The 72,089-nt window shown below is 29.4% G+C and overlaps 6 protein-coding genes across 13 annotated transcripts in view; 2 read left to right on the top strand and 4 right to left on the bottom strand.

Moving 5' to 3' along the window:
- LOC112689659 (nuclear receptor ROR-alpha-like) overlaps window positions 1-9,089 on the top strand; it is an 11,116-nt gene extending 2,027 nt beyond the window's left edge. For 2 of the 3 annotated variants that reach the window (XM_025563475.1, XM_025563473.1), the window contains 2 exons: window positions 5,903-5,980; window positions 7,608-9,089. In XM_025563475.1, the coding sequence (XP_025419260.1) occupies window positions 5,903-5,980; window positions 7,608-8,192 (663 nt within the window). In that variant the 3' untranslated portion in view covers window positions 8,193-9,089. Of the gene's footprint in view, window positions 1-5,886; window positions 5,981-7,607 lie in introns of all 3 variants that reach the window. The other variant, XM_025563474.1, reaches the window with a different exon arrangement.
- An 18,741-nt stretch (window positions 9,090-27,830) lies between these two features.
- Window positions 27,831-40,257, bottom strand: LOC112689622 (longitudinals lacking protein, isoforms F/I/K/T-like). 2 transcript variants are annotated; one of them, XM_025563417.1, is made up of 4 exons: window positions 38,969-40,257; window positions 29,705-30,491; window positions 29,490-29,546; window positions 27,831-29,420 (listed from the first exon to the last, which is right to left on the bottom strand). In XM_025563417.1, the coding sequence occupies exons 1-4, from the start codon at window positions 39,152-39,154 to the stop codon at window positions 29,167-29,169; spliced, it is 1,284 nt and encodes a 427-aa protein (XP_025419202.1). In that variant the 5' UTR covers window positions 39,155-40,257; the 3' UTR covers window positions 27,831-29,166. The 2 variants fall into 2 exon arrangements, with proteins under 2 accessions (XP_025419202.1, XP_025419203.1); XM_025563418.1 differs by having other exon boundaries at window positions 27,832-29,408; window positions 38,969-40,245.
- An 8,283-nt stretch (window positions 40,258-48,540) lies between these two features.
- Window positions 48,541-49,522, bottom strand: LOC112689607 (the record flags this gene model as incomplete). Its single annotated transcript, XM_025563390.1, has 1 exon — window positions 48,541-49,522. A coding segment is annotated over one exon (843 nt), but the record flags the coding sequence as incomplete, so codon positions are not given.
- A 2,223-nt stretch (window positions 49,523-51,745) lies between these two features.
- On the bottom strand, window positions 51,746-59,762 carry LOC112689656 (serine/threonine-protein kinase WNK1-like). 5 transcript variants are annotated; one of them, XM_025563469.1, is made up of 25 exons: window positions 59,481-59,761; window positions 59,042-59,416; window positions 58,659-58,870; window positions 58,476-58,596; window positions 58,105-58,421; window positions 57,932-58,034; window positions 57,473-57,866; window positions 57,254-57,411; window positions 57,101-57,189; window positions 56,812-57,031; window positions 56,624-56,753; window positions 56,429-56,505; window positions 55,463-56,319; window positions 54,667-54,868; window positions 54,468-54,599; window positions 54,280-54,405; window positions 54,132-54,191; window positions 53,838-54,058; window positions 53,571-53,775; window positions 53,184-53,504; window positions 53,026-53,115; window positions 52,485-52,631; window positions 52,259-52,392; window positions 52,052-52,182; window positions 51,746-51,993 (listed from the first exon to the last, which is right to left on the bottom strand). In XM_025563469.1, the coding sequence occupies exons 3-25, from the start codon at window positions 58,862-58,864 to the stop codon at window positions 51,824-51,826; spliced, it is 4,611 nt and encodes a 1,536-aa protein (XP_025419254.1). In that variant the 5' UTR covers window positions 58,865-58,870; window positions 59,042-59,416; window positions 59,481-59,761; the 3' UTR covers window positions 51,746-51,823. The 5 variants fall into 5 exon arrangements, with proteins under 5 accessions (XP_025419254.1, XP_025419255.1, XP_025419252.1 ...); XM_025563465.1 differs by having other exon boundaries at window positions 51,824-51,993; window positions 56,420-56,505; window positions 59,481-59,762; XM_025563466.1 differs by having other exon boundaries at window positions 51,824-51,993; window positions 56,420-56,505; window positions 59,550-59,762.
- A 513-nt stretch (window positions 59,763-60,275) lies between these two features.
- On the top strand, window positions 60,276-65,899 carry LOC112689657 (vam6/Vps39-like protein). The gene is made up of 15 exons (XM_025563471.1): window positions 60,276-60,619; window positions 61,114-61,269; window positions 61,336-61,442; window positions 61,510-61,716; window positions 63,051-63,231; window positions 63,289-63,542; window positions 63,745-63,874; window positions 63,932-64,056; window positions 64,133-64,258; window positions 64,328-64,550; window positions 64,622-65,005; window positions 65,062-65,210; window positions 65,268-65,546; window positions 65,613-65,707; window positions 65,762-65,899. Exons 1-15 carry the CDS (start codon window positions 60,550-60,552, stop codon window positions 65,829-65,831), a joined length of 2,556 nt encoding a protein of 851 aa, XP_025419256.1. The 5' UTR covers window positions 60,276-60,549; the 3' UTR covers window positions 65,832-65,899.
- Window positions 65,841-70,099, bottom strand: LOC112689658 (anaphase-promoting complex subunit 7). Its single transcript, XM_025563472.1, has 10 exons — window positions 70,031-70,099; window positions 69,746-69,968; window positions 69,437-69,618; window positions 68,905-69,014; window positions 68,660-68,846; window positions 68,391-68,597; window positions 67,989-68,099; window positions 67,790-67,921; window positions 66,676-66,950; window positions 65,841-66,137 (listed from the first exon to the last, which is right to left on the bottom strand). Exons 1-10 carry the CDS (start codon window positions 70,097-70,099, stop codon window positions 65,897-65,899), a joined length of 1,737 nt encoding a protein of 578 aa, XP_025419257.1. The 3' UTR covers window positions 65,841-65,896.
- Window positions 70,100-72,089: the final 1,990 nt, after the last annotated feature.

The following is a 72,089-nucleotide window of genomic DNA, read 5'->3' as shown; positions in this document are numbered from 1 at the left end:
GAAAAAACACACGATGTTCAACAAGGTACAATGTGGCACATACAAATTCTCAAGGTTTCTCATGATCTTAATTGAGAAATTATTCCCGAAATGTTCGGCAAACGCAATGTGCGTTACATCCGTAACAAATATAAAGCAAAAAAAAAAAAAAAGGAAATCAACGTTACGGTGTTGGCCAATCGTGCAAAAAAAAAAGTGACTCAATCTTTACTGTACTTGTCATTCGGCAACGTCCCTCCGACAGTATTACGGGGCATATCGGACGAACCTTTTGTCGGTCACCGCCGCCGCTCGTTTTATCCGTCTAAGATCAACATATATTACATCCGTGGGGGGGGGGGAAGGGAAAAAAGAAGGAAAAAAAAATGAAAATAATTAGTATTCATCAAAATCGTCTCGGGACACCTTGAAGGATGATACCGTTTTGGTTGTTTGCCAAATGTTATTATTATTAGCAATCTAAAAACGAGGAAGAAGCCTCGGGGGCTTTAGTGGACGAGAGGGGGTCCGCCACGGCGTCAGACATGAGTTATCGTTCGTGTCGTAACGACAAGGCCGCGATCATCACGAGTCCTATTTACCAAACGCGTTAATTGTAACACGGCCGGTGGAACGCGAACGGCGGCTGGTGCAGGTTAGACCAGCTGCGGAACGCGAGTGTACCAGCGACGCGAGGCGATGAGAAGCGCACACGATCGTCAAATTACAGTGTTTAGAGTGTGAGAGAGAAACAAGCACTGCATCGCACGCCCGCCGCCGACCTTGGCAACCAAAATGATTCGTCAGCGAGATGATTTAGCAGGAACGTGTATTGTGTACAGGAACCGCGAATCCTCATTAACTCATTAATACGTATAATATTTTTGTAACTGTTACATCGACACTAGTGTACGTAATCCAGGACGACGATGAAAACGAGGGATAATATTTTCCGAAAACGATTTTAGCTCAGAAATCCACGACGTAAAGCGGATCTATACGTAAAATAGCCTCTTCGACGAGTTAGGCGTCCACTGGCTAGAAAGAAAATGATGTACGTAATATAGTGTATTTCAAAAACTAATATTTTTACAAGCCTTTTTTCGTGGATCAAAGGTAAGATAAAAGTGAAATGTTTTCCAGTGATTTTAAAAGCGAACGATCGAGTTCGAGTTGAAATGTATTCGAATTGCGTTTACAAAACAATCACGCTTGAAATATAAACCAAAGGATAACGAAAATAATTATTATTAAGCCTGTGTACGTTACGGTACCGAACGTTCGGCGGAGTAGTAATTAGTTATTGTTTAAAGAGTAGCAAAATCGCTTTTCTATAGTCACTCAAGCGTTGGGATTAAAATGATTGGTCAACTATTCTTTTCAACTGCAATAATACATATATATATATTATAATTTTTCGTTACAACTTTAAACTTCTAGAGTTTTGTAGATTATTATTTGCCGACCGTTTACGAACAACTCATCTTAACTTGCTCACAAGCTGCGATGCGTCGGACGGAAAATCAAATCGATTTCTTCGCATAATCTAACTTGGCTACCGTTGTCCGTCGTATCGCACACGTATCTCATTAGTGTACTCACTACGTTTCGTCGGAATCCGCTGAGCTTGACCGCGTTCCACGACACCGATGTACCGAACAACCGAACGACGTGGTATGCACTTTTATTCCCTTAAAGTGTCAACCTCCCGACCGTCACATGGATAAATGACGATCATCAATCGTCGTTTTATATCTTGTCGTGAGCGAACGTTTCGTGAATTTTTTTATATTGCACGCGGTATGCCCGCAGACCGGTTGACCGTTTGCCGTGCGTTGAACAGCAGGGCTTAAAGCGACAAAAAAGGGTAGGGGGAACTCTAATCCGTATATCATTCTTAGCGTTCCATATAGTCCCCCATACAACGGTCACTAGGTAATTAATATAAATATAAATATATAATAAAGTGTCGTTAGTGTTAGTCGTTAGTACGATTCCGTCCACAAACTATTCATGTGCTGTAAAAATGTATAAGCTTGTAAATTATTTATAGTTTTAAATAATAAATAGTAAATACATTTTAATAAAATAAAATAAAAATTCAAAAAACTTATACGTAAGTGTATATTACTGCATAACATATAGTTTATGTGTAATATTAGTTAGTTTTGTTTGTAGAACACCAAGTGACTTCAACTGAATCGTAAAGCCAATTTTTCAACTGTTTTATTGTGTATGATCATTTCTGAAAAATAACTAATTTCAATATACTTTTCGAATAATCTTCAGAGGGAACGTATTATATGGGCTATAAGAAGTAGGGGGACTGACTTCCCTCGCGTCCCTCCACCACTTTAAGTTCTGGAGTAGAAGTATCCGGGTAAAAATTTTGTTACAATCGGACATCATTCGAACGTGTATTTATACATACACACATATTATACACTCATATTTGTAGTAGACAATCATCGCTAAAGTTATAGTACCGAGAGAATAATGATTGGCTCCGAGTCATAACTGCCGAGTGGCCGCGCAAAAAAAAAAATAAAAAAAATACGCGTTAGCTTTTAAATAACCTGTAATATGTATTGCGAGTCCAGCGCACAAGTACTGTTGAAGCGATAAAGGCGAATCGGGCGGCCATTGTAGTGAACAACAATTATTAAGTAACGTTAAACTGCCTAGGACGCAATTTTCTAATTTTGTGAGAATATGTTATTGAAGAACTAAATAATTGCATTCCACATGGTTATTATACGAGTAACGATCATTCGTAATATAATTATTACGCTATTAGCAATTAGTTCAATAAAATAATAATACCTACCGTCGTCATCGGAGCAAACGGGAAACAAAATGAGTGACCTAGAAAAACCGCGCAGACTTATCCCTAGTGCCGGACATAATTATTGGCTTTTGATTATTACGGAGTCTATCATTATTTTTATTACTGCTATGCGATGAAATAATATTTTAATTTTAAACAAAAATTCGCCCGAACCTGTGCGAAAAGATAAAAATAAACACATTACACATTCAAACGCAATTCAAATCGTATAATTTATTACGTACAATCGATAAAAACGTATTTTTTTTTTTTCATCTGAAAAGCCCTCCAGATCCGATATGTCGGTCGCACCTAACCCCGGCGGTTAGACTGTTACGTTGTATTTGTATTCCGAAACGCGTACTGATAAAGACGTACGTCGAGTCGCGTGCGATTGATATAATTAGATTATTTCCGAGCCGTACGATCTGCGACGTCACGCCTCGAGGTCGGTGTTATATTGGCTCGGGTAAAAATTAGATTTGAGAAACCGAGAAAAATTACCTTTCAATGTATTCTACTCTGCACTCAAACGTTAATTGGTTTTGAAAATTTGTATTTAAACGGCTCGTTTAAAATGAGACTACGAGGAAAAAAGCATGTAAACAATATTTAACTATTCATCACTCTTGAAACAATACCGTTATGCACCATTGCATGATATCGGTGAAACTATTCCGACAGAAGTATTACGTTTTCTAATAAATCTTGTTCGTCCGAAGTATACCTGTAGGCTCTGGCGTCTAAACGATAACTGATCGATGTTATCAGAAGAGGCAGGGTTCGCAGAGCGTTGGCTCTTTATAATACCCCTCGATTGGCGATCGATGTTAAAGTTCAACGATATTGCGGTTAACCGGTACACGGGAAACGAGAGAATTTCGAAAAAAAAAAAATTGCCTCGCCCGTCCGCCGCCACCAACTATACGGGGGATCACGGTGCGGGCCGCGCATGATATTATGATGATAATAAATCGCAATACAAACGGCGGTAGAGCGCATATCGGATACGTCGATACGGAGGGGAACCAACCGAACACTCTCTCGCTCGTACTCGTGGATAAATCGTCACGATGATTTGCGGCAAACGACGATGACCTATTTGGACGAGTTTTCGGTGCGGTACCGGTGCACTGTACCTAACATAATACGCGAACGGGCGCGATTTGGCCCCGAACGACGACCGTCCCGGAGCACACGTGCCGATCCGTCCACGTGAACGTTATATCGATCGCGGCCGACGAGGGAACAACGTCTAAACATAATGCCCGTTGTTACAACGGGCGAGTATTATGATTCACGTGCGTGTGTGCACGTAAAACGGGGCTGCGGAATCTATTAGCGCGTTTTTCCTGCGGTACCGGTCAGGAGGTGCACTCGGCCACGCGCCGGTGCCGCGGAACGAGAGAGATGGACGTCCGGACGTATTAGGTCGTCACGACGGGTGATTTATTCTCGTATTCCGTACCCGGGTGTTTGCGCTGCTCCGTACACGTACTTGCTTCAACCCCCCCACCGATTTCGTCTTCGGAGCACCTACAACTGCGAGGTACCAATATATATATATATAAATATATACCAATATATATATATATATATTTATATACATATATTATTACGCGCGATGACGAAAAAACCGTACATGCTCGTCGGCCGCCCTAAAATTAGATCGCATCACGATCCTATCGATCATGTCGCTGCGCGTGCGATACAGGTATATGCCGCACGCCACATCGTCGTCCGCAGCACGCGCGTTAATAATCATATTTAGCCGCGTGATGGCGAAAAGTGCATGAAAGAGAATAATATTATTATAATATCGATACGGTGCGCGCGCGATGATAATCATACTAATAAAACCCGTCGTGGACGCCCGTAAAAAAAAAACCCGAAACGAAACCCGTTCATCCAGATCAATCTGTACGCCGTGCGGTTGATAAGGAGGAGACTGCACGTCGAACGGTCGAGCGTATATAATATTATCACGAACACCGGGTTTGCGGTCGAAAGGCCAAAATCAATTTGGACTATTATTTAAAACGTCACCTGAGTACCGGGTAAGTGTCGGTGGTGCCACGAGTAGACGAGAGGAATGCTCGGAAAGAATGAAAAAAAAAAAAAAAAAAAATGAAAACTAATCATTACAACGAGATCGAGATCGTGACTGTGGCGAGCAACTCGTTACGGTTTTTAATGTTAACATCCACACGATGTCCGATACCGTAAACCAGTGCAGTGTGTGAGCGGCGTACGCGGAGACGTGCTCGGCGCGCAAACGATGGGCGAAAAATATACCACCTCTGCCCACGTGGCGGTGAAGGGCCACATCAAAAATTCTGTTCGCCGGTCATGTACTGTGCCGATTTGATGAGAAAATGCGAAGAAAAGATAGCATTGCATTACGCTCCGGCACTTCGACGTGTTACAGCAGAAAAAGTTCGACGGCGGTGACAAACTATCGTAAACACAACGAGCAGTACGAGTTAGGCAATTATAAAAAAAAATAAATAAATAAATAAGAAACGCACAACTCCGTGTCACTACGCAACAAGTGGGTAAATAGAGTAAACACACACCGAGATATTGCAACCGTTTAACTATTAATTTTACAAAATCTACCGTGTACCGTGTACATAATGTACTTTTACGTCGTAATCTGATTTAGCTTGTTTCAGTAATGATATTAAAACTATAAATCGTACCTATACGAATATATTTTTTTAACTGTTAAAACGCGATTATAAAATTTTGTCCAAAATTTCAAAACACTTTTGACATCGTACATGGCTGTTTAGCATTTCTAATTACATATTTATACCGGGATTGGCCAATATACAGCTCGCGTCATAGTTACTTATGCGTCACACGTCATATTTTCAAAAGAAAAAATATTTCAAAAATAATCTATAGACATTTAAAATATGATGAACTGTAAACCGTTATTTACTAGGTCCTCGAAGTAGTGAAATTATAATATTATATATAAACCGGTCGTACTTTACAAATATAATAATACTACAAGCTAAGCTTCTATTTATTTATATATTAACTTATATTTATTTATGATAATTAGTGTTTAGTTGATATCGTGTTTAGATGAACCAACGGTGCAAGGTGTGTGAAGAACCAGCAGCCGGTTTTCATTTTGGAGCTTTTACATGCGAAGGATGTAAGGTAAGATATCTAACAATTACATTACACAAGAATTTTTTTAAATTCAACATGCTGGTAATTTGTAAATTGTTGTGATAAAGCTGCAAGTACTTCCTCACTAGCAAATATAAAACAAAAATATTAAAATACACGAATATTTACAGGAACATTTTTAATAAAAAATATACAGCGGATACAATGTTGAAATAAAATGGATCAAATGTTTGATTACGTTCTCAAATATTTAGTTCTTTCCTTTTCTCTTCAATTTTTTCAATCATTTCTCTTCAATCCAAAATAAAATAGAGCATGATAGAAAAATAATATATTAATATATAACTGTATATTACTTTTCAATCACGCTCTGTTTTATAAATATATAAATGTATTATATAATACTATATATATTATATATATTATATATAGTATTATATAATACATTTATAATCTTATTATTATAGTCTTATCTATAAATTTGTTAATATTTGTTTTAAATAAAAATCCATAAAACGTTTCCTATACATTTCTTATAAAACACATATACTCGTCCATAGTTTTGTAAATAATTTCCATAAATCATGCAAAATTACTCAGTTATCTAACTAAAGTGACCTTCAAAAATTGTAGCAGCAGTTGCAATGGAAACAATGGACTGCACTAATAATAATTAGTGCAGTCCATTGTTTCGTTTTCGATCACCATCCTGTAAATTTTAAAATATTTCAATAATTTCTTCTATTGTTACGTTGCTTATCATTGTTGTTAAATTTGTTTTGAACATACAAGTCATTAAAATTTTTATACTAACTCAATCCACACGTGAATATTTATTAAATTTCAACATTTTATTCGGTGTTCGTACTTATATGATATTGTCTTAGAACTTAATTTGCTGTATTGTTTCAATTTGTAAAGATTAAATGCCCAAAAGGACTGTATTTTGATCAATTGAGTTTTGCACGCATAGTACATTGGTGTTTGATTAACGTTTAAAAATGCTGACTGAAAATCAAGGCTGGTTGCACAACGCGTTGTTAGCACAATTCCACGACCGATGCATCAGCACAGTCGTAAAACGCATTACCTATCTCAGGGTTGGCGAACTATTTTTGGTTCAAGTGCCCAATTTTTCCTTTTTAGGTTTTGAAAACTGTTCACGTTCCCAAATAAAACTATATTTTCTAAGAATAAAAACAAAATTACAGATTTATTGTATTATTTTTATTAAATTTTAGTCATTCTCACAAGTAACGATTGTTTCATTGGTCAAAACGTTTCTTTCCTTCGATTTAATTCAATTTGTTTTGGTGAATAAACTTTGACAAACATAAGTTGACGAAAAATATGATAGCATAAGGAATACTGTCACTTTTACAACATGTATAATTTATTTATTTGAATTTCTTGCAACCAACATTTTATAAATAGTATAATTTTTTTTTTTTTTTTGTAAAATTTTTAATAATTTACATTTTTTGCGCGTGCCCATTATAATTTGGGACGCGTGCCATAGGTTCACCACCTGTGACCTATACCGATAAAGCTGCGTTACGTTTTTCGTTGCGTTGCGTCGCGCGCGGTCCCGCTGAGGAGGAGAGGGAAGGACAGGTATCGATTTAATCTGAAGCGTGCAAATTTAATTTTCCAGTCGTTTTTCGGTCGGGCGCACACCAACCCCACGGCGGCGGCGGCGGCGGAGTGCAAGACGGGTGCCGGTCGATGTGTGATCGACAAGAAGAATCGGACGTCGTGCAAGGCGTGCCGGCTCAAGAAGTGTCTGGCCGTAGGCATGTCGAAGAGCGGCTCGCGGTACGGCCGCCGGTCCAACTGGTTCAAAGTCCACTGCCTGGTCCAGCAGCAGCGGCTGCACCTCGGCCACCAGACGGACCGTAGTCGAACGCCGCCACAGCCACAGCTACTGATACCTCCGCCACCCCCGCAGCAGTTGCGGTTTTTCCGTTTCGCGCCAATAAGTCTGGCCCCGTCACCGCGATTCGAGCACATCCGCAAGTCCGTCAGATCGAATGACCACGACGGTAGAAATCCCGATCTCGACGATCACGATCTACCGGTCGATCTTACCGTCGTCCGAAAATTCAGCGACGACGACGACGACGATGACAACAACAACAACAACAACGGTACGTTGACCGGGAAGTATGTACAGGACTCGTCAACGCCTCTAGACTTGACTAGGACAAGTCGTTACAGGAACTTCGGCATTCGTTCTTAAGGCCCGACACGCGGTTACGCCGTACAGTTTTCGTTTCGTACCTTATTACTATTGCATTATCGCCAATAAGGGATGATAACCTTTCCTAAAGAACAGATATCGATATTAAGTTCACATTCTGTATGATAAAATTAAGTCAGCAGTATCAACACAAAATCGGTTTTTCCTAACTTTTCGGAAACGGTCGCCCCCAAACCCCATCCCTCCGTTCACCTTTGCTGCCTTATTCCACTGACATCTGCCCAATTGAAATCTCTAAGTTTTTACAAACAATAATAATATTACGATGTCTAATAAAATTAATGTATCTTAATGTATCTCAATGCTTGTAATGTATACATTAGGTAAGCACATATTATATAGATACACTTATATAATGTTAGTAGGAAGGGGGTCGAAACAAATTAATTTAAGGGTCATGGATGAAAAAAGGCTACACAAACGTGAATAAAGTGTTTCAAGACAAATATTTTACTAACACGTAAACAAATTACGTGCACGCATATTTAGTTTCTATAGTTCTATTATACACGTTACATTATGTACTACACTTTTTGTTTGCTCATACCTCAAGCAGGAAGATATTATTGGTTTACGTTGGTCATGGACTGCACACGTATAAGTAGTAATATCTTCTACCCACCGACGTTCACTTAATACGAACCGACACGGTGCACGATTTATTGGTTTATTTTAATTTTAACTTCATTTTTTATTTACCATCATTATTATTGTTCATGTAATTGATGACGTTTACAATGATGACCTCTGCATAGCATATATTATCGGGTTGCGTATTGTTATTTTTAGCATCTACTGCTATAGATGAATTCATCGTTTGTAAATATTGTTTTCTTAATTCATTGTTCAGGAAAAAATATGCACTTTTAAAACGTAAACTAGATTGTATCTATTTTTTTTTCCTTTTTAATTGTAACTAATTATTTTAAGATCTCAATTTTTTTGTTTTGTTAACTGTAGTATATTTTAATTTGTATACATTTATTTTTTTACATAATTAATGAATAAACGTAATAAAATTTGTTCGTGAGATATTACACTGCTAGTAGCAATTATTATTATTATTGTAAGGACTTGGACGGCAGAAGGCCGCGCCTATAAGCTCATCGAGGTTAAATTCGCTTTTTCAGACAGTAAAATGTTCGTTGAAACAAATGCGCAATTGTAAACATGTATCCGAAACGCGTGTGCATGTGCAACTTAATGAAGACATTGACCCCGAGGGACGGATTGGATTGACCTATCGAATTAGTGACTCTTTTTTTTTATTTATCGTTTATAATTTGTTTTTGTACTCATCAACAATGGCCGCGGCGGCACATTAATCATAATTTAAATTGACACACGGCAAAGAGAAAGATAGATAAGCATTAGTAAACTAGCGTATAAATACACGTGTAGGGATGTATATCTATTATTTTATTCACAACGCGCACGCACGCACACACACAGGACATGTAATCTGTCGATGACAATATTTCATATGGCACAATACTACGAACGAACCATTCACGGAACAAGAATTTCAATTCAATTTTTACCATCTTGACACGAGTCAAATTTGAGATAGTGCCCGATTTAGGTAACAAAAATAAATAAATACTTAAGATCATTAATCCAACAATTTCAAATTATGATTCTTATACAACCTTAGTATTAAAATTAAAGTCAACTTAACTAAGTTCTAACGGAAAAATTAAGCCCATATGATTTTCATGGAAAATTATTTAGGTTGGTTATGCCTACTCATCCTCATTGTACATTACAGCGAATATCTTATTACAAATTACTACACACATATTATTGATTTTTACACAATAATATGTTAACGAGAAAAAAATATTGGAAACCAATTTTATAGAAATAAACTGTGTATTTTTGCAGTCGTTAAACTATCATTTATAAAATTATTCATAAATAAAAAAATATGACATCAACATTAAACTATGAATTATTGTACCGTGGTCGCTTAGAACACTCAAAGGATAAATAGTCATTTTAATAAAGATTAACCTTATATACTGGGCATTGAACAAAATAGTAAATAGATTTATTTATTTATTTTTTTTTTTTTTTATTATTACCAGAAGAAATAAATTCTGGTAAGAATATTATAATATAATAACTACTGAACTATTTGTACCACATCGTGAAAATAAAATTTCACTATAGGAATCTATGATTGATTATCGACTCTGTTAAATTTTATTTATTAAACTGTCCATACCACGTATACATATATGTATTATATGTTAACTGAAGCGATTAACTGAAAGAAAAAAACTAAAATTAGGCAGAATATAGTAATAATAATAATAATGATGATAATTGACGGACCAATATTTCTGGCGTTGCCATTATTTATTGTTGTTGGGCAAATTCGGAATGAGGATAATATCGTACTTGACCTTTATATAGAGTTTACCACGTGGTTATTTATTATATCCAATAGCCCGGAGAGAAGGTGTCCGCGGTGCATGCGTACGTCTTGCGTATAATATAACATAACCGAACGAGAAACAAAACAAATATGCACTCAATTACACTCGTACACACGCGGAAACTTAATTTCTCGACAAAACAAAATTGTTAAATTAAGTACCTACTAACAGCTCATAGCAAAGACACAATTATTGAAATTTAAGTTCTGTTCTGATAAAGGTAAGTACCAACGATTTTTATATAAAGAATCAACGATATCAACTATGTTTTCTTATACCTCATGGTTTTTAATAAATGAATGCCAGTCATCGAAAACCGGACAATGATTTACACACAACAAATCATATCGACACATCCCGAAAATTCAGGCAGAATTATTAATTGTATTATCGGAGTAGTACGTATTTTATACGTTGTACAAATAATTTTATTTTAATCTATAAATTATTATTTGGTTCGCAAATAGTGCAACTAGATCTGATTGTAAAATTAATAACTATATTTGAGTACAAATCTTTGATAAAAATTTTATTACATACAATTCATACTTCATTTACCTTAATTATACACTTTTCAATCTAAATAATTACAACTCTTATTATGATTTGTAACACTTAAACTTGCATGCAAAAAGAATATAGTCTTATTAAGATTTACGAAAATGGAATATAACATGTATAATATATATTATATATTATATGTATAATGTATCAATCGAATAGTCACATCCAAAGAATCTTTGAAAAAATTGCCCTTGAATACTTATATTACATTATTTGTTTTCAATTATTATTTTAGAAAATATACCTATTTTATTATGTACATACGTACATCAAAATATTTCCAATTTCACTAAAACCTACATAAAAAAGGACCAATAATTTTCATTCATATAAATGTGGCTGTATGTAAACTGCGGCAAAAAAAAAATTAAGATTATACAATCTGCGACAAAATCGATAAGATACATTATACAAACTGCGGAAATTTATTTTATATACATACCTTCTATATATTTTATTTATTATAGTACTAACATCATATACACTTACCTATGTGACCTATGTAAGTATATCGTTTAATTAATTATGAAATGTTGCGTCTTGCGTACAAAGTGGTAAGTAAATCCAAATATATTTTTAAGTTTTAAGTTTTAATATATTAGTAATATCTGTTCCTTGACTTTTTAAAATACTAGTTATTACCTACTTACAAGTGTTAGAGGTTAATAGAAATAAAGTTAAATATTTATTCAACGTCATGGAATTTACAATAATGTTTAGCCAGAATGGCAAGGAATTAACAGTGTTAAAAAATTTTAAATTCAAATTTAAATATGAATCCAAAATAAATGGTAATCAAACATGGGAATGCACTAAAAAAAAAAAAAGCAAAATTGGTTTTCACAAGGAAAAAACTTTATTACAAGAAAAATCAGTTTTAGATCATAGTCATGAATCGGATTCTACAATTGAACGTCAAGCAGTAAGTAATAACATCAAACAAAAAAACATATATAGTATATATAATAAATTGCCGCAGTTTGTATAATGTAGCTTATCGGATTTGTCGCAGATTATATAATCTTAATTTTTTTTTACCGCAGTTTACATATTGACTTTTAGAAAAGATTAATTTTGCTGCGATTTACCATCTTCCCTGAATGTGTCCTACACAGGAATACAGATGTTTAAGTATAGGTAGGTAAATAAATACTAGGTAGCAGCTAATTAGTTATAACCGCTATACATGTAATTAATCAACAATAATTAAAGTGGTCAATACAATTTTGAGATGCTTTAAAATTAAAATTACTGGAATTAATTTGAGATAAATTATTATTTTCTGATATTTCAATATATTCAACTTAAATGATCAGTACTTAAAAAATGTTGGTAAGTATAGAATTAGAACGTCAGAAAAATATCAATAGGTAACATGTTGAATGACAGTTACTATTTCCCTGAACAATTTGAATAATTAGAAAAAATAAATAATCATTACATTTAATTAAGCGCAATCATAGTTGTATATTTAAACTTTGTTAAACGAATATCACAGGTCAAATATTTACTATATAATACGATATGGTTCAACGATAGTTATTTAAGTCTTGATTATAATATAATTTCATTTTTGTAGATTTTACGCTCAAAAGTACAGGCTTAATATTTTGAATTTTTTTTATTTTTCAAGTCCATTGTATTAAAATCAATACATATTTTGAAGTACAAATGTTTAAACTGTAACTGAGTTTTAAACAATCAAATTTATGGACAGTTTACCATACATCAAATCAGTACATATAACAGTGCTGTAAGCAAATGTATAACATTGTATTACTAAACTGTAATTATATTGTTAATCAGACAAAACGAGTTTTGATTTTGATTTATTCAACGTTATAAAATTTTTATCAAAACAGTAAAATAAAAATACGTTATCAAGACCTGGTAAAAAAGTCATCGGTACGTCGAATGCTGCGTGTATTAAATAATGCAATGCAGAGTAAACCACTTAATGAAATTTTCAAACGTATTTGGTTGTATATTTTATAAAATTTATACACACAATTGACAGCTTTAAAAATAATTAAAATAAGAATAAATCTAAAAGTACATTATTGTATATTAAAAAATTGCGTTTCAAATCATATTCATGACGGTTACGAAGTCCTAACTTAATTTAAGAACTAAAGATTTTGGGATTACTACACCTAAAATTTAAATTACATTTAGATCAAATAGATCCTTGACAAAGTGAATGGTTTTATAATTAATAATCATGGAGTATTTGAACACATCTGTAGCTTGAAAAGTATCGTGTAAGACATTAAAAAAAAAAAGATGCAAATGCGTTGAAATCTGAACCTTAATAATTATAATATTATATTTATATTACGTTTATATATTATATTACGTTTTATTTTTAATTACAAAATCTAATAAAGAGTATTTACAACCAGTCACGTTTTTTTAATGGTATTTGATTTGAATCAATTTCGATTTCCAAACATTTAGCGATCTAGTATTTGAATTTTGCACCAATTTCGAATAATAGTTAAATAATAACTGACTTTGATGTTTAACATATTAATAACTACATTATTAATTTCAAAGTATAAAAATCGAAAATAAATGCACTTTTGAAGTTATAATTAATATAATCTTGTACACGAGTTAAACCTCTTTATACGTAGATACATAAACCCTGTTTACCAACACTTTTCCTTGAGTGCTATGAGTTATTATCTTGAATATTTTTTAACGATTATGTAATATTATATGATTGTATATTGATTATAAATTGCATGATACAATGTACATTTTATTGACTTGATAATAATGTTTTATTTTTCGCCCTGTGATAGATCTCTCGCAGCATTAAAATTAATTGACTCATTGAATTTCGATTATGGCCTCGGGATCGGTTGTCGATAAATCATTTGAGAAAAATCACGTCGGTATATATACGTACATATATAGGTGACTTTCCGCATACCTTCACATTTAATTTGTGTACAACATCTACAATATGCTTACACGCACATCGTATATGTGTGCGTGTACGTTAGAACATGAACCATCTTTGGAGTGAATTTAATAAATTACGATCACAAGAAAATGCATGGTTACTTGTCCGATACACATGAAAGATCATTTCCGGTGAAAAATTGCACACAGTATGGTTCACACAGTGTTCGGGAATAATATGCATTATCTTCGAGCAATAAACAATATAATGCGTTACATATAATGCACGCTAAGTAGTATGTTAATGTAATAACTCGAAATCATATTCTGACGTGCATTTCATTATTTGTAATCACACAAAATTGCTGACTTGACTTATACGTCCTCAGTTTTATTTTTATTTTATTTTTATTGCAGGACCGACCATGGCTCAAGTAAAAATTATTAAGATATAAAAGGATAATACATTAAAATAATAGTAATATATATAAGAAAAAGATACGAAAAAAGGATAACATTAGCTGACCCGACAAACGTTGTTTTGTTGTATAAATTATTTCTAGAGAATATTTTGCTAGAAAAAAATAACTAATTTAATATAGGCATGTAAGAATGTGGGTAAGGATAAGGATGTAAGGAAGAGATATGGAGTGCTATGAATGGTGACGAAATATAAAAATGAAAAAACATCAAACATTTATTTTTTTAATAATTTATTAAAATTGATCCATTAAAATTATATATATCGCTAATTATGACAATTTTAGTAAAAAACAATATCTATCCCTTAATGCAACAGAGTGTACAATATTTTTTGTTATCCCATCTTTCGCCAACACAAACTGGATGGCTCGAGAGCACACCACGTATAATTATCCGTGTGAAAAATATGATGTGCTCAAATCTAAGCTACGGACATTGTTTAGCTTTGAAACTTATTGATAGTCATTGCAAATGCCAATCTAATTGGAAATTTAAGGCGTTTAAATTGTATTGGCACATCTGTGGGTATAATAGAGATTCGCGGTAATAATATATTTTCACCTCGGAATTTGCCATTTAAAATTATGGCTTCGATAACATTTTTCATTAATTTTTTAATGACTAATCACGTACCGTTGTACAACCGTGGTAGGTCAAATTATGAAACAAAATAACCGGAGAACAAACCTTCAATTGTAAATTATACGGTAGCATTCCTGGTAAGTCCAATGAGTTTAAAAACTCTGTTAGATAATTTACAGCTTCAGTAGCATAGCAAACTATATCTATAGATTTGTATGACACCATGTCTCCTGGTAATAAATGTTGATCTTGAGATTCAATTCGTTGACGTCCACATTTTTTACTACTAAAATTGTCCTTTCTGCCAGCCACTCATGATTTGTATATTGTCTGTGTACATTGGAAAATATCTAATCAATGAGAGCATCTTGCGAATAAATGATTGTGCAGAAATCGGTCGGTAATTTTATACATTCCGTTTCATCTGTAGTAACTTTCCCATCTCCAATATCTAACAATTGTTTTGAGAATCTTCTGCACGCAGCTTTTTTTGATTAAATCGCAAGTATCAAAATCGTTCGCTCTCTATCTTTACATACATTTCGACCATGAATTGTTGACGAAGCTCATGATATCGTAGAATAATTTTGTCCTGTCGCGTTTAATCATCAACCGATATGCATAATAATTTTTCGAATTAACATTCTTATTTGTTTTGACACCTGTTGCGGGATCTTTTTTTGTTTAATATTTATGCAATACCCGTCATTTACTACCAAAAATAAAATTAATAGTTTTTAAATAGTTTTTTTATAGTTTTTTAATGCGACTTAATTTTATATAGTAGGTATAGATATAAGAAAAAGATACGAAAAAAGGATAACATTAATATAGTTCAACTAATATTTAAAAGAAGCTGGGTTCTCATTGGCAATACGCATCATCCTAAAAATCGATTACGGGAGTAGTGTATATCAGGGCCGCCTTTAGATACGATCGATGCCTATTATTTATATATAAACTTATTATACATACATACACTTTTCAAAATACTATTGTTTCCCATTCCCAGTTCGAAACAGTTCGACGTTTGGATAATTATCTGTGCACCTATGACTGATGATCTTGTGCACTCGTGTCTACGGTAATGAATCGCTAAGAAAAAAATCCCCGAAGAGTACAACGGTTTCTTTCGATTATTCGAACATTTCGTATAGATAATTGAAAAACTAAACTTTGTCGCCCAACATCTAGGATCACTCCTCGCGCGCCAGGACCTCGAGAGAACCGCCGATGCGGCGCACGACGTTACCCCAGAAATCGGAGCCCGCTGCATTCGTCTGCAGAACTGGGGCGAAACATTAAGAAAAATATAGTACGCGGGCCGATAAATCATCGCCGTATAGATGGGTCGCAATTTCCCAAACACCATAGGCGTCATTAAGGGGTATCGAAAGGTATCTTTGCTACCCCAGAAATTTTCGTAGGGTGGCAAGGGTATATATTTGATACCCCAAAAAAAGTTATAGAATTTAAAAATATATTCGAAGTTTATTATTCAAGCGTGTTCAAACACAGCCCAACTATCATTGTGATTGTATCTAAAATAATTATGTTTTGTGATAAGTCCAATACGGATAATCAGACAGTGTATATGTCGTAGGCATATAGTCAAATCAAATAAAGTTAAACGACTAGTCATTTAATGAAATGAATAGGAATATAGTTAAATGCCTATTTCGTGCCAAGCAAGTAATAAAAAAGCAATGTATTATTTATTAATACGTAAAACACGTTGATATATGAAATAATATGTTTAATTTCATGTTTATTGTTATTACTGTTCAAAAAATGAATATATACAGGTGATAACTAATTAGATGTGATAGACGTAGATGGTAGTACGAGTATATCGTATACCCTACAGTCAGTATGATTTGACTATATGCCTACGACATGTACACTATGCGTCGTACCAAGGTTTACGAAGAAGGATTAGCCAGTTAAAAATGTATTTTTCAACTTTCTAAAAATAAACTTTGCTACCCCAACATTTGGACCCTATTGACGGCCTTGCCAAACACGACCGGACGAAACCGGCCAGTTAATCGTATACATCATTGACGCGTGCGTGCACCGTACGGGTGACTGTTGGAGCAGCGGCGGACTCTAACGAGGCGTCCGCGACCGCGTGAGAACACGCGCCGGTGTCCCGGGTGTTACTTTAACGACCTGTTGCGTTCGAAATCGAAAACGATCAACAACACGTCTGCTACGTGCACTGTCGCGGACCGCACCGCTGCGGGTGACGCGGGAAACGCGCGCGCTTCCGGCGAGAACGACTTCCGCCGACTTCGCCCGCAACGACCGCGACGCGCGACATCGGCACTGCCCCCGCGGCGACCGCGATTGTTTCGCGATCGTTCCATCGTTGATGGTGGGCGGGGGCGAAACGAGAAGTCGGATATGAAAACCATTTTCTACGACGAGTACGAGATCGCCAAAAAAAAAAAAAAAAAAAAATACGTTTCGATTGAACGTCGTGCAGTCATAAGCTACAACAGGTTAATTAATTAAACCGCATATGGTATTGTGTTATATACTATTCGCGCGTTTTTAACGGTATTTAAAGCTGGCCGAGCTGGCCGCAGAACGAATAAAAACGCGTTCATGATCGCCAAACATACGTATTTCAATAATCCTTTAAACGCCAAACGGTAACCCGTAATTTTTAACGGTTTAATTTATTTAAACGTTTTACCTTTTTCATAGGTTTTTGATTATTTTATCCAAGACATACCGGAGCAGTGCATTTTTTAACTAGTTAACTAAGCGACACGAATGTCGCCCGGTGATTATACTCTGTCGACAATATTTTGAAAGATTGGACGAAATAATGCGAAACAAAAGTGTAATACTATAATCGTACTATGGTATTACATTGAATATTTTGAAAAAAACATTTTTTGTCGCCCAATGAAAATTCCTTATAAAATGCTCTGTACCAGAGCATGACAATTAATAGGTCGAAAATGCGCGTTATATTTACATTGACACGATCTAATTTTGTTTATATGTGGAAACCAGCGTTGAGGATGAAATTTATGGTTACACTTATCATGCAAATATATATATATACACTGTGCAATGGACAAGACAAATATCGTTTCTTCATTTCTGTTCATTTTTAATTCATATATCATAATATTTAATCAATATTCTAGAATGTGAAAACTTAAAAAACTTTAAAATCCAAAATAACTTTAAATACAATCATATTATATTCAGGAAACATACTATATAAATATATATATATATATAGGTACAGTCTACAGCATGGTTATCTAGATGGTGATATCTAGGTGTAGATAACCATGGCCTACAGTCATCTATTTCTTATATTTACAAATAAATTAATATATTTTCACAACTGACTTCTGTAAGTTTATTTTATATTGTGAAGTTTTCTTGAACTAATTAAATTATGTTAAAACACCGAGGTCACAACTCTCAGTTTACCAACCATCTAATTATTGTTCTACACCGCAATTGTTAGAAGGTTGTATCCAGATTTGAAATGTTGTAATGCATAATAAATTATATATTATTTTCAATAGGTACACTTTATTATCAATAAATTACACGAACATGTTGGAACGTATTTTTATGCACTGACGTACTGTGCACGTATGTACAAGAGCTAACAATGCGTATTATTTTCACACGGTATAAATATGAAAAAGTTCATGAAACAAGAAAAAACCTGAAGTATGGTAATGGTATATTAATCTTGGATAATAACATTTTATCACTTTATATTTTTAATTATTTAATTTAGTGACTATTAAAAATTAGCAGTAAACTAGATAGAGATATATTTATAATTATCTATTTATTTACTAACTGGGTTTCGGGCGATGGGTGAGGAGTTGCAACCCCTTAAAGCCCCATTACCAAAGCTACTGAGTACAACCACTCTGTAAAAGTTAAATTTAAAAAAGATTTTTAACTCATTAGGTACCTATTTATTATTTATAATTTAATTTTTTAACGTAAACAATTAATCAAGTATATTTACAATAATTAATACAATGCAATTAATTCGATAAAATAATTGTAAACAGTAGTTTTATATTAGTCGATAAAATCACTAGTCAGAAATTAGAGATGTCAAACCGGAAATGAGAAATACAACATTTTCAACAAAAACAATTATTTATAAAAACCTATGACGAGAGCACTTACTGAAATTGGTTGTAACATATCTATTCGTCATGCTACTAATGTTTAACCATCAATATTTTAAAAATGCTTGATGTAAAATAATAACTTCATTATTATTATACACTTACATATTCCATAAACAAGTACTACATCATATAAGACGTATAATACTATTTATAATACTGCACATTAATAAAAATGTAAAATGTATCTACAGACACACTCACGTATACACACACAAAATAAAAAGTACAAAACTTGATTGCCCGAAAAAAGAAAACACATATTATCTTAACACAACAAAAATCGATCATTAGTTACAATTCTAAAATTTATAATAAACACAAAAATTAATATGGCATTATTATTTTCAAGGAACATAGTAATTTGTGAATTTGTGCTGCCATCTAGGTACAAATTATAATTGTCTGATATAAACACAGATAGCGCATAAGATGCAAAATAAAAAACTCGTTTTGTCGTAACTGCAATTAGTATTATCATTGATTATAAATTATTCTATGATTAATGGTATTATATAAAAGGAAAAAATGTTATAAAGCATTCAATTTCATCATGAAAAAAAAAAGTATACATAACAAACACTATGTTCTGTTTTATAAATATTAATTATTAATGGCTGGACTTTAAGGAGTAATTTACTTAATTTCAGTTATTATGATTTAATTAAACAGAAACTTGAATATCACGGATTTTATGTGTTTAATACTAAATTCCACTAAGACGAACTAAAAAATAGATATAAATAATTTATAAGCAAAGATATAATGAGTAGATGATGTCCCAAAAATAACGCTTCTTTTTAAATTAGCTAAAAAAAAACATTTTATTTTTCAAACAAATACAATAAAGGATATGTACAATCTCAGTATAATATCCGATTTACGTATGAAAAATATTATCATAATATTATCATGTCCATCCCTAGCTTGTTTACAGGTTTTAATGTGATTAACATTAAATTAGCAATAACTGCTTCACAGTTCTCTCTAGTGAAATTCGCAATGACACGTCGAATTTTTTTCTTTCAAATCACTTATGGTTCTCGGTTTTGTTGTGTAAACCTGGGATATGACAAATCCCCAAAGGAAAAAATCATAAGGAGTGAGATCACATGACCTTACTGACCAGTACACATCACACCGACGTGCAATGAGGCAATTCGGAAACATCTCATGCAGCAGTCCAATGTTGGTCTCTGTTGCACTGTAGCTAGAGGTACCATCCTGCTAAAACTACAGTTCTGTAAGGTCAACATTTTCAAGATTAGGCGACAAATTATTTTTCATACTTTGACCGGATGTTATACTGAGCCTGTATTTTTGTTTTTTATATTTATTTGAAGAATAAAATGTTTTTAGCTAATTTAAATAAAGCCTTATTTTTGGGACAACCTTTCTAATGACAACGTAATATTTTCCTTTAAAAATTCAACAACCCTCCCCTTTGCTAAAATCCCAGCTTGTAAATAAATAAATTATAATAAAAAAAATTATTACATACCTACATATATCAAGTCTCCCATAAATAATCTTTACCTACGCCTTTGACCAAATATTTTAAAAAAATGTAAATACATCGATATTATCGATTAAAAAATATTAATTTAAAAATATTTTAACTAAAAATTCGAATTCTACACATTACTAAGAAATTACTAAAGTAAATTTATTCGTCACGATCTAAATCTAATATACCCATTATACCTGTGGATTCAGAGGCGGATTTATCTTTTTTACGACTATAGGCACCAACAATTTTCCGCCCCTATATAGGCGAAGAAGTTATATTACCCCTTCCGAAACACCTAATCTAAATATTAAATATACAAACGTATGAACATTCGCTAGAATTTTCAGACTATTTTTTTCGCTTTCATTAATTAGTCTACTTTGAAAAAATGTCATTGGATGTTCCCCAAATTTTAATAAAAACAGATTTTCATAATAACAGCATAGGATTATTAACATACAGTCGAATTAGTGGTATAGTGTGGCAGTGGGGGTATTTATTTTTCCCCGAAATTCTGACGATAACATATTAACAAAATGCACCCGTTATTATACAATTATTTTTCTTAAATATAAGTAAATCATTTTCCAATTTTTTTGGCATACGTTTGATGTTTTCAAATAAAACATTACAGAATTAGCCACCCCTATATTTTGCCACCCTAGACAGATGCCTACAGTGCCTAATGGGAAATCCGCCTCTGTGTGGATTATATCACATGTTCACAAGTTATAGGTATATTAATCATCTAAAACTATATGACGTTTTTGTAAACAATTATATTATTATAATAATGTGTGTTTCAGTATATATTTACCAAGGTGTCGTTAAACAAAACAAAATTAGTACATACGACGAAATACAACCTTTGTGTGAAACAAAACATTCCCAATTACATGGTATACTGCAAGTACCGTCAAGTAGACAAACTATAACTTCATCGGCACGGTTTGACAAAAGAAAAAAAATGATCATGAATGCGCCATGTACGACAATGAATTTCGCGCTATATTGATTCGTCCATATTCAAAAATTCGAAAAAATAAAGAAAAAAATCCATAGCTGCATACATAACGGTATAACTGGAGCTACTGCAGCGCGACGTCTTCCTATTGAGTATATACGTCATGGCTGTATGCAAACGTTCAAGAATGTTGATGTCGCGTTATAATACGGTTCGTAATGATAACTATTTTTATGAACAACAATCAAAACATATTCAATTGAAATACCGTGTATTCATGTCAAATGAGTAATGTTTGAAATATTTGTTAAATTTTAATTTGCTCTACTAAAAATAGCCTGAATAAAAGAGATACTTATATTTTTAATAGTTTTTAATAATAATGGTTTTAATACCGTTAAACTAGTCCAGACACCAGGACTGTATTCATAGTAAAGTATTCAGTAGCATATCCAGGGGAGATAGGGAGCTACAACCCTCCCTCTTATGAATCGTGCTTATGGGTATGAACTAGTATACTAGTATAATACTATTTGGTATTCGAGTATTTTAAAACTTTAGTACTAACTGAATGTTGAAGAATAATAGGTGTTTTGTGTTGTCTTTGGTACAGAAGTGTATTACTTCTACCGCAATTACTATTATGTTTTTGGTGGTTATTATGAATGTTGTGGGTCATCTAACACTATAATCACTATAGTTTTTACACCATGTTATTTCGCGGCTATTCTTCCTCAGCTGACCACCGTTAATTTATTTTTATTATAAATTATAATTTAATAAATATTATCAAAACTATTTTAAAATGCTAGAAATACATTTATAAACAGGATTGAGAAGGAGAGGAAGAGTGAACTCTCAAATCCTCTTTAACCTAACCTGTCAAAAAAAGTATTTAGCCCCTCCCATATAAAAATTCTGGCTACGCCATTAAAGGTATTAATTATTATATGTATTCAAACACGAATAAGGGGGGAGGGAGCAAAGGAGATCATGGCCCCGGGCCCACAATGGATATCAAACAATAATGGGCACCTGGCGGGTAGTACGTTTTTTTTTTTTTTTATCAAATCAGAAACTAGTATTTGAATAAAATACATTAACGTTTCCTATAGGTTGTACTCTATGGATAATGGATAATATATTAATAATATCGAAAATATCGTCTATTTTTATCAGGATGATAATAAGTAAAGAGGATTTATAGGAACACCCTAGTACAGTGAATACTGTCGATTGCCTTCACGAATTTACATCGGTTGAAATATTATTACTAGGTATTTAAGATATAGCTGTAAAACTATTTTTTGATTATAGAACATACACCTACATATTTAATTATTACATATTAATATAGGCCCCTCAAATGTTTTGACCCCGGGCCCTAAATTATCCTAATCCGGGCTTGATAGTGTTGAAACACCACATTAAATATACTTTTTGATGTTATTTGTAATTATATTTAAATAATTGTTGGGAAATGTACTATACTCGTATTTCATACTTGTTCATTCAAGTCCTTAATAATAGGCCTACTTACGAATTTTAAATACATTTCAAAAGTATTTACTACAAATAAATAATGTCTAAGATTGCCTATACATGGATATACCTAAATAATACGTAGTATATTTAACGTATTAATAAAAAGGTTAAAAAATAATGAAATATATTTTGGTCCGGATAATTGAACAAAGCATTATTTTATGATTAATAATGTGATATATATTTGAAATAAATTGAGGCATTGTAGTTCACAACAAAATGGTTTAACAATATCGCAATAAGCATTATGGTGGGAGTAAGACAATTTGATGGGCTGATGGACTCGTAATTACCGAGAGAGATAGAAAGCATCGCGAATATCATCATACGGGAAAGGAGAAATAGAGATCTATTCGAATTGGACCTCACGAATCAATTTTTTTACTTTGCTTTAAACGGTTAAAACTTAACAGTCATATGTGGTTACCGCAATCACAATACAAGTTTGCACCAATAAAAAAATCACTCTAATGGACTATATACTAGATTGGCAAAAGACAATACAGTCTATCACTCTTCTTTAATACCCAGAGACGTGCGCAGTGTCAACATTTAAAATTTATTATAATGAATATATATAAATATACAGTAAATATATATTCTAATAAAAACTAATGCTAATATGTAGTACATATATTTATATACTAGGTATTTTAGGTATGAAAACATTTTTTGAGAATTTCCCTAAATGGACGTTAATTCTTTAATATTACCATATTAGCATTAGTTTTTATTAATGTATAGGTATATATTTAGTGGTTTTAATTTGATTTATCAATATAGCTTATATTTAAAATATTATTAAATTATTTCTTTTATATTTCAATCAGTAAGTACGTTCGCCAAAAATTAAAAACATGAAATCCAGGTATAATTATTTAAAAATCCTAGAACAGAATACACGATCATTCGAAAAAACTAGATAGCCTACCTGCTAGAATGCTGATCACGTCGATACTTCACAATACTATACTTTCACAGTAGAATTTGCAGCTTCAATTTCCGTTTGTCCATAAGTAGAGATTTTCTGAGTAAAAAAATCTGGTATTAAGCCGGGAACCGAGTACTGGCCGAGTAAAATGTATAGTACTAACCGGGTATCGAATATTGACCGAGTAAAATTTTAATACTAACCGGGTATTAAGTATTGGCCGAGTAAAAATTTTAATACTAACCGAGTATCGAGTATAGGCCGAGTAAAAATGTAAATACAAAATGGGTATTTTACTAGTATTAAAGAATCAAACTAACAATTACTGATTAAGAAATTATTAATAATTTAATTTAAACTTTTTCGTTTAAATTTGTGTTTTTTAAATACTTATTTGAGTGCTTATAATGATATTTTTAAGTGCTTTTTTAAGCACTTATTTTAATGACTTTAAGTCCTTTAAATCCCATGCCCTGATTATAACATAATTAATTAGGTATTAATTAAATATATTAACACATATAAGTAAGAATCCTCGTAATACCAGCATACAACATAAGTTTAAGCTTATTTATTTAAGTATTAAATTTAATATTTATTTATTTATATAAATATTTAAGTCTAACCTATGATTTATTTGGTGACAAGGTGACCTATTGACCGTGATAATATATACATCATTATAAGATACTTGTAATATATCACTGTATAATGATGTTTAACTGTTTCAACAATGAAATAAACAAACAACTAAAAACACACAAAAGTTAAAGAAAAAGTTAATATCGAAAGTTAAAAAAATCGCATCGAACTACTTAATACAACAGGAACTACTGTTATTTTTTCGACCTAATAATTAGAATGTATTCGTAGTTAATTTTACCCACTACTCAATATATTATTATTTACTATACACACCTTTATGGTAATTATTTTGTATTGTCGATTATACTATGTTACATAATTATATAGGTTTATATTGATTATTATAAACGTAAGTGAATTTTATTAATTAAAATTAAATTGTATTTGTTAATAATCATATACACATTTGAGATATAACACCGTCCCCCTAAAAATAGTTACAAGTATCTTTTCAAACTATAAAACGATGACTAAAAAAAAAGGAAATTTTCCTGATAAAACATTATTAACATTTAATAAGATTATAAGTCTTAATATAACATTAACGTAAAAGGTTAAACGACAAAAACATGTTCTATTTTGAGTATTTAATCATTAACATATTTTATTTAATATTTATTAGTTATAGAATTTCATGTTTAAATACTTGATACAGAAATTATAGATTTGAATTACTTGATTTCTAATGATTAGAAATACCTTGTATATTAGAAAGAAAACTATTATTTTTCAATCATTATAATTTATTTATCTTATTTATGAAATTGATTTATCGTTTAATTTTCAAATATCAATAAATCGCAAAAAGGTAAAATGTCACAAATTAAATAATATGATACTAATAAAATATATTTTTTCCAAAAAAATAAAAAAAAACTATTATTTAGAATAGACATGCATGGTTAACTCAAAGTTTGGATTGGATTCGGCACTGTTAAACTAATAATATATGTTTATAATGTGCTCTATTGAATGATTTTCTAATTCAAATTTAACAGATATACCACAAAAAATAAGAGCATTTAAAGACATTTACGCTAAGATTAAATTTCATTTTTACGTTTCATAATATTAACTGTTGGATTATATAAAATATTGTAATATATACGTAAAGAAAACATTTTATTATTCATTATTTAATGTGATAATGCCATAGTGTATATTATGACTTTCAAAATGAAATCAATGTCTACGTGTAGAAACGAAACATTTTACGAAATTTATGGAAAGTAAATAGTTTCAACGAGAATGGGATTAAATTGGAAATAAATATGATCAAATCAAAACTATATAAACCGTTGATTTGCCATCAAGTTTCACCACACTGTACCAACATAATACGTATATCTAAAGTAGTAAGTACGTACATATAGTGCAAAAAACTCATTTTATTCAAATGTCAAATCTTGTAATAAAAATAGTACATGACTAAGTTTTAATTATACTAGGTATTTAAAGTTTTGAACTTTTAAATGGGGTAATTAGATTCGTTTAATGGAACCCCAATTGTTTAGTTTTACATAAATACTATGTATACGAAACTTGTTATAAAAAAATACCTTAATCACAACCGGTAGATAATAAATAATAATCAACCATGTATATTAGACTGATTAACATTGGGCAGTTTTATGTTGGTTTTCATATTATTTGTAAAAATTAAATTTGTGACAAAAAACAAAATTAACCAAGGACAGCATAATCAATTCTGGCCAATAGGTGCTTCACTTGAATAAATCCCGTTGGTTTAAATTTAAATTTTCCTAATTATACAAGTCGTCTATTTTTAATTAAACTTACTAAATACATTTCTGAAACTAAAATTATTGTAAAGTGAATACTTTTTCATGTTTTATAAATATTTTGTTTTACATGTCAGTAAAAGAATATTATGGTATGGATCATTAACTTCTAGAATATATTTTATAAATCGCCGGTCTGCATTATTAGTAAATGTTAATATAAAGGAATTCGGGGCGTTAAGTTTTGTTATTTAAAAAGAAATCATACTCGACGGAAGGTTTTTGATATTCATAAATTTAACGGATTAAGGGCAACATAAAAATCGAGACAATAGATCATATAATACATCTTTTTTGTTCGAATTCGCACGTAACCTCTTAATTCATCATCAATCGTAGAACTATTGTTTTTTTTTCTGCCTTTAATAAAATTTCAAATCGCAAATGACCAAACCGTGAACAATTGCAATTCGTTTCGGTCAAAGAAAAAATACGTGGCCGGTACAAGCTTATATAGCTTTCCTCATTTCAGATACGCTCAAACCTGTAGTGAAATCGTAAATACATCGCAAAACCGTATAAATTGATAATATATTATTATTCACCTATTATACTTTGTGCATGTACCATACACACGCACATTCGTCTGCTTTTCAAAACATCATAAATTCATAACTAGACCGACGAGATTGTTGTAGTCATAAATATAAGATGATTATTTTGAATTTCGTTTTATTGAACTTACCATGGCAAAACTGCTATTCAATTAATTATTTGCGTTTTTTTTTTTTAATACAAATAAAAATAATAATCGCACATATAAGTTTCATAGGTATATTTACGTGTTTATTTCATAGCAAAATTGAATAAGTAGATACCTAAAAAATTATAATAGATTCATAAAAAAGCGAATAATATTATAAATCCAACACAAATACTTAATAATACAAAAAATTAATAGTTAACAAAATTAGTCTTAAGTATAATTCATCATATAAAATGTATAAAAAAAAAAAAATAGGGCACTTACCATATTCCTAACCTGATTACCATTAAAAAAAATCATAATATAAACGTATACAAAAAAAAAAAAAAAAAAAATGTATGATGGTAAATATTATAAATCAAGGAAAATGCCCATTATTAACACAAAAATACAATAATAAACATTGTAAATAGTCAGATCGATCTAATTCAGTCAGATGGAATATATATTTAAATATATATTATATAACATAAATAATTATTGTCATGGAAAAATAGTAGTATGTATTTTGTTTTTGTTATGTTATTTAAACTATAGAGTGCATTAGTTGAAAACCCGTAGTAAATAAACAGTCAATATATATTTTTTTTAAATCCTAACATTTGTCTGCATGAGCAAATTCATATAATATTGTTCCTACCCTAATACTCAATTGTACTATCTTTAACATTTGCTCATTAGAGTAGAATTTGTTCAATTTTAATCCGACATATTACAATGGTAATCTATAGACAATATCAGTTTTGTCCATCATATAAAAATACAAACCTAACATATAACAAAGCACACATAAATAAAAATCAAAAACATGTAAATCTGAAAATACAACAAACATTTGGAAGACACTAGTTGTACATATTATTTTAGATTTAAAAATATTATCTGAAACTGTAGTTTAAGTAAAATTCAAAAATCACATGTGTATATATAAGGCACTTTGGAAGCTCATAGTGAGGTATACCCGTAAAAAAAAAAAATAATAATAATAAAACATTGATAAAAAAAAAAGAAAAAACAATATTTTATCACATAGAGTTAAACAATTCATGAGCTTTGAAATTCGTACTTACTAATTATTAATTCACTTAAGTACTAACACTTAAAAACTAGTTAATACTAAAAAACTTATACTTAATTTACATCTAAATTATACGTCTGTGTAATTTCATATATTTTAGGAACAAGTGTCGCGGTTAATTCTTAAATACTGCATACATAATATTAATTATAATATCAAATAATACGCACACTGTCCTACAATTACATAAATAAAAAAATTCCTAAATATAAGACACATGCAAATAACATAGAACACCAGATGTTTTGTTTGGTCATATAATGAGGACAATATTAAAAATATACATTAAATTCCAACGTTTAGGAAACAATATTAAGTTAATAAATGTATTAAGAACATTTTACAATAAAATCAAAATAATCAACTCGGATTGATATTGAGCCTTAAAATTATTTGTTCAAACAAGTTAGGAAAATGTTTCATTTTATTCAATAATTTGAAAAAGCTAATACTGAACCCTGATTGATGAAGTTTCCATGAAATCACAACAATGAGCAAATATGAAGTTTATTTTAAAAGTAATAATAATAAAAAAATTAAAAATAAAAAGTTAGAGCTTTAACTACTCCAACTTTTAAAATGGATGTTGTGACGCATCTAGGAACTTACTCTAACGCTGTGTGATACTTGCGTATGTGCACCCTTAAATTACCACTTTGTTTAGCCCGATATTCACAATGAGGACAACGATGAACTGGCTCTTTACCTCCACATTCAAATACTTCATGACGTTTCAGTGTACTCTTCCATCGGTATCTCTTGCCACAATGCTGACAACTGAATGGATTTGCTTGAGTTGTGCGCACATATTTGGAGTTTTGTTCAAAGTTTTTCCACCATAAAGAACCTAAGGGAAATGCTGTAATAAATATTTTTTATTAACTTACATAATCGACAAATGTCCAACAGACAAAGTCGTTAAAAATACCTTGATCCTGCATATTTGGTGGTATATTCATACCTCCATATTCAGTAAGTTCCATACCTAAAACAAATATTTATAAAATTAAGCATTAAACATAATTTTTTCTATTAATAACAAAAGAATTTATTTTAATTACAATACATCAGTATAATAGTAAATTAAAAAATGAATATTAACATCTCAAAAACTTTTAACTTCAATGTAAAAATGTATTTTACCTTCTTCAGGACGGAAATTGGTCATATTAATTTGTGATGTTGTAATGGTGGAAACAGTTGTGCTTGTTGTACATACATCACTATGGGCATTATTATCACTCTCACTAGCATCTTCTTCTGTATCTGTTTTTTCAAGTTTTATCTCATTTATTGAACCGCTAGAAGGCCAAAATTTATTATCTTCTTTATCTTCAATTAATACACCATTTACATCAGGTGTCTCCTCTTCGGATTTAACACTTGCAGATTCTACCACAGGTTTAGGAATGATTGGAGGAGATGGTATATTTGCCTTACCCTCACCAGCTAAACTGGGTGCAGTGGGATTTGGTGTATTATTTACATCTAAATTATTAGCATTAGTACGACTTGGATTAACTGGTGATACCACAAGACTACTAAAGTTTTTCACTGGTTGTACTAATTTACGTCTTTTAGTATTTGGTATAGTAGGTACAATGGTTTGTGGTGGTAGAGGTGGAACGGTCATGGATGGATCAAAAGCGCCATCAGAAACTTTAGGAGTAACAGACTTTTTTGGCAGTCCTGGTGAAATATTTCTAGTTGAATTTTTTCGAGTATCTAATTTTCGATCAGATCGACCACTACTTTCAGAAAGTCCTTTAATTTGCAGTGATTCTGCTGCTTTCAGGAATGATCCAAGTTGTTCTTGAGTAATATTCACTTCACCGCGATACATATAATCCATCATAGACCGCAGTTCTTGATATGTTACATCTTTAAGTATAAGCACCGGATATTTGTCAAAATGTTGATTTAATAGCATCTAAAATAAAAAAATATATATAAAAATCAATAATAGATAACACTTATAAAAAAATATTTAACATTATGTTCATTTAAACCTGCTGTGTATTTAATTGTACATTAATTATTAAGCATTATCAAAAATAATTTATAATTTTAATCTATAAATATTAGACTTTAAATTGAACAAGTCAAAATTAATTTTTTGTAAACATTTTAAAATTATAAAAAAACCTAGAGTATTCATGTTATACATAGATTCATTGGCACATGGATATGTTTTATACACAGCATAATTAAGTAAAATTAACAGATTCCCTAACAATGATTTAGTTGATGATAAGTATAATATCTAACTTGAAATTTAAGACCCTAGCTATAAGATGTATTTATATTAATAGGAATAAAAGTTATATTATTAAATAAAGAGATAACTTTGAAGAATGTTCAACAAAATGAAAGAATAAATTTAATCAATTTTTATGGTATACCAATACTTTCATCACAATTTATAACATTTACTAATTAAACAAAAATACTTGCTATAAACTTACTTATGATAATCAACTTCAATTATTTAATATATTTCAATTCCTTTAAATAATTATAATACGAATATTTTATAAGCAAGAAGCTCATACACTAAATTAAGGTTGTACAATTTTGATTTAAAATTATTGTCTTTAATTAACTTCATGGCATCTCATAGAAATTATACAATATGCAAAATAAATTATAAGAACTAATTTAAATACTACTAATTTCATTTAACATGATAGTAAAAATAATTACTCTGTTCAAAGTAATTTACTTAAAATTAAATACATAGATAAAATGGTCTAACGATAAGTCATGAGACATTTTTATTGAAGCCTATAACATAGTAGGTAGGCTATTATTAAATAATAATTCACATAGTTTGCTAATGGTATTTAATAAAAGAGGTCAAGTTGACAAAGTGTATCAGACAGCTGTCTGAATAATGTCATTTACTCAATAGTCTACCGGAACAAGAAAAAAAAAGTATGAGCTAATTTCTCCTCATATATACACAAAACAATATATAATACCCTACACATTTATTGCCTATTGTGTGACATATTATTTTCTTTTTTATATTATATTTAAAAATTCCTTAAAAAATTTATTTTTATACATACTTTTGAAAAAAATCAAAATAATCGAATTTGATTAATTCTACAGTTAAATTTTATTAAATAAATATATAACGTAAGCAATATAAATACAAATATTGTTTTCAAAAAAAATGTATTATAAAAAAAATGAAAATATCTAAATAAACATAATTTTCTTGCATAAAAAAATATCTAGGCCACTTTTTTTTTTATGTGCCTTCTATTATAATTGACAGTACACTTTAAGTTGGATGTACCAAATCAGTGAATGGAAAATAGAAAGGCAATAATGAGATGAGGCTAAACAGTTATATAATAGTTTCCAACAGGATTTTCACAGAATTAGTTTATTTAAAATCAAACTGATAAAATGAAAATAGTTCTAGTAAGACATAAATATAAGATCATTAGTAATTTAAATTTAAAAAAATTAATTTATAACATAAATAATTATTGTAAGATTATGGTATTTAATTCATATTAAAAATACTTCCAGCCATTATTCGCTACTACACCTACATTTTTATTTTATTATCCAATACATATTATTATAACCCTGTAACTACTTACATACATTTTGCAAATAAAAATATGTATTTAATTAAAATAAATTAAGTATTTGATAAAAGAAAAGAAAATTGAAAAATTATAAAAGAAGAGAAGTGAATTATAGCATATAGTAGGTGCAAATTCCAAAATATTGGAAAATATGAGTGGTCTTTTGAGAAGATTAAAAATAACCAAAATTATATTTTGATAACATTTACAGTACAATAGGTATATAATATAAGCATAGAATTTTGTGAACCATGACAAGAAAATGATTGCTATTCTAACTTGACTTCTAAAATAATGCAGAAACTGTTTTTACTAAACCTTAAAATTAATGACATATTCAGATACAAATATTGAAATAAATATGTTATAACATCAAGAAATGTTACAAGCATTTTTCAAACACAAAATAATACAAAATGAAGTTGATAAGATAAAATAATATAATAATACCAAAATGTAATTGTAAAAAAGATGAAAAATACTATTAAGATAAATGCTTATTAAATACATCTCCATACTTACCGAATATTAAAAAAATAATATATAAGTTAACATTCTACATGTAAAATAAACAATTTCAACTATACATTATGAGTAAATATTAAAACAAATATTGTAAGTTATATAAATTATCTACACGTTAATTACATCCATTGAACATTAATATATAATAAAATATCTAAATGGTTATCTTCTAAAGAAACTTTTTATGACCTTTTAACAATTATAGATTCTGGAAAACATTTAAAGACAAAAAAATGTAAACATCAGTATTTTCAATAAGTAAAAAAAATAATATTATTTCTAATAAAAAATCAAGTGTTTATGTTTATAGCAAATGGATGAATAATTTGTTGAATGATAAATAATAAAACAAATACTGTTATTACAAAATAGTATTTTAAACTAAATTAAGAAATAATTGACAAATATTTGTAAATTGAATTATTGAAAACACTAACAAAATTACAAAATACATTCATTGAGATATAATATCAAATGTATTAAAAGAAACTCATAAAAAAAAACTCATAACAGTAAATTTATCAATTCAATGAATTTAGAATATCAGTAACAAAATTAAAATCAACTTTATGTTAAGTACTTAGTTACAGAAATAGAATTAATCTTAAGTTATAAATTTATATATTTATGGAATTCATTCTATTTACATTTATATTTGTTAAATTTTTTTAATAAAATTATACTTAGGTATTTTTACCAAATTAAAAAATATTTCTTAATTTGATAATTATATGTAACACCTATGAAATAAATGGTCTAGCAATTCAAGACATATCTATAAAAAAATACCAACTTTACTTTTATACGAACTGAGTGAAATTGAAAATCATGTATAAGTAAAGATCAATTCTTGGATCAATTGTTCAATGTTCATGAACTTTATAATCTGAACTATCAATTTTATTTTTACATAAACTGATGAAATATAAATATAATTTATCTTCGTAAAGAATAATTACCTTAATAATCATTCAAAAATTTTTAATCTAATAGAAAAAGGTCTAATAATCAATTTATCGATTTGAATTATAATATTAAATACTTTGATAAAAGAAAAAAATATGTTTAAAAACTTTACAAATAAAATAGCAGTAAAATCATATCTTATATAATAAAAAAGTAACTCAGAATTAGATTTTTAATTAATTCATTGATCAAATTAAAAATGTATTATTTTTCAATTTCATTGTCATATACTCATATAATACACAAAATTATTAAAAATATAAATTTAATCAAAATATAAATATTACTTTTACCAAAAATTAACTAAATGATTAAAATCAAATTATTGGAAATTGATTGTCATTGTTATCCACTTTGACAAAATGATAGTATACAGGTTGAATAATTATTCATGATACTCCAGGAAAGCTATATTATTAATAACTATATAGTTTTAAATTATTATCATAATTATGACTCTCAGATGGAAATGCCTCCTGTTGGTAATCACACATAATAACTAAGTGCATATTTTAAAAAAAAATAATTTATCACTAAATCCTGATAACAAATAAAATTGTTTTAGTACTATAGTTACTAAATTTTTAAAAAATTAAAAAGATGGAATCCAACAATATTATATATAATCAGTAATAAGGAAAGTCATAAATTTAAAATATTTTTTATGGAGCTGATCGTCATGCATTAATTTTAGGCAAAACCCTTAAAAAAAACACTTAACATTGATAACTTCATTAAATCTGAAGCTTTCTTTAATTTAACATTATCTTTCATTCTATTAACTTATTAGGGACACAAATTTAAAACATAAAATAGTTAAAGATGTTTAACATATAATCATCAAATAAAATTGAAATTTCATATAATTAATAGTTCAGTAGTAATTAAAGTACATTAACTACTATTAACTTAATCTATAATCAATCAAATTTTAATACAAAAATATTCTCTTTCATGAATATCATTCATTCAATAAACAATTAAAACATATACATCCGGTTATAAAGTTAAAGAAAAAAATAATGTTTACATATTAAATTGGATTAAAAGTTAGTTTACTTAAATATGATTATTAAATTGTTATCAATTTAAAAACTATCAAACTATCAACAGTTTGAGTGTCACACAATATTTAGATATCAATGACTAAAAACAAGACAAAATGAGATCTGATAAGTGGTATGATATTAGAAACATAATTTCTATTTATAAACTGGTCTCATATGAGTGGCTTCATTGTAATGTCAGTTAAGTTGAAAGATACTTAATTTTGGGCAGAAGACTAATTTTGTGTTATTTCATGAGCATGCTTGAATTCTATGCAAATAATTCTCATCTACAATTTAAAATAACTATTTTTTACTAATTTTACACTGATAGCATCATCACAACAATTTAAAAAAGCATTTTTTTTATGAAGTAATTTTAATGAAAGAAAGTGACAATAAAGATGAATATAACAAGAAAACATAAGATTCATAAAGCTTGATTTCTGAGATAAAATAACAACATAAATTTGGCTTTAGGAATGAAAAAGTTTATACACTCATTTGAAAGGATAAATTCCCAAGTTTATCTAATACTTTTATATACTATAATAATTTATATATTAATTAATCCAATTATATATTTTTTTAATATAATTTGGAAAATCCTATTTTTTTAAATAGTGGTTTCCGTGTATTAACTAAAAATAATATTAAACATAATTGTTTCCCCAAAATAAAAATCATAATATGATGAACACTAAATTTATTAAACAACTATGTTTTTTATGACCAATGTTCTACAGTGACAAATTCAAAAATATCAACAGAAAAATTTGAAAAATATTTATTTCTTAATAAAAAAATACATTATTAGAATTATACTAATAAACCAATATTTATAAACTAGTTATGAAGTTTAGTTAAATTTGTCTATTTAAAACACAATACCCATAATTTAATAATAAATATTTGCACTTACTTACCAACATATTGATACTATATTAATTTAAACATGACATTTTATTATATTATAATATCCATTAAAATATTCATTTAAAATATAATTATAATACAATCATAAAGCTGATTGCAACTAAATATTTATTTAAGTATATAACTATTGATCTCATTTTTATTTTAAAATTAACCGATTAAATTTTAAAATAATCTATAAAATTATGTCATCTCAATAGTAAAAAAAAAAAATTAGAAACCAAACATTAACAATAATACTATCACACAAAATACATTATTCATAAAATGTGTATAGTAAAACCATTTATAACTGTTAATTTTTTTTTAAATTTAAATAAACTCAAATTGAAAGTTCATTTGAGAATTTAATTAAGATGTGTATTTTATAGTTATTAGCATGAACTGGTATGTAGATTGTATTTAGTATAGTTTAAAGAATATTAAAATAACCATAATTATTTGAATTTATTTATGAAAATACTGAATAAAAACAATAGCGAAAATAGGAAATACATCAATAAAAAATTATTTTAATATAACGTTAACAACTTATTTTAATCTTAAGACCCTAGTGCAAAAAAAATTAATTTTCTCTTTATTATAAAAGAAAGTTATTTTAAAATCAAATTTTTTTCAATAGAATAAAATATAATATATTATAATACTTTTTAAAAGAATAGTCTGACTAACAAATTCAGCATTATAAGTTATATAGAATAAAATAAACAATTTTAATACATTAATTATTTGTTATATTTATTTTAAAGAATATTCTGGATAATTTATTCTTATTAAAATATTAGAAAATGCTAAAAAGGAAAAAGAAAAGAAAAAAGCTATACCTAGATCAAATATTAAATATTACAGCAATAATATTTTATTGCTGTGGTTTAAAGTTACATTATCTAAATTTAATGGATAATTTAAATGTATAATTTTTAACTTTGATTTCAGCATTAGGTACTTAATCTATAATTGAAACCCAAAGATATAAGCAGTCAAAGAGAGTCAACATACAAAATAAAAGTAACTCTGTAAGATTCATCAAACAATTTAGAAATAAATAATAATAGAGTTCAGTTAATATAATTAAAAATCAATTAAATAATATTATCCAAATACTAAATGATAATTTGTTGTTAAACAAAAACTGATCATAACATAAAACCGTTTTAACAGCATTTATAGAAACAAAAATAAATTCATAAATTAAAAAAATTTAAACAACAAAATCAAGTAAAACATAGATAATAAAGAATTATATTAGAAATGTTCAGATGTTTATGAAATTAAATATTTTTTCTATAAATCCAAATTAATACTAGCATAGACACAAATTATATTATTTTGATTAATTTGATTGTTCTACCAAATTTTTACTTTGCATAATTTATGTATTTTAATTTGAAATGCATAATATGTGATTTTAAGAATATAAATGCATATTTCAGTACATTTATAAACTACTTTAAAAATAATTTAAATAAATGAAATATTTAAAGTAACTATAAAATTAATTTTATAATGTTTATGTGTCATCTTTCAAATATGCTACAATAAGATTAGTAGGGGTAGAAAGAAATTATCCACGATATAAAAATCTCCTTCTAAACAAGACATAACTACAGATTTGAAAACATTACAAAACCATTTTATCATAATATAACAATGTATTTACCTCGGTATTTACCTTACTTTATTGCAAGAAAATTAATTATGTAACTTAATATGTTTTGAATTTTAGATACTGAAAGTTAATAAATATTTTATTATCATATTTGTTTAATTGATATATTTAAAAAGTTTTTTTAGCTACAAATGCATATTTAGTACATTTTTTTATTTTTATTTTTAGTGGATATACATACAAGTTCTATATTAGTTACATATTTAACGTAACATAACATTACAAAGAAATATAAATAACTTAAAAAACTAATAAACAAGTTAAAAATCTATAAGTAATTGAAATAATAACTGAAGAACTTAGAAATGAGATTTTGACCCGGATTTTGATGAATTTTTACATATCAAAACTCTATGCAATCAACCTTGCCTACCTATATTTTTAAAACAAGTTTTAAACAAATCCAACCAGACTTAATTACATAATTAATCTGTGTAGATGATTCGGGCTTTCTATAGTAAATGCATGTTAATAAGTCAATAGAGAAATTTTTCAAATATTAATGTTATTTAAACATTACCAGATTTAAATAAAATAAGTACTTAAATATATAAAATATGTATAAATTAATTAAAATATTTAGTTGATTCTTAAAAATGGATAGGTACACAATAGTTTTAATATAATGTACTAAAAATTATTTTATCTAGTAAAAACACTTCAATTAAAACTAAAATCAATTTAGTTAGAGATACATTATAACCAAAAAGGTACTTACTGTAAAACAGAAAGCTAAATTTAATTATCACCTTGATAACCTTTAAAAGATAATATTCAATTGGATCTATTTCATTTTAAATATTAATTTGTAATATCATTCATACATACATAATATTATGTCAAATTAAATGGAACGTATTTTTCATTGTGTTATCTTTCTAATTAGAAAATTAGGGTAATAATATTTATAACCCATACTAAGTATTTTTCATTTAACCTATTTCAGATAGTTAAAAAGATTAAAATAAGATGGCCATGAATAGACTTTGAATATTGAATTCATACCAATTGTGGTAATAAAACTAATTAACAACTCAGCTGAAATGATTGATTGATTGAGTATAAATGAACTGATTCGCTCATTACCAAGCTGCTACAATATGTAAACACAAGCAATAGTGCTATTTAACCGTTACTACGATTATGATAAAGATTTAAGTTAGTTTGATTTTAAACTGCCATATTCAAACAATAAGTGGTTATTGATATTATACATGAGCATACAGTATTGAAGGACCAAATTGGCTGGATTAGAGAGAGGAACAGTGATGTAACCGGATATGATATATGACGAAAATGTATCTAAATTACATCAGATTGAAAAAAAGCACATTGGCGAAAACCGAGAAATATTCAACAGAAAATTTTGGGCATTGTAAAAAAATAATTTGTCATTATCACCAAAGAAAAAGGAGTTCATTGAGGAAAACGGATGTCTGGGTAGACGTACTTTCTGACCGTGTCTTTTTAAGCACATTCAACAGGTGCCTCGTGTTATAAAACCACGAAAACGCAACGGCGGCGGCGGCGTGAAACATATGGAATGTGGTTAAGCGCAAAACGTGGTCACCACCAGCGAAATATACAGGCCGTCAACGGTGGTGAACACGCGATACACAAAAGGGTTATGTAGGTAGATTTTACGGGTGACTTTATTTACCGCGAAATAAGGGCTGCAGGCGGACAGGACGACTTTGTGCGCGTTCATATACTGTCCCTCAGCGGCCAGGGCGCAATCCACCAGCGATCCGCTCTCCAGCAAGCTGTCGAATACCGAGATCAAAGTGTTCTGATGGTTGTTCCACCGCAGGCAGAACTGTTGCTGCTGCTGCTGCTGGTGATCCATGGCGACGGCCCGAGCGGGTCTCGTCGTAATCGTACACAACTTGCGGCAACGACCAGACGATAACGCCTGGCCAGAAAAAAAAAAACAACAAACAAACGCTGCGTGAGGTGATGGTTTCGGTATTCAGTTCACTTGAACACGATGCGACCACGACGAGAGGAACCGACGCGAAGACGACCTGTTGTGCACACCACACGCACACACACGCACATACACATACACACACAATCGAACACTACACACACGCGCTCGAGCCGGACAGTAGTGTAAACGCTCCGCACGCACACACACGCAAAAAACACGCACGAGTTCGCCACGCTAAATTGCAAAAATTTGGAAAATAATTTTTAAGAAAAAAAAAAAAAATCAAACCGCACCGACGCGAAATGAAAGTCAATGGTAACACGAACAATTCGGGAAAAATAAAAATTAAAACCTACTAAATGTTATAATATTGTACTTTAATCTTAATGCAATCGTAATATTGTGTCGTAAATAATAAATTATTATTATTGTTATTATTATTACTATTATTAATTGTATTTATTGTGGTAGAATTGTAGTCTGTACATGAAACGTCGCGCGGCGGACACGACGAGCTAAATAAAACCACTAAAGTGTGCGGCGACAAAAGCGTCGGCTACGACGGTCCCGTTTTTCAACGGCGGTGGCGGCGGCGGCGGCGGCAGCGGCGAAAGCAGCGCTGTGGGACAAAGAGAAATTTTCACACTGAAACGCGGCGTAACGAAATTCAAACATACCATCGCATCGCCACTCCGGTGTGGTGTTGAGCCGTCGCGTTTTTACCGAAATATTGGTGTGCGTGCGCGCGTGTGTGCGTGCGGTGCGCTGCGCGTACCGGGTAATCGGGTGGGGGTGGGGACGCGGAGGGTTCGGACTGGAACGGCGGCGCCGGGTACGGTGGGCGGTGGCGGCGGGACGAGGGGATCGGGATGCACGAGAAAAAAATTTGAAAAAAAAATAATAACGAGACGGAACCGAGACAACAAAAATCGTAATGGACAATAAAGTTTTTTTTTTTTCGGCAGTGCCAACTTTGAAAGTTTGCACGGTAATTTCGGACGGCCGACAGTGGCGACGGCGCCGGCGATCCGGACCGTCGCGTTCCGCCGCGGTCGAGACTTGTTCGTTCCCCGTCGCTTTTATCTGGCCGAATAATGTTTACGTTTCTAACGCGCGTAGGTACCGCAACGTCGACGACGCCGGTATTTGTACACGGCACCCGGCGGGGGCCAATATTTGGATCTCGCGTACGCACGCTGTGCACACGGTAAAAATGGTTTCGTTATCAGTGCGAGCGTGCGCGCGCGTAATTGAGATTTTATTAATGATCGGCGGCGGCCAATGTTAATTAGTGCGGGACCGGGTGGTAGGGGATGATGGCGCGGCTCGGTCGTCGCGCATCGCGTTACGACAATATAATGGTAATAATGAAAATAATCGTACACGGGGAATTGTTTCACTGTTATCCGGTCGTCGCCGTCGAGGAAACGCGCGCGCTCGCGCAGTGTGCCCGCGGTACAAAGCGGCAACCGGTGGGAACGGCGGCGTTTCGTGGGCCGGTCACACTGAGGCGCCGAAACGTTTGGAAAGTTCGGAGACGACGGTTTGTTTACGCCGCGGTCGAAACGGACTGTCATGCGGAGAAGAGCGCGGGCAAAAAAAAAAAAAAAAAACAAAATAAAATAACCACACAAGGGAAAAAAAAAATAATATATAATAAATTTCGACCGTCGCCGGTCGCGTATTGGTGGGAGAAAATTCTATTTCACGGAATTACATCGTGATGATCCGTATCGGGTCCGTCCCCGTCGCGACCGCCGGTTCGCGCGTTCTTTTCACAACACATTTATATTGCTGATGTGTACGATATAATAAAATATGTGTTTTATTATTATTTTTTTTACCGAAACGCGCGCAACACAATACGTCCAAAAAAACTGTTATTATTATTATTATTAATAATATTTATTATTTCGTTGTCCGTACGTTTATTGGAAAACCGCCGCGATACAAGCACACGCATACAAACGCGTATACGTTTGTCATTACGTTCACGTGGTGCGTTGGTTTCTGGATGTGTAATAATAATTCCAGAAAAACTAGCTCGGCGCTTACTGCCCGTGCGTGTGTGTGTGTGTAATATTTGCGCTCACACGCAGCACTCGTGTGACACATCGATACGCGTGTCGTGTGTGTGTTATATACTCGTATATGTACATCGTGTACGTGGAAACGACCGTATAACGTGTAAACGGCGTACACGATGATGATGATGATGATGATAATATTAATAACAGTAATGATGATGATAATATTAGTAATGGTACGTTGCGGTCCCCGAAAATATTTTTTCTGCGGCGGATACGTTGCAGACAAATAATGGCATCGATTCGTTTTTACGTCATCTTTGTTCGGATTTCCTGCGGCAGCCGCCATGTGCATACCGCGAATTCCGAGAATTCAGGATACCGGGCGACGGACGTGCGCGCCTCGCCCCGGCCCATACAACGTGTTGCATTGCGAATCGACCGCGATTCTGAGGGGGAAAAAAACGTGCCCGCGCGGTCCTGTGCCGAATCCGAACGAAATACGATCGCGTGACGAACGTGAGCGCACGGGACCGCGTCTACGCGATGAAAAGTTTACGGACCAAACCACGGTTTTCGTCCGTCTGGTTTCCACTCGAATCCGCCAACCAGTTGTAATTCGAGGTTAGGAGACGCAGTTGACGTTTCGTGTTTATCGTTACTTTTTTTTTTTTTTTTTTTTTACCGAAACCAAAATCTTACTCGTACTTTCAGACCGTATGCGTAGAACGGCCGTTGAACAAATACTCGCAACATTTTTTTTCATTTTTGTGGAAAGTACGCCATTAAAAGTGGTTGTAAACGGAGAACAAATAATGAACAATTTTCGTAAAAGGTTTTGTGCCCAGTTCAAATAAACATTTTAGAACGTGTAACACGTGTACGTGTAAGTTGTCAGTTTTCGTAAAAACAGAATACAAACCTACCCGTGTGTTACTCGTAAGGAAACATTGGACCAGATTGTGCGTCAAAGCCGGTTTAAGGGTAACCCTGGGTAGCATTTTCGGGTATATAACCCAATGTGTTCACGATTCAAGGTCAACAATAGGTTCTCAATCATCTGGTTATAATGTAAAAAATATGTTCGGATTGTTGTTGACGGTTGATGTCGTATCATCTTATTACGTACTTATGTACGTATGTATTTATGTAAATTTAGCTTAATTGGAAAAAAACTAAAATATTCTGATGACCTTGTCGAGTTGATTTTATAAACCGAAGGGTGGTGGTTTACAAAAGGTTGCGCACCACTGGCGTTCTTACTATTGGCAACCGATGGGTTACAAATGGTAAACGACGCAGCGGACCAAACACCAAATACCGCATAAATCTTTTTGTCCCGGCATCATGACGGTTTTTCAAAGGATAAAATAATATTCTTAAACATTTATTTCGGCTGTATTAATTTCAACGTGCAAGCTACAAAATGTTGGTACTATGAAAACGAATAAATCCCTAGTACGTGCGACTGTACGTAAAAAAGTTGAGGCATTGGCGCCATGGAGGGGTGTAGATATAATATTCATACATTTGTTGCGTTCACCCTGTTATTAACATATGTGTGTCAATGTGTCATGCACATTCAACTAGTGTTTATAACTTTCATACAAATATGTGTAGATATATTTCACTAACGAAGTAAACAACAGTGTATTCTATTTATCTGGAAATAACAATGACACGATTTCAAATTTAGTCGATACAGATTCGTATACGACACATTGTACACTGGATGGCTAGAGATAAATATTTAAAAAATCACTGCAGTAACTACACTTAAATCTGAAACCACAACGCAGATTCGACTAATGTGTTCGTTTTACTCGTTGCGGAATTACTTAACATATAATTGATACGGCTTTATTTAAATAGGTACGGTGATACACTATACAATATATACGGGTTAAAATTAAATAAAAAAAAATACACGAATTATAACCATTTGGCAATAAATCTCTTCGATCCCGATGTTTTAGACCTGCTGCTACTGCTGCTTTTGCTATTCATTATTTTAACCCCTATATAGTACGTAAGAGTAAGAATGAGAGAGAGCGAGTGAGAGAGAGACAGTGAGCGAACCATATTGTATATGTATATAGAGTGCGTGCGTGTGCGTGAATAACCTCGCCATTATAATATTATACCTACACAGCGATGATGGTGTTTCAAAATGGTTTTTGGAGAACAACTTTATGGGATTCAAATGTACATAATAGCGTCTTTTACGGGTGCTCTAGAGCAGGTAGAAAAAAATTCAGGTAGGTATACCAGTAGGTTTACCAAGCACACTACCCGACGAAAAAAAAGGTTCGACTACGAAATATCCAAAAACTGGTTTTCGAACGAGTAGATATACGTATGTATGTATACTCGATATTATGTATCGCACAATGTACAGAATAATCGTTTCGACGAGAATGATCACGATGCATCTGCCGAACACGATTGTAAAATGTGGCTTCGACAAACATTGACAATAAGACAGAAAAAAGTAATTGAAAACGTTCTCCTAAAAACCGTCTTCTATTTTGTAATTTGTATGACTCAACACGGAAAGCTTGTAATCATAACTATTTTTGATAACAATAAGCCGTATACAGAACAACAGTTTATTAATTGACACCAAATTATAATTATTGTAGGTTTGTAACTGTTGAGCTGTTAAGAATTTAAATTAAGTAAATTTATATAAGTTACATCTTAAACTTCTTTTTTTTTGCAGATAAATCGTTAATTTTACAAGTAACAGTTTAATTAATCATTAAGTACCCATAAATAAGTTCAAATAATAACCAATTTGACGTGAATAAACATATGTTTAGAACATTTTCAAGGCAATTAAATTACATTTTTCGATTATTTTAGTATGGATATCAAGGTGAATTTCGTTTTGATATAAAACTTTATTAAAAAATACATACATTTCCAACGAAAAAAAAGAACATATAAGCATTTAATTATTTTATTTTCCCTTATCCAAATCATCGAAACAAATGTAAGGGACCATAACTTACCGAGTTTGGTATTGAATTGGCTCCCTAATTCAGGTAATCGTTATTTTTACGTATTTAATTGGCTCCCAAGATTTATGCATTGAGTTGGCTCCCTGCACATTTATTTAATAAATACATTGGTTATCAAAATCGTTCGAAAAAAAAAATTCAATTATACATTAAAAATATAAAAGTTGAAATAGTACGTGACTGTAATACTTTGAGGGACATAGTGCCGATTAGTCTTGAAATTATCTAATCGTTAATCCGATAATGCATTAGTTACAACCACCGACGTATTAATTAATATAACCTATACTAAATAATATTAAAACAGTGCAGGTAAGTGATTTTTTTTTTTTTATATATGCATTTTTATTTTTACTAACAATTTTGACTATTTGACTATTTGTATTTTAAATTATTTTAATGTATAGTTAAAGTTATTTTAATTAATGTCGCGTACTTTTTGAACTTTTATATTATGAGAACAACTTGTTTAAAATTACATTGGGACCCATTTAATATTGCCTGTTTTGCGAGCCAATTCAATGGTCACCCTATATTGCTACTTATTTGAGCCCTTATTGCCCATATTTGTTAGAAAATCAAACTCAACGGCGCGGCGGTACGTTAAGCTACCCAGAAACAAAGCAAAACTGTAAATAACCGCTACAGTATAAATGTTCATATTTCATGATATCGATCGTGAATTTAAAATCAATCAGACTAACTGCCAGAGATGTTTCTTGATAAAATAACATAATAAATCGATATAGATTAAACCCCGTTGGACGGATCATCATCACACGGTATACATGTTATATCGGTTTTATAAACGTGTTACTAGTAAAAACAAAAAATCATCTTTATAGTATAAAAAACATATTATACAAATAATAAGAAAAAAGTATATAAAACGCACGAGCTAATATTTCGACTAACTGTCCAGTCACGATAAGGTTAGATAAATTATAATTTCGTAAATTTTTTTTTACTTTTCAATTCGATTACAAAAACTACTTGTGTATCAGAGATGTTGCGGTAATACACAAGTCTTAGTCGTGCGAACGGTAGCTGAATAAAAAGTACAGGTTATATGCTATAATATACGCGTTTCTCGATCGGAAATATAGCAATACACATTGTATACATATTATTATATTATCGTTTCGATCGGAAATCTTCGTAACGATTTAATGTTATTATTTTATAAATATAATTGTATTTATACTGCAACGTGTTTCCAATGTGGGTCGATAAATACCCTTTAAAAAAAAATCAAAAAATCATGCAATATCATTGTCGGAGTCGAATAAACAGCTATTAATAATAAACAACGTCGATTATTATTTCATGTGCACCGCCGCGGTTGCAGCGTTCGATCTACTCTATTTACGATCTCCTATTATTACCGCATCCGATGTATTTGATTTTTAGTAAAATATTATTCGCATGCAAGATAGTAGATACGTTGACACAAGATTTGTATTAATCCGAAAAAGTATTTGATCACACATGCGTATTATTTAAGATATCGCTCGATGTGATTTTTAGTCCGTTAGCAGAATTTTAATCATATTTACTCTTACGTCACACACTCATATAAATAGGATTGATGGTTGAGTCGGTTGAATGACTTAGATCAGTTAAAAACTAGAAGTTTTCATAGTTTTCGATAATCATTATAAGTGCTACAAGAACTTTATAATGATATGCTTCGTTGAATCAGATATTTTTAATAAAAATCATATCTATTTTATTTACACTTCTCAGTACTATAATATTGCAATAGAAATTTTATAAAACCAATACACTCCTCAATTCTCTCTGCAAAATCAAATATTTCAAATGATGGATTATTATTATGCTGCAGGTACTATATTTACTACACTAAAAAGTAAAAATCGCAATTCATTGTGATCATCATTTTTTTTAGTTTAATAATTCACTAATATAATTTTTTTTAATTAGGTATCAATGAACATCGTACTAATACTTATAATTTTTTAGTTCAGTATAGTTTTAATATTTATTATATAATAATATGTATAATATAATATATATTTATTAGTTATGACCTGGGCTCATAATTTAGAGCTTTAAAAAAAAATTTTTATGAGCGCTATAATATAATTTTAAAAATATTCATATAAGCACTTAAATATGCCCTAAAAATACTAAGACATACGAAAAAAAAATTATTATAAAAATAAAATGTTACTCATTAAAAAAAATTATCATGATCGCTCGCGTCGCTCTGTGATATAAATAAATATATAACTTGTACCATGTGAAGAGGAATTAGTTAATTAACATGAATTAATTACAAATATAAATAATTAATACTACTAATTAAGTATTTGTAATTATAAAGAAAAAATTTAAAGGCTATGGAACTTTACTTATATTTTGAAATATGCAAAAATATGCAACATGAAATTTCGTATTTAGCTTCTTAGTTATTCGAAACAAATTTATAATTCACACTCTAGAACCTCTCAAAAAAAAAAAAAAATTAGGCAAATGCTAGAAGTTATGAGCACCGGTTATAACTTTAAGTGCCGTACATTTAATCGATTTCGTTTATATTCATATGATGTATTTGGTTGTATTATAGAGCTTTAATGCTGCATATTCTTTATACGGGTTTTTAAGGCCATGAAGTCCCTAGCCACATTATTACAAATAACATATTTATGGATTTAACTATTGACAAAGTAAATAGTTTTTCATTTTTTATAGCCGTTCCCTCTCCCGACAAGCTACTCGCCGAAAGTACGTTTTTTAAATTCGGATTTTTATTTTTATTTTTTTTTTGTATTCTCATAAACACGAAACTGTGTGCGTGCGCGCTGTACGGCCATTTGCCGCCAAGGTATTCTCCAATGTCGTTGGCCTTCGTGCGTCCGCCAAGGCCAGGGATTGTCGAATTTATATTATGCGCGTAAAAATCGACAAGTCCAGTTTTTGGTTGCTTTAAAATAATGCGTGATATTCAAATAAACGATTTCGCCAGTTTTGTCTACGGCTTTAATACCATCTACATTCTACACGCATATACGTTTCGGTAATGTAGTCGATACACATCGTACGGCGAAACGTTATAAAAATCTTCGAATTCTACGTCGCCTTACAACGCGTTTACCTAGAAGTATCCACAGCCGAATAATTTAAGCGGTATTATTGAGTTTCCAGTGCAGAGTCACGCCTTTGTCCGTATCATTTTTTCTACATTCTGGCTAATGGCACCTGGCTTGGTCCTTTCATTAAATTGTCAATATCGAACCATTGCATTGTCACTATTTACATATAGCAACGTTTCCCAACCTATGGGTCGTGACCTAACATTGGGTCGAAAAATATATTTGTTGGGTCTTTGTTAACTAATAAGTAAAATACATTAGTTAAGTATCAAACTATAGATATATATCAGTATTCCGTTTACAGTATTGCGTTAAAGTACATAATAAAATTCTTTATATTAAAACATACTAGGGTTTTTTTTTTTTTTTTGGAGGACTGCCTGCCCAACATAAACGACATTTATGGGTGCCTTGGTATAAAGGTTGGGAAACACTGGTATACAGTAACTTACAAGCTACCGATAAACTAATAAGAACACAGCCTACTACCAGAAAATGAGAATAATTCTGTTAAAATCATAACTTATTTCCCCCTTAGATAAAATAATTCACTCGATATTGCACCATATTTTGCTCAGTTAAATATCTGCACTCGGTCCACAAGTACGTGGATTAAAAACTTGAAAAAAACCGGTGGTTTTTAAGGAGTAAAAAGAAACCGATTCTCGAATTTATATCTCGAACTTTTTTGTTACATAATCACATAGAATATAATTAATCGAATACATTATTTTATTTTTTTTGCTGTTATTGTTATTTTCCTATTGATGCATTGATATACGTCTCATAAGGAAAACAGTGAAAAGGAAAAAAATAAGTGAAAAGAGGCAACCATAATGAGAAAGTGATTTCTTTTATTTCATTGGTATAATTGTAAAAACTAATGGCAATGCTACATGACACAATCATAACTTAATTATTTTTCATACCATGGGTCAATTTTCAGATAAAAACTATATTACAATTAAAACCGAAATATCTGGGACAAATATTTAAATACAAATTTATTCATGTAAAATTAAGTTGCGTAACTGAAGTCTATACTACATATGTATTTATATTCATTGATATAGCTGTAAAATTATTTCAAGTTAAAAATAAAATTATAAATAAATAATAACATTATATACATCAACAGGTCAAATAAAAATCATTGTACAATAATTAGCACCTAAACATATAATAATAATATAATAATAAAAACCATGTTTGTGTTTTTGTTGTTAGAGGTTTGATAACTTTTACACCAGTCATATACATAGGCAATTCAATAATCTATAATGGAGTTGATGGAGCGATTTTTCTGAATTTGTTATTTTTGCTAGTAGGGTTGGCCCAACACTCTTTTGAATGTTCATTCATGTTGTTAATAAGTTTGAAGCAAAATAAACAGTAACTTTGGCCAACCATTTTCGGAGCAATTTTGGGATTTTTAACGGACTGAACCTGAGCTTGAGTCATTTGATACGTTTGGCTCATGACCATAGAAGGTTGGCTAATAACTACGGATGAAGGAGTGGTAGCAGATGTAGAAGTCTGTTGTAAGAATACTGGTTGAGATTGTACCATGGTATACTGAACCTGATTATTGGGATTTTTGCCATTATCGCCTAGAAATATTTGATAAGAAATTCCAGGCATTTGTGGGGAAGGCACAATTAGATGTGGAGCAGCAGTTGGTTCTATGTGAGGAGTAGTTGCTGAAACTATGGGTCGGGTCATAGGTAATATAGGTCTAGGTCTTCGTCCCATCCGTCCTCTGGGTTTTTTTATTTTTTTGTTGGCATTTATTTTTGTAAGCCTTGGAATAGGAATTTTTTGCAAAGGAATCTCAATTGGCTCGATATTTATAGAATCCTTTTCAATTTTTTCTTCTGGTTCTTCAATTTCATCTTTAACATCAAGATAGGATTGGAACTCGCTTGGATGTAGAACTTCTACTTTTATGTCATCAGTAAAAAGTTCGACTTTGGGTTTCACCCAAACTCTTTGATCTCCATGAACTTCAGCAGTCTCTTTTTCTTCAAAGTTTTCTGGTGGAAAGAATTTTTCAGCATCTTCAGTTTCTTCGGATGATAGGTGGTGTAGTTCAACTTCATAGTCAAAATTGTCTTCATCTTAATTTAAAAATAACTATTTTTAGTTTTTTTTTAATAAACACTCAAAAAAATATTTATAAGCATCAACATATAGTATACATCAAGCCAATATGTTACAGCACAAAGAAAACTCCAAAAGCAATTTATACTTATCTACACATTAGTAAATAATATAAAAATAAATTAAAATGCATATGATTTAAATAAACTGTTTTGGCTGTTAAAAACTACAAGTACAGTTTGCATTATAAAATACACAAATATTTTGTATACACGTATTAATAAATGGAAGAAGAAAATTGCAAGGAAACAATTATCTGCTTAGAAATATTAATACGAATATAGAAAATATATCAAAATTGCTGTGTTGATTCCTTGATGGACAATAAAATCGATTGTGACACTCAACTTTCATTGGCAACTAACAGTCACGATTGATGGAATTTCAATAGACCTAGAACTCTAAGAAAAAAAATTTGATATGGTAATAAATCAATAAAACCACATTATGTTTTATAATTAAAATTAGAAAATTACTACTTCCTCAAAAGGTACTCACTTCTTGTCGCGATTTTCAGATATAATATACCTACCTACACAACTGGTATGATGGCTTACACATGCAGAGATATTAACATGAAAATAACAAACACTATACTGTACCGTTCGATGGCTGCAGTAATTAAGATTCAAAGCGATGCAAACGTATGAGGCTTATGTGGATGTAACATATATGACCATTTACGTGAATTTATATTACTAAAAAACTCCTAGAAAATCAAGACAAATCGTTATAATTAACAATTATCGCTATCATCTGCTGATAACTCAAGTGGCAAATTCAAAACTGATAACCGCAGCTATAGATAACGGTTGTTGAAATAAAACATCAAACCATGGTTACTAAGAAAACCGTGTACTCATTGAGTATAATCATAGCATAGACGGATAAAATTCATATGAATTATATATATTTCCTATGAGTCATAGTATAGATTTATAGACCTTATACTTAGTATTATTATAATGAATATAAAGTCTATGCATAGATTAAATACAGTATTATTTAATCTATAGTAATAGACATACTAATTAATTAATATGTCTATGGTATTATGAATATTACCTTTTAGTGCACCAAATTTAAATTAAGTTTAAGACAATGTTCGGGAAAGTATCATAGAGTAATTACTCTATGGTGCATACTGTATAATGATTCCTACCAACTAAGTCATATTGAAAATTATTAAATTTTTTAATTTTAAAAAGGTTTCAATGCAGAAGATATTCGATTTTGTTTTGAATATTTTTTTTTATCAAGATGAAGACAATTTTGACTTTGAAATGTAACCACATTTTCAAACACATTTTAATTGCAAATTTCAGTTTCATAATCTAGCTAAAAGCTATCCTAATTCTATTATAGAATAGCTACTATGTTATAAATAATAATTTTACAAGTTTAATTTTCAAATAATAATAGGTTTATACAATTGAATTATTAATGTCTTAACTATATTTATTAATGAATATTTTTTTCACTATAAAACACTTATTTAAATTATGCCATACAAAACTCTGTTTTTGTATGGTATGTAGTTTAATGAAACTGAATTTCTAACATAGATTTTTGGATTGAAGCTAAAAATGGCAGGACGATTTAATTTAACACATATTTAAGTCTAGTTGTTTATTATTAGTAATTAAAAAAATTACTAATATGTGATTTTAACCTTTTTTTAACCTAAATAAAGGTGATCACTTTCTATCTACTCAATTATCTTGATAATGCACGAATTAAAACAAAAATAATACACACTGATATTTAACTAATAGATCAGATTGTATTGCATACCTTATGATTTACAAAATCATTTTAATTAGACTAGACTATACAAATTACATTTAATGTGTAATCTACAAAATTATTACATTTACTGAAAAACTGTAATATTGAATAAAAAAAAAAAAAAATATTACAACAATTTACATCAAATTAAAATTCAATATAACAGATTGTTAATAAATAATATTAGAATAAAGATGTTAGTATTGGTCTGAGTGAAAGAATCACTCAAATATGTTATACTATGCAGTCATTCAAATAAATGTGCAAATACAACATATTAGTATAAGTATTATAAATTGAGTTATTAGTTAAGTAATATATTTGATAAATACAATTTTCTAAGGAACTTATACAAAATAAAATAACAATTTATTTATAAGCGTTTTAAATAAACATTGAGTATAGATAAAAAATATGGAATAACGAAATGTTAAAATACGCTCAGGATATTATTATTTTCTTTTTTTCAGACTAATGATTAGTGCCGTGGGGTTGGGATTCAACCGTGGAAGGCAATAAAAGCTTTACAGACTCTGGTAAAAAGTATAAACCGGTTGGCGTGAATTGCATCACTCCATTATCATTAGATGTTGGAGATGCCGATCTGGAATTTCCACTCTTTTCATTAGGTAATTTTTTACCTACAAATTTTTCAATATTAATAATAACATTTTATAAATATCTTAAGATTTTACTTACTAGAACTAGAAAGAGGAGATAAAGCTTCATATAATATAGTAGGTTGCATACTTTCTGATCTCACCATCTGCATAAAATTTTTAAGTTCCTCCAAATGGCGTTTACGTAAACTTTCTAACTCATAGTATTGTCTATATAATTATAAAAATAATAATAATTTAAAACACAATTAATTAAATAAATAATTTAATTTGTGAATAAATTTACCTTTGTAATATATTTTGAAAATCTAAAGATGATACATTTAATTTAATAACTTGTGCTGTTTCAATTTTGTTGGTAGATATAGAATTATCTGTATTTTGGCTAGCTAAATCTTTTTGATCCACTATTTCATCATTCTAAACATGTACAAACAAAAACAAATTATAGATTAAGAAAAACTATTTGTAGTTGTTTATTTGAATGGTTTGATTATATATTTAATATATACCGAGTGTGTAACTGGTTGAAAATTATCACACTGTGTATCCGTGTCTGCAGATTGTGCTATATGTTTGTCAGTTGATAAAGGTAATGAATGATTGAGTACATTTGAAGAATGTATTTTGTATGTACTATTATGAATACTGGATAATTTCTGTAATACAAATTAAAAAATAATTTAACTATAAAAAATATTAAACACAGGTATAAGTATTAAATGTTATTACTTTTATTTTTTTTTCTATAATTAACATTAATTAAATTTCTAGTTTTGAAGGTAAATACAATTAATCTTAAAATACTGTTTATCGTATTTTATTTAAAATTTCAAGAAAAATAATTTTCATTACCATTTAATTTGGTAAGGACCAATTCATAAAAAACAAAATTACAACAAACGACTGTATGTAAGCTGTAATCAGTTTGTTAATTGAACAACTTTTGTAAAAATAATTTATACAAATTTAAACAGAGATCATAAATATTTTGCACCAAAAATGACTAGTTATTTTTTATTGAATCAATTAATGATTAAAAAAAAAAATCACCTTTTCTAAACTATGCAAATCAACTGATTGAGCACGGCTAACTTTTCTTTCTTTATTATCTTCTTTATGTCTTGGACTACCTTCATTATCCTAAATATAGTACAAATAAAAATTTGAATATATCCTAGATTTTAGAAAAAACAAATTATGGAAAATACCTGATTAGCTGAATCTTGATTCTGGATGATTCCTGATTGAACCATAATGAAATGACCAGGTAATGGTTGTACAACCATAGTTTGTTGGTTTTGGTTTTCTTCTGGCATAATAACATGATGGGGTGTTTTGTTGCCAGTCACTATAGACTGAGCTTGAACTTCATGTACTACAATTGGTCCAACTTCATCACCAATATGTACTTCATCAACTCCAATAGCTACTGGTTGCATAGGCTTAACAACTTCAATAGCAATGGGAATTTTAATTTTAGATGTTGCAGAACTGATTGCATGTAAGGTACTTTGAGGTGATAATGGTCCCTTCAAAACACAATTAAATTAACAATTAAATGATAATATACAACATAATTTGTATTAAAAACATACAAGAATGTTTCCAGTGGGCATTGAAATGGAAGCTAAACGTTTTTGAAGATTATTCATATAAGTTTCATAACCAGTATATCCATGGGGTGTACTAGGATGAGAACTAATAGGTGGAGTACTAGATAATTCTGATGGTTGAGCTGTTAATTGAATTAATTTTTGTTGAAGTTCAGATATAGTTAAGGAACCTCCTTTTTGACATGCTCTAAATAATAAATTCAACTTAATATAAATTTATTGTTTGCAAGGTAATTTTGAAATACATACGAATCAATTTGGGCTTGGGAATGTGATTTAGAATCTGTCATTGGACCAGTAATCGTATCAGGATTGAATGTTGCACCTTCATTATTAGTTGAAGGACAAACGGATATATTTTGATGATTAGTATTTGCTAATGAAATCATTTCATTTAATATACTTTTTTGAAGTGATTCTGGACTAGACAGTTCACCACTTTGCTTTAAAGTGTTCTTATCAATGTTACACTGATAAAATATTAAAAAAGAAAAATTAATGCATAATATATAAATAAATAATAAATTGAAGTAAAAAACTAACTTCTTCTAAAACCTGATCTGAAATAACTGGACTCACTAAGAACCTTGATATTTTTCGTGCCTGAATAAATAATTAATACCATTAGTTTTAAAATAATTAATAAACTCTTATCTAAAAAGCTTGAATAAGCTTATGAGCAAAAACATACCGGTTTTTTTTTCTCAGGCTCTACCTTTTCTTCGGCTTCTTTTATGGTTTCCGTAACAGTAACATTAGATTGATTTGTATTAGCTACATTTTCTGAGTTTCCAATAATTATTGGAGTTTCATCAGTCTAAAAATCATCAAAATTAAAATTAGAATAACATTCTAAGAATAGTTATATATAACCAGTACCTCTTGTTTTAACGAAGGTGGATCAATACAACCAGGTGAAGGTTGTGTGTCCAATTTTAGTTTATTAACTAAATCTTTCATCATTTCAGCCACTAAATCCACATGGGATACTTCTAACAAATCTTCAGAGACCTTAAAAGTAAAATTGATCAGCAAATTAGTTCATTCATTTTTATCATTTAATATGTAATCTAATTACCAATTTGTAAGCTACATCATAAGGAATAACATCATCAATATTAAACCTGAAGGTTACAGTTTTGTGTTTGTTATTTTCTAATTGACATTCAGCTTGACGATTCTCATAAACTGCAAGAAGATTTAATGAGGGACCAGAAGTTCTACTTTTCTTTCTACTAGCTACTTCTTTTATGACAGATGACTCTTCTTGTTGATCAGCCCTATAATTTAAAATAATATAAATCATAATTAGTTTTAGTAATGAAATGTAAATCAATTCATAATTTTAAATAGTGTTTAATGTTAAATATAATTTGTTAGTAATAAATTTATTTTTAAAATCAATACAAATTGACATAATTAATATATACCGATATTTTAAATACAGAAGAATCTTGATAATCTGAGACATATGAGATCATAGCATTGTTGGATTATTAAAAAAAATAAACCAAATATTTAAATAGAAATTAAATAATAACAAAAATATATACATTTTTATTGAACTCTTATTAACATATAAAATTAAGAACAATATATAAAGAACTACAAAATGCATATGAAAGTGAAAATGTGTATAGATAGACATAAAAATATGAACTAACTCAAGTAAATCCAATTTATTGAGTAAATATAATTATTATCAGTAAGTTTAAAGTTTTTGTTGAAATTTTAACAATATTATTGGATTATTCAAATTTTTTCAACTATGAACCAAAAATAAAATTAATGTTGGAAGAGGTTAAATATAATAAAATAGAATTACCAAGAATCTACTGTAATTTTTTAAAATGTTTAGCTAAATATATATTTACCTTAAATTTTGTTTATTATCTGACTCTAGAAGGTTACTTAATGGCTCAAAATTATCTGAAGATTTTTCTTCAACTAAGTTGATTTCTTCAATAGCTTGATTGTTATAATTTGAACATACTTGGTTTTCTGAATAAGTTAACACATTTGGTGGCAAATATGTTTCATTGGATGGTGAGTGTGTACTACAATAGTTTACATTTTCAGACTGATTTGCATTTATTCCTTCTTGATTTTGTGCAAATACACTTACATTATTTTGTAATGCATTTTCTTCATGTATAATAGCATGATGCTGAATATCTTGTAGGACAAGTCCTTGAACTGAATCTGAAGATAATGAAGACAAATTTGAAACAGTAGATACTGTTGATATTTTTCTTTGTAATTCTTCATCAGTTGTGGTAGACGGTTGATTTTGGGCAGAATTAATCTGATAATTCCATTGTGTCATTGTATTTGGAATAAATGTAGCAGTATCTTGGTTAATTGATGGCTCAACATGTTGATACATTGTCAAGTCTTGATGATAAATATTATCATTACCATTCTGTATATAACTTTCTGGTACAGATTCTACCATATTTGTAACTTGATTCATATCAGAAAGCTGTTTATAAGTAATATTGGTATCAGATGTGTAAGCAGAGTCTGTAGATGCATTAGATATGTTTGATATTTTTCTGTTATTGTCTAGCTGACTAATTGTATCAACTGACCGAAGAGGTAAACTTTTAGATGGTGAAGTCTGTAATAATGATTGTTCTTGATTAATAAGTTCTGCTACATTAATTTCACTTGAAGGCTTAAGAAAATTTTCAGGCACAATTGAAGCATTATCAAATTTGATTTCTTCTTCCTGTAAAATTTACACCAAAATAACTTAAACTCATTTATATCTCTGTATATTATTATTTTTATTACATTAATTATAATTAAATAGTAAATATATTTTATACTTGACTAACAAATTTAGGTGGTTGATACATAACAACGGTTTCGGGTTGTCGAAATTGCAATCCATTGATATCTGTATTTATGTCATCTAAAAAAAAAAAAATAATCGTAATTTAAAATGAATGTATACATTTAATAAATTGTGCAATCATAAACTTATAAATACCCTTATAAAACACAATTATAAAACAGTTAGTTATATGTACCCTTATATAATTCTTCATCAATTGGCATATCTCGTTTTTCATTTTGTTCTTTATTCAAATTAGAAACTTGATTTGTTAACATCTTGGCAATAATTTTACTATCTTCCTCCAAAATTAAACTAGATTTAGCCTAAAAATAAATTAATATTACTGAAAATGAATTAAAAACATTATTGTTTAGTATTTACCATTTCAGATGCTACATCATCTGCATTATCATTGATGATATCAAAATCAAATTGAATTGCTTCATTTTCTCTGTGTTTATATATATTACTACAACGCTTTTTTGGATCAAGAACACGTAAACGAAATTCAATTCGACTCTCCGTTCTACTAACCATTTCTAATTTAATACCTGGATCTTCCGTGAAAAAATCATGAGCTAATAGTTCTTTGATTGATGGTCTACAAAAATATAATTTTTCAAAAATAAAATAAGTATAACTTATAAATGAAAAAAAAAATTCATCTTACCTTTCATCCTTCTTCAATTTAATACATGAATCTATTATATCTTTGATTTCTGGATTTTCAATTTTATCAAAACTCAAAGGCTTAACACCCTAAATAAAAAAAGATTAAATAATTATTTTATTTCACAAAATATACTGTAAAATATTAACTTACACTAATCACTTTTTTATAAATTTGAGCAGGTCCTGTGCATTCTGTATAAGGATACTCAGAAGTAGCCATTTCTAGCATGCACATTCCAAATGCATATACATCAACACTCTCATCATAATGTTCTTCATACATTTCAGGAGCCATAAACTCAGGTGTACCTAAAACCATGATCCATAATTAACATTATTAAATAAACCATATGATGTTTCATGTTTTTACCAATTACAGATTTAGCAAAGGATCGATTTTTAAGAGTAGCCAATCCTAAATCACCAATTTTTACACATCCAGTTGTACCAGTAATGAAAATATTATCACATTTTAGATCTCTGTGTATAATTGGAGGTGTTCGTGAGTGCAAGAAACTTAAACCTTTAACAATTTGTCGACACCATGATTTTAATACTTTAGGATTTATCTTTTTAAAACGGCGTAAATATGTCTTCAATGTTCCAGATGTCATAAGTTCAGTAACAAGAACTATATATTTTCGTTTTGTCAAAGAAACTTCCCAATAGTCATAAAATCGAACTATATTTGGGTGCTGTAGACCTTTAAGCATTTCAGCTTCTTCACGGAATCGAGCACGTTCTGTTTTTGTTAATTTATTTTCCTTAAATAAAATTAATAAATGGTTTTTTAATAATAATAATTTGAAAAGAATTTTCAGTTTTTTACCTGTAGCTCACACCAAGCAACTGCAACCCCGGTTTGAGTATCCAAACCTCGAAAAACTGTTTTAAAAGAACCATGACCAAGCTCCTCATCAAACTTGAGAAATCTAACATTTGTAGAAATTGAAAATTTGTAAATATTATAACTATTACTAATTAATTAAAATAAATAATTACCTTCCATCTGGAGAAATCCCAGTAGCTTTTTCTTCGTCATCGTCTGAACGATTGAGAATAGCCGATTTTGTGTTTAATATTTCTGTTGGTATTGGTAATGTAATTTGAGGAGAACATGATTCTTCTATTATCTCTACAGAGCAAGACCCTGTGTCATAATAGTTCTGTGCAAACAGATAAGATTGTTTGGATGGCATATCTGCAGATGATGATTGGCATTCCTTATCTGATTTGTTATCCACAGTTTTCTTTTGAACAGTTGTTTCACGTCTGAAACGAGGAGATGGTATAGCAGCTCCTCGGCCTCGGGCTGACACCTATCAAGATTAAATATTGTAATAAAAATAAATAAATGTATTTAAAATATCAACCTTTCTTTGTGGAGTACTTGGGGAACTCAGACTAGAACGGCTTACAGTACTTTTTGTAATAATCCTATTTGGAGTTCTACAGCTAGCTGCACAACTCGTTTCTCCTGTCAATTGGTTTAATCTGTAATTGTTAGGGATCGTGTTATAACTCGATTCCACTGTTTTGGATTAAACCCAAACTACCTAGGAATTCTGTTAACACCCAACACTCTATCTACAGAAGTTGCATTTCTATGTGCTTCATGATTGCCATTTATTCGATCGTGCTCAATACTACTTGCACGCAACTTAGTAGTATTACAACAATCGTGTCTCGTGGTGTTTTTGTTCCTAGATGGTGATTCGTTGTTATTTTTGGCAGCACGGGATAGCCGATTCCGAAAACTCATGGCTCACTGTTACAAGAGATATGGTTTAATCGAGAAATAAAATCAAAACAAATAGAAACACAATACAAAATTTAACTGTAAGTTAAGGGAAAATATTAATTCAATAAGTAATGAATAATTTTAAAAAATTAAATAATAAAAATTGTTTAGCTACCATATAATGTATACAAAACTTACCTAATATTCACATATTATGATCGCTTATTGAGCCAAATGTATACGGCGCACTAACAAACTGATGCACAAAAACACTAGTGCCTCTATTGCGCCGAGTATATTTAGTGACTTGGTATTTTTTTAAATTGAGTTAAATTTTCACGGCTCTGGCCTATCCCCACAAAGTCGCGCAAGCAGATTGGAACTCTCCTGCTGGCCGCTGGGTGATAATATACGAGTATACGAGACTGTAAGAGAGGTGGAACCTCGTAGCGAGATACTGCGAGTGCAGTGTAGGGGGGTGAATGGATCAGGGCGGTGAAGTGGCGCCGCCCAAAACAACCTTGGTACAAGTGCTGCCACCACCCGTCGGCGGAGTCAATGAACGTTAAATCTCTATAGGAGCCAATTATATGAATAAAAAATAATAAATAAAAATTATTAAATAGAAATTGCATACATGCACACGTCCGTCCGTAATAAATTTCTTCTTATTCAATATCGATTACGGTTTTATACTATTAATTACCTGCTGAATTTTTCGTTTAACAAGTATTATTCACGCCCGTTTGTATGGAACAAACGAACGACCGTTATTACAACAGCAAGTACAACAGTTTCCCCGTCTAATAATCGCTTGAATCGAATTATTTTTATTTATAACGGCTGATCTGTTGCTACATTAAATTTATATTATTTTTTTCTATACGAAACGCACAAGAATGTCACAGTTTAGCGATGTTATCGTCGATGATGTCACCCGACTACGCCCACCGTCGTTTTATCTCTCGACAAAACGGCATGTCTTATCTGTTTTACCGCAACACTGCAATATAAAATGTAGTCGATGAACGTGCAAATTATTCTTGGCGTTGACGCAGTACGTCCGCGTACGTTATCGTAGATACAAGAGAAAGCTCATCAATATTTGTCTTCTTTCTTATTTAAACGTTCATTTGACGACGATTTTGTTTAAATGGGAATAATGGAATAATGTTCAGTCTACCGAATGAAGAGAACATTAATCGTCGAAAATCATAATATGCTCGTTTAAAGCACAATTAGTAAAACATTCGTGGGTAAACACGTACTTTACGGAGTACCGCAACTGTAAACATATTAAGTTAAAAATGATCTAGTAAAAAAAGCCGCGAACCCATTGAGTCGTTCCTGGAAGACTACGTTGAAATTATCGTCTCTTCCACGAGGCGCAATAATCACTAACCCTGCCACTCCTTCATTATCACAAAATTATCACGGTTCTAGGACGGTTGCTGATAGCGAGTAAAATAATAATATTTTTATTACTTTAAATATTTTCATATTATTGTTTAATAGTAACTGAGTATTTCTGTTTTTCTGCAAACACATCACACCGTACAATTCATAGCTATACGTTTTCCTGAACTAGATAATATTTTTAATCAATTCAAGTATGCGACCTGTATGGTAATTTTTCATTGAGGGAGAACCATAGATTACTACTCATTTGTTGTGATTTATGAGTTGTGAATGAATTATATTTCAAAATGCACGACGTATATGAAGTTTCTAAGCTATTGAAGTATTCCGTTCAAATTGAAAGTATCACTGCTTATGGTAACAATAAATTCCATCATGAATGGACTTAATGTTCTTAATCATCACAGATTAAACGATTAATATTAATTACTTAGTTTTTGCTTACCTTTAATAAGTATTATTAGTATAATGGATTGTATTAGGAATTTGTAAGATTTTGTTTCAAAACTCATAACATCAGATTTAAAATTGAATGAAACTATTTTTTACTTTTCATCTCTAAGTTTCTTAATATACTGTCCTATAACATTCTAATAGTTTTCCAAGTTACGAGCCACAAAAAAATTTGCCTTAGATCACATATTTGACATGCCTAATATAAATTATAAAATATAAAACTAATAATATCTTAGTATTCTATAATGTAGAGTTCCTATTGTTTCAAAGGTTTTAAGAGGCTCAATTATTAAAATAATTTGGGAATTGATTTAAACTGTCCAACATAAATATTTTTAACTTTAATTTTAATATAATTTTGTATGTGTAAAATTAAAATTTATTATATTTCTTAGATAATTATTTGTTGGTCGGCAATCGTCAAGGACATATATTTTTATATACTACCAGTCCTAGAGTACAATTAGTTGACTGTAATAAAACATTCAGCAAAAGACCCATTTTACAATTAGCAGCTATATCAGAATGCCAAATAATTATATGTTTGTCAGGTATTTGATTTTTGAAAACATAACTTTTTAAAATCATGATCTAATAGGTTTTTTTGAATATTTTAGATGAAAGAATTAGTGTACTCGATGTGTCTCGAGATAAAGTAATTCATATGAAAACAAATGGCTTGCTGAAAACTAAAGGTGCTAGTTCATTTACTATTGATGTAAAGGTTAGTTGATACTTATAAATATACAGAGGTATGACCAATTTTGAAAATACAACAAAATTATTTTTAGACGCCATTAGGATTAACAGATAAATCCAATAATACTGTAGTCCGCCTGTGTGTTGCCGTTAAGAGACAATTGCAAGTTTATCATTGGAAAGGGAGGGATTTTTTGGAGCATTCTGAAAATATCGATTTGCCTGATATACCTCGTACATTAGTGTGGTGCGATCAAACAGTAATAATTGGCTGTAAAAATGAATATTATTTGTTTGATGTGAGTTAACATATATTCTATAAAATTTATGGATTAAAAAATATTTAAAATCCTACTTAAAAATATATAAAATAATTAGATAAGCTGCAAATTTAAATCTAATCATAATGAATTTAAGACAAAAATCTAATGCTCTTATTTCAAAGTTTTCAATGTATTATCTTTTGTAAATAATATAATTTTTTTTATAAATTTTAAAATTAATATGTTGAAATATTTCAATAAAAAAAATAAAAATAAATATTACGTAGAAGAAATATTGGATTAGGAAAATGACAATATATAGCCAGAAATAGATAAGAATAAATTCATAGTATTTTATAATTGTAGGCAAATAAGACTATTGTACTTTTTTTATCTGTTAAAAGTTCACTATAATTTTAAATTAATACAAATATTTGAAGAAAATTAATACTTATATTTTGTATAAAAAAAATCAAAATGTATAAAAATATCTTTTACTTTTTATTGTTTGATTGATTTTTACTTAGTTTTATGATAGTTTTGTGATGATTTTCTGGTCAAAATCTATTAAACTATTACAATTTATTTAAATATTCTTATAAGAATATATAATTTAACTCATTTTTTCTCAATTTTTTTTTTTTTTTTTTGTAGTAAAAAAAATTTCATAGTATCATTAACCTAATCTAAATTATTAAGTAATAAATAATATTATGTTAACTAAAATTACAAATAACATAAATAATTAAATTATTATTATCTATGATCTTAATAAAATATATATTTAAAATCCATCCCAATTTAATTTTTTTTTTTTTTGTGTAAAATGTTATGTACAATTTTGTGTATATACCAAAATCCGGTGGTGTATTCAATGTTTTGTACTTAATAACTTATATTGTTAGCTTAAAAACTAATTTCCTTAGTTATTATTCTAGTTTATTAATAATTTATTAAAAAGTAAATTGAGCAACAAACTCAATTTAAATTAATAAATCAAATCATAATTATTATAGTTATACCTATGAATTATGATAAACTATTATAACAGTAATTTATGTTTTAATAATTAAAATAATCACATGCTTATTTTTTTATGTACATTTTTATGTTGTTTTAAAAAATCATTAATACCATTTAATATGAGACATTTTAATATGGGATATATTTAAAAAGTGTTCAAATCAATATAAGATATTATTTATGTTTTTATGACTAAATTGACAATCATATTATAAAATTAGTTTTTATTTTTATAAGAATATCCAGTTTTATTTGTAATTTATATTCAAATAAGAGTTGAACATAATTAGTATTTAAATTAAAGAACTTATTTTCCTGAATTATTACCAACAATTAATTTATATTAGGTCACCATGGAACAAGTGAAACCTTTGTTTTTAACTGGAAAAAATCAAGAACCTATTATAACCAAAATATCTGACACTATGTTTGGTATTGTTAAAGATTCTCATCTTATTGTTATGAGTACATCAGGTGATATAGCCGAACAGCAAACTATTAAATGGGTGGATACACCATCTATTATTTGTAAGTTGTTAACTTAAATGTCAGAATACTTAAATGTTTAATCAAATTTTATTTCAGTATATGATGAACCTTACTTAATAGCTAGTATAGGTGATAAATTATATGTACAAACTATTGAGTCTGGAGAAAATTCAGTTGCGCGTCAAATAATATCAACCACATCCAAAACTATGAATATGTTTACTTGTCAAAATGGTTTAATTTATGTTTCATCTACACTAGATGTCTGGTGTTTAAAAGCTGTTCCTTTTACTAGACAAATCAAAAGACTTCTCGAAGATAAAGATTTTCAACTAGCTCTAAAATTGGCTGTAAGTAATCATGTTCATACTATAACCAACTTGAGTATAATGTAGTTATGTAAAATCTGTTGAAGATGATTGTGTCTATGTATATATATTAACCTAGTAAAATACTCAGACCTATATTTTGTATTAATGATATATTTTCAAATGTTATTTATTTAACGAAAAATAATTGTATACATGTATTAAAATTTCTAATATTGCATAGAATATATCTGATGAATCAGTTGATGATAAAGAAAAAAATGTTTCTCAAATTAGAACATTATATGCTAATGATTTATTTGAAAAAAAGAAGTATCAAGAATCAATGAGGGAATTTTTAAAGTTAAATACTGGTATATATTTTACATATTTCATTTCACTACAGTTTTACAGATTATTCATTTTTTCAGACCCGTATGATGTTATAAGATTATTTCCCAATTTATTACCTCAAAGTGATTCAGATTATGGGGAAGAAATTCTTGAAAAAGATATGGAAATGAAAATTGTTGCATTAATTGAATATTTAACAGAAGTAAAAAATTAATTCAATAAATATATTCAACAAATTTATTTTAGTAAAAATTTAATTTAACTATATGAATCAACAGGTGCGTTACAATCTTTTAAAAGAACCCAATATCAAAAAACAATCAAGTGTTCTTGAAATCAATAGTAATCATCAAGAACAGTTACTTCAAATTATAGATACTACATTGCTAAAATGTTATTTGCAAGCAAGTTAATATTTTAAAACAAAATATAAAATTATAATTCTGTTAATTAACCTATAAATGTATATTTAGACTAATGATGCTTTGATAGCTCCTCTTTTAAGACTGAATCATTGTCATTTATTAGAAACTGAAATGACCCTAAAAAAGTACAAAAAATATAGTGAACTAATAATTTTGTACCAAACTAAAGGATTACACAGTAAAGCATTAGAACTCCTTCAAAAACAATCTGATTATTCTGATTCTAATCTCAAAGGACCTGAGAGAACTATCCAATACCTACAAAATATTGGTAAATATTTAATTATAACTAATTATTGTTTTTGTATTATTTTTTACAGTTTGGTTTTAACTTAAAAATAGGTTCAAATAATATTGATATCATTCTTCAATTTTCGGATTGGGTATTAAATAAATATCCAGAAGAAGGACTTACTATATTTACAGAAGATGTTGCTGAAGTAGAAAATTTACCTAGACCTAAAGTATTAGATTTTTTGATTAGAAATCACAAAAATTTGATTATACCTTATTTGGAACATGTAATACATGTTTGGAATGATACTAATGCAATTTGTCATAATGCTTTAATACATCAATACAGAGAAAGACTTCAACAATACAACAGCAAATCAATGCTGGCTGATGAACAAACTGCACAAAATACAAAAACAAAACTTTTGGAATTTTTAGAACTATCCAAGTATTATACTCCAGAAACTGTATTAGTACATTTTCCATTAGATGGTAATATATTATCCCATTTCACATTTTTATAATATTTTTATTGTAGAACTTTTTAGGATTTTTTGAGGAACGTGCTATAGTGTTGGGTAAACTTGGTCGTCATGAACAAGTTTTATCGATGTATGTTACTGTACTGCACAATGTAGACAGAGCAATTGAGTACTGTGATAAAGTTAATAAATCCAAAAATGAAGACTCTGATCAAGTAAAAATAGTAATACATAAAAGAATTTTATTTTTTACATTTATACATGAATTGTAGATATATGTAACATTATTGAGATTGCTTATTGACCCTCCGGACAGTTGGTTAGCTGGATTGGGTAGTGTTTCAAAACCAGCTCCTAATTTAGAGAAAGTCATAGAAATTTTAAATAAAAATGCTGCTCAAATTGCAACTCAAAGTGTATTAAAAGTGTTACCTGATGAAATACCAGTGCATCGTATAAGCAATTTTTTAGTTATCTCTTTAGATAAAGCTATTAGCGATAGAAGACTTTATCAAGTAAACCGTGGACTACTATATGCAAAACTTTTAAAAGTAAGAAATATTACTATTATTTGATGTAGTTAAATTAATCATAATTGTTATTTACTAATATCTTAGATTCAACAACAAAGGATATTTTATGAGTCACAAAATATTACTTTAACAGAATTCAATATATGTGGAGCATGTAAAAAACGTTTTGGAAATCAAAGGTAATTTCTACAAATAACAAAAAACAATAATATATATTATTATTAATTTTTTAGTGCCTTTGTAAGATGCCCAAATGGCGAGATTGTTCACTATTCATGCCATAATCACAAAGCAGACAATTAAAACAAAAAATTAAGAATTATAAAATGTATATTTATTGTGTTTGTTAAAAAAAAATGTAAAAAAAGTTATATAGATATGTCTGATCCAGATCCTTCATGATCAGAATCCATAAATGTGTCTTCTTCGTGTACTGTATTGAATGGAGTTGATTCATTTTCAGCATTATTTACACCACTAAATGTTGCATCTAAAAGAGATCCATTTAAAAGAGGTCCTGTTGAATCTGTAGATGTTACTGTTGAAGTATTACATGGTTTACCCAAACTCTCTAAACTCTCCATTACTCGTTTATTATTCGGGTCAAGGCTAAAAATAAATAATTGTTTTTTGAGTACAATATAATATGTAAGTACATTTTGTTACTTTTATTGTTATCTATTGAAGTAATCTGATTCACATAATTATTATCATTATTAATTATTATTATTGACACTAATAAATATTTTTTTTAATAAGCATTTAATTAAAACAATAAAAACTGGTTTTAAATCCTAAAAATCTTTAACTCTCTCTCAAAGTTTATAAAAAAAAGTATGATATTGAACTTTAAAAATTATATTTTATCAAGGAAATATTTTATTATAATTGGAAAAACATGAAAATATATGAGTAGTGTATGTTGTAATAACTTTAAGATTTAAAGTTTAATAAATATTAAAATCTAAAATTTAATTTCAAGTTCATATTAAATGAAACTCAATAGTGATTAAAGACTACAGATTTTGTTGATAAATCATCCATAAATATTTAAATATATTTTTATAGTTCAATTGTACTCAAGATTTTACATCAAGAATTTCATTACAAGTATTTTACAAGTGTATATTTAAAATCAAATACTTACTTTAGTGCAGAATAATAGTAGTCAAATGATTTTTCCAATTGATTTTGTTTGACACTTAAATCGCCTAACATTTGATATAATCTACATGTTGGTTGATCTAATGCTTGTTTATGTAACAGTGTAACAGCAGAACTGAAATTACCTTCTTGTTCAAATATTTGAGCTAACATATAAACTGCAGGAAGATAGTATTCATCAACATTTAATGCTCTTTCCAACAATAATTTTGCTTTACCAACAGTCATTGGATCTTTAATAAGTATTGAAGCATATAACTAAAAACAAATATGCATTTAACATATGTAAATAAGTTTGGTTTCCTATTAAGATTTATTTATTAAAAAACTTAATTATTCTGATAAATATACTATATATTTATAGCATAACATGTTAATTATGATGAATTGAAACAATTACTGACTTAACCATAAAATATTTCCTGCGAAATACATGAATGGTCGGTGAACGAATACAAATAGTCAACTGCTATGTTTCAAAATTATTATTTTTATTTTATTCACTTGAAAATTGAGAAGTGTGTCAAAAAAAGTATGATCAATAATTTGGATACTTTTAAAACCAATTTTATGCTTGATGCATGTTTAAACTGTAAAAATTAGCCTCAAAAAATTTAAAATAAGTTTATCCTTAAAGTTATACACTAATGAAATGGGTATTAAAAAAGTTACTGTAATAATAACAATTCTTACAATTAAAACACTCTAAAATATTTAAATAAATCTGTCAATTTATAAACTAATCAAAAATGTTCAAATAAATATCATGAATAACATAAGGTAAAAGTGAAGCATTTCATAAAATTATTTTTTTTTTTTTTTTTAAATAATCAAGGTGTTAGATATCTTTAAATATTTAAAATTATTACACATGTTTTAAATCTTTTCTATATGGTTTGCGTAAAATTCTTTAATAAGACTAGAGGCGGCTTGAAGCACCTTCTACCAGAGTGGTATACTGGTAAAAATATATTATTAGGTATATTTTGGTTAAATAAATTAAAATGTGTTAAGCATACCCGTACATTTAAGAATAAATTTATCGATACATAATTAATATTATAAAATATAAATAATTTAATTCAATTATTACTTACTGTTAATGATTTTGGATGATTATTCATTTGTTTGCAACAATTACTAGCAGAAGTAATTGCAGTCCTCATTTTATGCAATGCTATATAACAATCTACCATACCTTTATGAGGGTCAAAAAGATAAGGCGCTAACTATCAAATAAAATAAAATATTACTAAGCATAAAAAAATAATATGACATTAAAATTAAATTTCTTACATCATTAGCTTTTCGAAATTGCAAAATGGCATCAGAATATTTTTTCATACTTGTTAATATCATACCATGTAACAGTAATGCTTCAATATTTTTTTGGTCAATGGAACAAGCCTTTAAAATATGTTTTAATAGAATCATTAAAAATATATAAATTATATACTTCTAAGTACCAATTCTTAACTACTTATGAATTATAAATCAAAATATAGCTTGAGACAGATTTTAAGAACAAAATATTATTCAATTAACAAAAAAAACTATAAAATATAATAATAATAATATGTGCAATAGTTTTATGTTAAGCAAAGTATAAGACTGATATTAGCAGTTAAAAATCATAAACCTTAAAAATTAAATTTTACTAGACATGTATATATTTATAAATTTAAACAGTATAAATACCCTTTGAGCTAAACACAAAGCTTTTGAATAATTACTATTACTATAACAAACAAAAGCAAAAATAATCCACATATGAGGTTCAATTGATAATTCATCTGTATAATTTGTTGGGAGTAATTTTTCCAAATCTTTATTATGTTTCTCCATATAAAAACACATAGCAAGTGTACATAAACCATCCTGCATAAGTGGATTCAACTTGTAGGCCTAAGATATAATTTACTAAAATATATTTCAAAAATTGAGAAAATTAATTGTTAGTAACTCACCCTTTGTAAATAATTAAGAGCATTTTTACGATCTCCATTAAAATAATATGCTTTTCCCATAGCAACTAGTAATCTATTACTATTGCATAATGGTGAATTATCATCTAATTGTTTAAATGCAGCTATAGCTAAGGGATATTCTTTATGATTAAATAGATGGGCATGAGCTTTTATCCAACCACCAAGCCTAAATAAAAAAATTAATTAAAAGTAATAAAGTAATATATGTTTAAATAAATACTGACCATTCAAGTCCACTAATTCCAACCATTTCTAACATAATAGCATTCACTTCTGTTCCTTTCACACCTAAACTCAAAAGTCCTTCAGCTGCTTCAATTGCCAATGGACAGTCCTTAAAATTAAATTCAATATGTAATTAATTAAACAACAAAGACTTTTTATAAACAATTCAAACTTTTTTTGTCAATTAGAAATTACATTTTATAGGTACTTTTATTATTAACAATTAACTGTAAATGTAAAAGAATTTATTATAATTTTGAATACTCAAATAAATCAAAATACATTAGTTAAGAATTAAAATAATTTATGCTATTAAAATTTAAATAATTCCTTAAATATTACAAAATATTAAAGAATTTTAAATGGAGTTTATTTTTTAATAATATAAAAACATTATCACTACATTATAATTTCTAAACATGTAAAAAAAATTTAAATTTAAAAAAAAATATTTTTGATATTGGAAATAATAGTTAGGTATGACGAATCAAATAACAATTTATTAAAGAAAAATCATTAAAAACGATTTACTTTTAAAACTTTATTATAAGCAGAAATAGCTTGAATAGTATTGCCCATCTGATGATATAATTTTGCAAGGGCCATATTAATTTTAGTTTTCCTTTGTTTAGATGGTATGGATTGCAAAACAGCTAATGCCTGTTTATTATCTTTTAGTTTGACCAAACATAAATGTAATTGATATTTAATATCTGAAAAATAATAAATTATGCTTAATAGTTGTTTAGTTTTCCACAATAATCACAATATGTTATACTTAAAAATACTATTTTACAAATGTATTTCAAGTACATATTAAAATAATTTTCATTTATCAACCTATATCAGGCATTGAATCTTTTATGCCGTCATATTGTTTAAGTTGTGTTTTCGATGTGGAACAAGCATCTTTGAAGGTTAATGCTAATTTATACGCAGCTTCTGCTTGCCGATAATTACTTAAGAAATAATGTGAGTCACCAAGGTATGCATAAATTCGATATTTATGAGGAGCAGTTAAAATATCTGTTGTATGTTCACTGACTTTTAAAACCATTTCAGCCTGTGAAGAAGAAGTAAATGTTAAAATGGTAACACACAAAAATAAAATAAATAGACACTTACCACTTTAGCAACATTGGAGTGTAATTTTTGACTATGTAACAATTTTATTTGATCAAATAACAAACTCATATTGAAACAAATTGAATGTAATATGCCTTATATAATGATGCCTTAATTAAAAAAAAATTGACATGCTTCAAGGAAATAATGCATAAAGCTAACAATATCTAGTTAAAATTAATAATTCAAAATAATAGACAAGATAAAACGTAAGGCTAGTAGTAGAAAAATAAACAAACTGAATAAAAATAATGTACTTTATAGTCAAAATTCTATTGGTAAACGTTGTACATAAAAATTTTAATTATAAATTATACAAAGTATATATACTATAAGTCGGTATCTTATAAATCTTAACGGCTCGGTGAACTGATAAGTCTGGACAATACCTGAATACTTGATTACAAGTGCAACATTACTACAGTTGAACTGAACACCAGAGAGCGGTCCAGTCCTTCACAAGCTTAGCTTTTTTTGTTTTTTAAAGCAGTGGTGACCAACCCAAATAATTTTACGCAGTGGCGGATTTAAGGGGTGGCTATGGGGGTATTTCCCCCCTCTGGATTATGCTAACTACTTTACAAAGCCAGGTGTTATGAAATATTGCTATATTAATAATTATTATAAAATATCGTCAATCGCCATTGATGAATATGGTATCTATTTTATAAATAAATAGCTCATTTTTGTTGTTAATCACATGTGTATATCTATATTTTGAAAATGGTTTTAGATTAAAATTGATACAAATTATATAAATATTTCAAATTTATCACTATTGTGAAAAAAATGACTTACTTATGAGGGACTCAAAAATATATTTTGTAATTTAAAATTGTATATAGATTTAAAGACAACTAACTAAATTCTTAAACCTCCATTAGCCCCTTCCTTAGTGAGTGATAAAATCCACCCCTGATCTTGCAGGCCACTTAGGAAATACATTACGATCCCGCAGGCCACATATAAAATTATATTAGTATTTTGTTCCAATACAAAAAAATTTGGAGTAAACATTTTTAACAGGATTAATTATTATTATGAAAAAAGTTTTAGTGTATTAATTATTTGAAATAAGCAGAATGAATTATTATTGTTTTTATCACCTTATTTTGGATCCAATTTTTTCAAGAACTCTTTAAATTCTTGGTGCAGAAACGCATGTGATCGAATGTACTTGAATTCATTGTTTTTATGACTACTTGCATAATATGGTTCATCAACAATACTTTGGAACAAAGATTTTATTGATGAATCAGTTTGTTGAGATTACGTTGTTAATGATGCGGATTCGACCATAGGCGCAACTAGAGGGTCTATGCAACTAGGCGCACTTAGTGCTTGGAGGTGCTACAGCACCCCTAGGCTATAATTTAGCACCCCCCAGTTAAAAAATTAATAATTGAAAAATTATATAAAAATAGTATTTTTCTTATTTTATGTAGTTATTTTTATTTGATGCGTTTAACAAAAATTATTGTTTATGACTATTAGTTAATTTTTTATTTTTATTAACTTCAAATATAAAACTATTAGTTATTTAAATCGTCTGAAATACTTGAAAAATATTCCACTAGTCATCGCAAGATAATACTAGTGTGAATATTATATGTTATATATTGTATAATATTTTTTTAATTTATATATTTCTTAGTACTGTACGACCTAAATAAAATAATATAGGTTAGGTTTGTTAATATTTATAAATTAAGATATTAGTGTATGTTTGTTGTTATGGTACATTTAGTGATTAAATTGAGATATGATACTTGGGGGGGGGTGAGGGTTAGTGTGAGCTACGTAATTTCAGCACCCCCAATATTTGGGCCTTAATTGCGCCTATGGATTCAACATTGTGCATTCCAAAATATTTTATTGGAACAAGAATTTTTTTTTTTGTAAATATTTGATATATCTCGTGGGCCGCAAACTTTACAATCTGGGCCACGGGTTGGCCATTTCTGTTTTAAAGGATATTATCGGCAACATATGAGTTTTGGTAAATGTTTTTTCAGTTGGGCTTGTTCTAATAAAAGGTATGAATAACAGTTGTTTTATA

This window comes from Sipha flava, unplaced genomic scaffold (assembly GCF_003268045.1).
Source record: "Sipha flava isolate LNK unplaced genomic scaffold, YSA_version1 45_pilon_pilon, whole genome shotgun sequence".
Taxonomy (NCBI): Eukaryota; Metazoa; Arthropoda; class Insecta; order Hemiptera; family Aphididae; genus Sipha; species Sipha flava.
The sequence above is the reverse complement of the archived record's forward strand: the minus strand, read 5'-3'. Positions and strand labels throughout refer to the sequence as shown.

What these genes read in the sequence shown, in the direction of transcription:
- LOC112689622 (XM_025563417.1), bottom strand. Translation starts at nt 39,154, where the DNA reads ATGGATCACCAGCAGCAGCAGCAGCAACAGTTCTGCCTGCGGTGGAAC. An exon ending in CAATTTCCGTCCTGAAGAAG is followed by an intron (nt 29,547 to 29,704) that starts GTAAAATACATT and finishes TATTTGTTTTAG; the next exon opens with GTATGGAACTTACTGAATAT. An exon ending in ACCAAATATGCAGGATCAAG is followed by an intron (nt 29,421 to 29,489) that starts GTATTTTTAACG and finishes TATTTATTACAG; the next exon opens with CATTTCCCTTAGGTTCTTTA.
- LOC112689656 (XM_025563465.1), bottom strand. Translation starts at nt 58,864, where the DNA reads ATGAGTTTTCGGAATCGGCTATCCCGTGCTGCCAAAAATAACAACGAA. An exon ending in GATAATAAACAAAATTTAAG is followed by an intron (nt 54,869 to 55,462) that starts GTAAATATATAT and finishes TTTAAATTATAG; the next exon opens with GGCTGATCAACAAGAAGAGT. An exon ending in TGCCCACTGGAAACATTCTT is followed by an intron (nt 53,505 to 53,570) that starts GTATGTTTTTAA and finishes TGTGTTTTGAAG; the next exon opens with GGACCATTATCACCTCAAAG.
- LOC112689657 (XM_025563471.1), top strand. Translation starts at nt 60,550, where the DNA reads ATGCACGACGTATATGAAGTTTCTAAGCTATTGAAGTATTCCGTTCAA. An exon ending in AATAATTATATGTTTGTCAG is followed by an intron (nt 61,270 to 61,335) that starts GTATTTGATTTT and finishes TGAATATTTTAG; the next exon opens with ATGAAAGAATTAGTGTACTC. An exon ending in TATATGCAAAACTTTTAAAA is followed by an intron (nt 65,547 to 65,612) that starts GTAAGAAATATT and finishes CTAATATCTTAG; the next exon opens with ATTCAACAACAAAGGATATT.
- LOC112689658 (XM_025563472.1), bottom strand. Translation starts at nt 70,099, where the DNA reads ATGAGTTTGTTATTTGATCAAATAAAATTGTTACATAGTCAAAAATTA. An exon ending in ACTCCAATGTTGCTAAAGTG is followed by an intron (nt 69,969 to 70,030) that starts GTAAGTGTCTAT and finishes TCTTCTTCACAG; the next exon opens with GCTGAAATGGTTTTAAAAGT. An exon ending in CTCTTAATTATTTACAAAGG is followed by an intron (nt 68,598 to 68,659) that starts GTGAGTTACTAA and finishes ATTATATCTTAG; the next exon opens with GCCTACAAGTTGAATCCACT.